The 70,919-nt window shown below is 34.3% G+C and overlaps 5 protein-coding genes and 1 non-coding gene across 6 annotated transcripts; 4 read left to right on the forward strand and 2 right to left on the reverse strand.

Moving 5' to 3' along the window:
• Positions 1-640: 640 nt before the first annotated feature.
• On the forward strand, positions 641-714 carry Trnas-gga (transfer RNA serine (anticodon GGA)). Its single transcript has one exon. It is a non-coding gene; the product is annotated as a tRNA-Ser (tRNA).
• A 14,917-nt stretch (positions 715-15,631) lies between these two features.
• LOC126966969 (homeobox protein engrailed-2-B-like) lies at positions 15,632-17,233 on the forward strand. Its single transcript, XM_050811288.1, has 2 exons — positions 15,632-15,748; positions 16,187-17,233. Exons 1-2 carry the CDS (start codon positions 15,632-15,634, stop codon positions 17,231-17,233), a joined length of 1,164 nt encoding a protein of 387 aa, XP_050667245.1.
• A 4,418-nt stretch (positions 17,234-21,651) lies between these two features.
• Positions 21,652-23,829, forward strand: LOC126966970 (uncharacterized). Its single transcript, XM_050811289.1, has 2 exons — positions 21,652-21,729; positions 22,849-23,829. Exons 1-2 carry the CDS (start codon positions 21,652-21,654, stop codon positions 23,827-23,829), a joined length of 1,059 nt encoding a protein of 352 aa, XP_050667246.1.
• A 374-nt stretch (positions 23,830-24,203) lies between these two features.
• Positions 24,204-27,811, reverse strand: LOC126966971 (homeobox protein Hox-C6-like). Its single transcript, XM_050811290.1, has 4 exons — positions 27,761-27,811; positions 26,182-26,251; positions 24,468-24,892; positions 24,204-24,218 (listed from the first exon to the last, which is right to left on the reverse strand). Exons 1-4 carry the CDS (start codon positions 27,809-27,811, stop codon positions 24,204-24,206), a joined length of 561 nt encoding a protein of 186 aa, XP_050667247.1.
• A 4,088-nt stretch (positions 27,812-31,899) lies between these two features.
• Positions 31,900-34,875, forward strand: LOC126966972 (homeobox protein Hox-A1-like). Its single transcript, XM_050811291.1, has 5 exons — positions 31,900-31,944; positions 32,033-32,104; positions 33,015-33,116; positions 33,198-33,309; positions 34,391-34,875. The coding sequence occupies exons 1-5, from the start codon at positions 31,900-31,902 to the stop codon at positions 34,873-34,875; spliced, it is 816 nt and encodes a 271-aa protein (XP_050667248.1).
• Positions 34,876-37,114: 2,239 nt separating this feature from the next.
• LOC126966973 (homeobox protein 10-like) lies at positions 37,115-39,721 on the reverse strand. Its single transcript, XM_050811292.1, has 3 exons — positions 39,134-39,721; positions 38,812-38,890; positions 37,115-38,052 (listed from the first exon to the last, which is right to left on the reverse strand). The coding sequence occupies exons 1-3, from the start codon at positions 39,719-39,721 to the stop codon at positions 37,115-37,117; spliced, it is 1,605 nt and encodes a 534-aa protein (XP_050667249.1).
• Positions 39,722-70,919: the final 31,198 nt, after the last annotated feature.

Consider the following 70,919-nt stretch of genomic DNA (forward strand, 5'->3'; position numbering starts at 1 on the left):
AATGAGCGTGTGTATGTGTGTGTGTGTGTGTGTGTGTGTGTGTGTGTGTGTGTGTGTGTGTGTGTGTGTGTGTGTGTATGTGTGTTTTAGCGTATGTGTCCTAAGAGCAACTCAGTATCATCATAATTTAGTGGTAGTATCCAGGCGATCAATGTAATTTTACATTCATGTTGCGTTTCTATTATATATCTGTAACTGTTTGTTTATTTTATTATAAGGAAATGCCGCACGACATTTATACTGCATGCTATAGAACTACGTCCTAAACGGTGTAACAAAGGCAACTTTGTCTGCAAACGTATAAAATTGGAGACTACAATCGAACTATATAATGTTGGTTGTCTATGCCATGGGTTAAATGAGTTGGTATAAACAATTTGTTATGTTTTTAAAGTGATAACCTTCACTTCTAGGATTAATACACAAATGAAATTTGAAAAACAAAATTTATGAACGATGCGGGACTCGAATCTACGACCTCTGGCGTTCCGTGCCAGTGCCAGAGCGATATCTCAAGTCAATTTCTAATATGCAAATATTGGGGTTGAGCAGGTTATCAACTGTAATGTAGATCCTGTAGATGAAGCCACAACCTGAGAGTTGAACAAAGCATACAAGATTTTATGATGATACGTCACTCGAACGGTTGGCTCAGTTGGTTAGAGCGCTGGCACGGAACGCCAGAGGTCGTGGGTTCGAGTCCCGCATCGTTCATAAAATTTTGTTTTTCAAATTTTATTTGAGTTGGTATAACACCATATTAAATAAATACCAATTCCAAAGCGCTTAGTTTAAGCCTAATTGAATATAGTTTATTTGACTTTTACTTCATTAGAACAGATAAAAACCACATTCAAACACAAACCTTAAACAAAATTTTAATAACGATTCTACCACTTTTTTATTCTAATTCGTGTAAAAGTTCGGTAATTTTTACAACATGTATAAGCATTGGCGTAGTCTTAAACAAGAAATGTCCTGTTTTAATAAAACATAAAACAACAGCATGTCACAACGTCAACAGGGCAAGGCTCGATCGCGGGCTGTCAAATAATGACACTCATTTGTCAAACGCAATCGGGAGCCGCGGTTCAGCCTGTCTCCTTTATTACATCAACAGATATACTGAGACGATCATAAAATACAGTAACATGCGTTGTGTACGATGATATATATGACTTTTTTTGGCGAAGATAGTTTTTGGTTTCAATGTTTGAGTTTGTAATACTTTTTTACAATATTTAAGATGTTAGGAAATAAAAGTTTTAGTTATTGAAGAGAAAACTCTTTTAGCGCGGTACGACGGCACGATCACTTGGCGTTGCGTAGAGACTTCGCGTCATTGTGTGTCTTCTACCGCATTTATCACGGAGAGTGTTCCGAAGAGCTGTTTAACCTGATTCCTGCTGCCGAATTCCACCTTCGCACGACACGCCACAAGTTAGGATATCATCCTCACCATCTGGATGTGTGGCGGTCCTCCACAGTGCGGTTTTCAAGGAGCTTTCTTCCAACTACTACAAAGCTGTGGAATTAACTTCCTTGTGCGGTGTTTCCGGGACGATACTAAATGGGTACCTTCAAAAAAAGCGCGTACACCTTCCTTAAAGGCCGGCAACGCTCCTGTGATTCCTCTGGTGTTACAAGTGATTGTGGGCGGCGGTGATCACTTAACAACAGATGACCCGTACGCTCGTTTGTCCTCCTATTCCATAAAAAAAATGAATATTTTTAGATGAGAAAAAATCTCTGGACTCGCGACACCGTTACGAGACGCAGCTATAGTGTGTGCATATATGTATGTACATATATATAACCGATCTCGAACGCGTTTAGATAAATAAAATGTATATATATTATTATTACCATGAACATATAGTTTTTATTTTAGATTATAATAATATTAATGACAATGGTGATGATACAAGAGTTGTCGAAATTGTTAACGATGATTCATAAAACAATATTAAATGTATTTTAATGTTTCTTATAATTAATAAAACACATTCATAAATAAAATCTGAAAATGTCTAACGCGACAAAATAAGTTTTCACTTCTGTTGGCCCTCCCGGAGTTTTATGTTGACCATCAACGTATGTGGATGAAGCTTTGATGATGGTAGGTGATAACTGCCGCTGTTATATCATTAATAATTTGCTGCTGATTGAGATTTGGATAACTTTGCTGCTAGCTTTTAATCTATGAAATTTACAATTTTAGGCAGACAGCATCTAGATCAATAATTGTGAATGATGGTTCGTTGTGCCGTTGGTATTTATTACTTAAACAAACCATATGATGTAGACTGGTGCGGATAGAACTCTCAACCCATAGCTAGACAGCCTGATTTATTTTACAAATTTTTACAAACTTTCGTAGAATTTTTTTTAAAGCTCGTACTGCAAATGATTATGGTATTGAATAGCTGTTTGAATTGATCCTTACATCCTAATTCTTCTCTTACCCAGCGTTTTTTCAAGGAACATTCATAATGTACTCACTAAATTTAGAAAAATCTTCCTTAAGCGGTTTTTCCAGGACTGTATAATAGAGGTATGTACTTCAAATCTACTTTTAAGCGTTTGACGTTTGAGTATTTTTGTTGCGTCACTTTACATTTATTGTAGTTGAAATTATTTTTAAAACGATGAAGCTGTAAGTATAAGGATATTTAAAAGAATGTCAATGAGTTTCTTGTAACTTCTTCTAATTAAAGCCCAACCTTTCAAATTCACTACTGTAATTCCCTCAAGTGATTTTGATTTGAAAAAGAATCGCATACAACAACTCAAAAATTATAGTGCGCAATCATTCATCCGATAATAGATAATAAATTTAATAGTTTTTTTGCAAATAAGAATTCAACGAAAAACAATGCTATAAAACTGCGTCAAAATGTATTCTCCAACAACCTATGTAGGTACACGCAAGCAATTGTTTTCAGATACAGTTGGAATAGAAAAATCTAATAAAACACGAGCTTCTTGTTCATATGCGCCAGATGCTCAGAACTTCTCATATAAATAAGGCATGTATATTGTACAGGAGTGGATTCCCTCAGCCCTCACAGTCGATGACGTCATTGCTCTTATATTTTTTCATCAACGTCACACGTGACGCCTGAATGTCATTTTCATACGAGAATGAAAAAAATGTTTATTAAGACTGGTTGGCGTTACAATATTCCACTAGTGAAATATGGAAAGTGATTTTTTATGACGATATTGCAAGAATGAGGCGTTGGGATTAAAAGTAACGTGGGAGGGGTGAAATATTAATAAAAATTATATGTTTTGTTGCAAAGCATGTTATTTATCAAAAACATCTGGATATTTTATTGAATTTTTTTTATGAAAATACGGGACGAGACGAACAGGACGTTCAGCTGATGGTAATGGATACTTACCTACCCTTATGATTCTTGAAAATCCCAAAAATTCTGAGCGGCACTACAATTGCGCTCGTCACCTTGAGACATAAGATGTTAAGTCTCATTTGCCCAGTAATTTCATTAGCTACGGCAACCTTCAAATCGAAACACAGTCACGCTTACACATTATTGCTTAGGCTCCGTTGTGGTACCCATAATCTAGCCGGCATCTTGTACAAAGGAGCCTCCCACTGGCAAGAAGTTGAATAAGATAAGAACGACCTCGATTTACCGTGGCTCATGTTTATAGTAAATATAATATTTGATTATTACTTTGAATATGCTTATCACCTTCATGCATGTAAGTTGACAAGATTTCATCGCAATTGGATAAACTGTTTCCTAGCGAATTAAATACGAACGAAATAGGAACAATGATGATATGTACATTAAATTAGTAGGAAATACATTGAAATATTACGATTTGGTAAATATAGGATTACTAGCTGCCCCGACAGACGTTGTTCTGTAGATAATAAAACATCAAGAATTATTTCGTAAAAAATGCTCCCTGTTGTTATAATGAAATTGTTTCACAGCGGAACTGTCAAACTGTGCGTCATAAAATTCTTTCATAGAAAATATATCCATACAAAACAAATATAGAAAATAAAAATTATTATGGCTCCCAAATCGAAATAAAAACTATCCTATCTCTCAAATTGGACCAAACTGCACTCCATGCTGTAATCCCCAATAAAATCCGTTCATTAGTTTAGGAGTCCATCGCGGCCAAACAACGTGTCACGTAATTTATATATATTAAGATAAGATAAACGAATAACTAAATTACTAAAACATCACTCGAATCTCAAATAAATTGACTTCGATTAGCCTCTACAGGATGCTCTCGATTCGATACGTACCAATGTATTTGGTCTTCGAATTCATAATGTGTACGTTAACTTAAAGATAATACGGTCGATAAGTTCTTGTGATTCCTCTAGTGTTACAAATGAGTGATCACATACCGTACGGTGAGCCTCTCTTCAATAAAAAATAAACTCTTATTAGAATAATGTACTGACATGTAACATACCTCACATTAAAATATCAAAAAGTGCATAACAATTCAATTTTATATGTATTATTTATATTTCAATTATTTAAAATGTAAATAATTGAAATATTTGTCTTGTTACTTAATTATGCATACCGATTTAATACACAAGCATTTTATCATTAGTTATTGGAAAAATACGTAATATATAAATATCCCATTTGATGTTGTCATACTTAGGTTATGAAGTCCGCAAAACTTCATCTAATATATAAAATTCTCGTGTCTTGGTGTTAAACTTTGAACTCCTCCGAAACGGCTTGACCGATTCTCATAAAATTTAAGTGCATATTGGGTAGGTCTGAGAATCGGACAACATCTATTTTTCATCCCCCTAAATAATAAGGGTGGTCCACACGAATTTTTTTTAATTTTTTTGATTTTTTTTTAAATTTGTTTGATTATGAGTCAGCATTAAAAATACATACAACTTCAAATTTTCACCCATCTACGATCAACAGTTACTTTTGTATCGCGATTTTAATATCGGCAATACAACGTTTGCTGGGTCAGCTAGTCAATATAATTTTATTTTTGTTCCACGTTAATACAGTTAAAATGGGTGAAACTCGCAGTAATGAAAGGATATTCAATACATCAATCTTTATCACAAAAACACGACAGTAAACACGTAAAGAGGTGACGCGCGGTAGTAAATATTTGGTAAGTAGGTAACGCGGTGTGCACCGCGGCGCTAGCTGGGAGCCGGGAGTCGAAACGACGCGGCAGATGCGCCAGTTGTGATTGTCTTGCCTGATGATTGATGATCTCCGACGGCTGCGAGCTAGGGTTGCCACTACCGAATTATATTCAATACTTAAGTTATAATATTCTGTTAACAGAATATTTAATAATTTTATATATTCCGTCAAAAAATGGCATGATCGATTTATGAAAACATTTAGCAGACCGCTTATACAATCAAATTTAGGACTGAACTCCCAAATTTTCAGAGCTGGTGAACTCTCAAATGTAGATATATTCAACAATTCTCTTGGCTTACTAAAAAATAAAATGCTTACATACTTTTAAGTCAAACTACCAACTATAAGCCTAGTAACTTAATTTTCACATTAACTTTCATTTAACTTAGTTATAAAACACTAACTTTAAATTACTATTATTATAAATAAATAATTAATATTATGTACACTTGATTTGTTTAGTACCTATATTTTGACTTGTTTGGTAGATTTTGTTTATTTCGTTACATCATAGATTGGTTATTTTATAATTTATACTTATTTTATGTAACTATTTGACACATATTTTTGCATTATTATCGCGAGTATTCACCTTAAAAGGTAATGCATTTAGTATATAATAAGACCTTTGTAATTTAGCATAATTATAAATGTAATATTCTAATTGCCACTGGTGAATCGAAATACATATTCGAATCGAATATTCTTTTGTAGGTGTATGTATTAATAACTTAACTTAATTAATAATGTTAACTTTATATCTGTAAATGTATAAATATGTATTCTAATAAAGTGCTAATACATAAATAAGAAAGTAATAGTGCTATGAATTAAAATGTGTCGCAGAATTCTATAGACGGTTTGCAAACATTGATTGGCAGAGAGTAAGGATTTTTAACAGAGACTCTATCTAACAACATAATGAAAAGATAACTATATAATGTATATTATTGTTATCTATTGTAGTAGTATAGCCCAATCAAGTTGAATAATAAAATACAAATTGACATAATAATCTATATATCTATCTATATCTATATATATAAAAATGAATTGCTGTTCGTTAGTCTCGCTAAAACTCGAGAACGGCTGGACCCATTTGGCTAATTTTGGTCTTGAATTATTTGTGGAAGTCCAGAGAAGGTTTAAAAGGTGAATAAACAGGAAAATGCTGCTAAATTAAATAAAAACAAAAAAAAAAATGTTTTTCCTTTGATGTATCCATTCATAATTTCTATGAAAGAATTTATTGAGGCACGGTTTGACAGTTCTGTTGTGAAACAATTTCATTACGACAGCAGGGTGCATATTTTACGAAGTAATTTTTGATGTTGTGATATATTATTGACAAATTCATATAAAAACATTATTTTATTTATTATATTATACAGAACAAAGTCTGTCCGGTCAACTAGTTGATTATAAAACCGCACAACTTACATTCCAATTATAGTTTATCTATAGAGGGTCATGAAATTCAAATTACACAACAAATTTTTAAAAGTAAGATTTATACCTACCCTCAATAATTATTTTAATGCTTAAAAGATTCTATTTCTTTGAATAAGTTATGGTATATTTAAATCCTATTATTATAAAGAGAATGAAACCGGTGAAAGGTCTGTTTACTTAAGTTTATGCATACAAAAACAACTTGTTGACAGCTTAGGGTATTTATGCAGACCCAATGGTAAACAAACAGTATGAAAAGTTAATCTTAATCCTTTTGTTGTTGGGAACGGTTGGTAAACAGTAAGTTGGATGATGACAATAGTATCAAAGGTAGTAATAAGACAATCAAACTGTAAACAAAGTGTCATTAAGCTTCTCTAAAAATAAATTATTATGTTATTTAATTTTCAAATACATTGTACAAAAAAAAAAGTCAGTTTTTTTTAATAAAACATTCGAAAACCGACTGATGAAGTTAACTTCGGGCGTCGACACTAACCTATGCGAAACGTAGCGGCACTAGGCCGCTACCTCACGCCGGTATTGTGTGCAAGTGTGGTAATTAACCCAGACGAGGCTGGCCCGATTGTGCTGACGTCAAAAGACGGCAACGTGACTCTCCCACTTCTACTCTAAAAATCCCTTAGTCGCCTCTTTCCCTTTGGCCTGCGACTCCCCTTTTATTTGTACGCCCCGGGGAAGCACAGCGTAAAGGTACCATAAAAAAAGCACGTACACCTTCTTTAAGGCTCAGCAATGCTCTCGTGATTCCTCTGATATTGCAAGAGAATGTGGGCGGCGGTGATCACTTAACACCAGGTGACCCGAACGCCCGTCCTTCTTCCATAAAAACCATTATAATTTTATTTATTTTCTATTACTACTCTACTTTCCAACCTTACACCTAGGTAGATTATATTTATATATTAAACTATTGTAAAAAAGCCATCTAGAAGTTTTCACATAGAAATACTTACTATTGGCGATTATAAAAATTAAATACATGTAAATTAAAAGATTTTGTTTGCTTACCGTCCAAATTAGATCGTGTCTTTAATAGAAGACAGTTTTTGCGTATTTAATTTTATAATATCCGGACGACCGAGCCTTGCTCGGATTTTTAAGAAGAAAAAAATATATATATAAAATATATAAAAAAAATATATATACAAAACTTGAATAAAAAATAAACTAATAGGACATGTAGATTCGAACCGGGGTCTTCTGGTTTTCGGATCACCCAATGTCCCATTGAGCTATTTTAGTCTTGTATATAGTGGCGAAATTTACCTTTGTATTCTAATGTTATTGTAGCTGTTTCTCATTAAAACACGGATAAAACTACAATTTTTTAAATTAAAACTATGCTAGATCGATTTATCGCCCCCGAAACCCCCTATATACTAAACTTTATGAAAATCGTTGGAGCCGATTCCGAGATTCCAATAATATATATATATATATATATACAAGAATTGCTCATTTAAAGATATAAGATTTGTTCGTCTGCGTACTAAAAGCTCTTCATAAATGTAAGCAGTAATGTGTAAACATTTCTGTGTTTCGGTCTGAAGGGTGCCGTAGCTAGTGAAATGATTGGGCAAATGATACTTAACCTCTTATCTCTCAAGGTGACGAGCGGAGTTCTCAGCTTAGAATTTTTGGGGTTTTTTCATGAATTTGAGTGGCACTACATTGTAATGGACAGGGCGTATTAATTACCATCAGCTGAAAGTCCTTCATGTATTGTCCCTTATTTTCATAAAAAAATGAAAGAAGCCAAAATATAAATAAGTATTTGTCGCACAGCCCTGAATCTCCTATTCAACTCACGTTTATTCAATATAAGCAAACTCAAGCATAGGCGACTGTAGAAATACTTTGCCAAAATATTCTGCATTCATCAAGAGTTGTGACGCGCCTGCGATCATTTAGATTTAGGTATAATTTACCACATGTCTATTATGTGTTGCCATAGACTTAGGATATTGTGGCGTATAGACGGGTCGTCTAGCCCCCAATAATAATAATATTGACACACTTTTTACACAAATTATCTAGCCCCAAATGAGGCATTTATAGCCTTTTTCATTTTTTATGAAAATAAGGGACAAGACGAGCAGTATTTTCAGCTGATGGTAATTGATACGCCCTGCCCATTACAATGCAGTGCCGCTCAGGATTCTTGAAACCCCCAAAAATTCTGAGCGGCACTACAACTGCGCTCGTCACCTTGAGAGAAGATGTTAAGTCTCATTTGCCCAGTAATTTCACTAGCTACGGCGCCCTTCAGACCGAAACACAGTAATGCTTACACATTACTGCTTCACGACAGAAATAGGCGCCGTTGTGGTACCCATAATCTAGCCGGCATCCTGTGCAAAGGAGCCTCCCACTGGTCTGTGTTATGGGTTACAATACAACGATATATTTAATACAATATACTTACTTAAACATACATAAATACATGTAAACATCCATGATTCGGATATAAACATCCATATTCATCATATAAATGCTTGCACTTACCAGGATTCGAACCCGGGACCTCTAGCTTAGTACAATTGTGATTTGGCTAGTTCTTATATGAACTGGGATAATTTATGCGTTTTTACTTAAGCGTGTGTTAGATTATTAAGCTTTTACGTTATTATTTAATAATCATAAAGTACTAAAAAACACTGAATAAAACCTAATGTATGTAATTCAGGGTTAAAATAGTTATGTTTTGATATATTAAAACTAAAAAGTAGCTAATTTGTACATTAAAGTCAATACAGCCAATAGGAGCTTGTTCCTGATTGGCTGTTCAAAACAAAACTCTTTTAACCCTAAATTACCTACAGTAGGTTTTATTCAATGTTATTTAGTATTTTATAATTATTATATAATAACATAAAATCTTAATAAGTTTAATAATGTAACACGTGCGCCTTACACCCGCGATTTGTGTGTCACTTTGTTGTTAGTGTGCGTGCTTAGCTCAAAATAGAGGTTAGATGTCAAAATAGAGGTCAGATTTTGCAACGATTTTAAAATATCAAAGAGTATATATTATAATATTCAAAATACTAATGAGCTAGCTTCAAGCGTGGCTGACTTTTACGACTTTCAATCAAAATCGGTTACAGTAACAACAGATTCGCTTTCCTTTTCTATCTTGCTGTATCTGCGTTTAAGATTTTCTTCTCTTTTGCATGTTTTGTTTTTCTTTAGCTAGTATATTGTCTGACACCCAGACACTTAATACATACCTGGAAATAAATGGTATTTCTATAATCAACTTTAATAAAATTTACCTATGAATATGCTAACTTTGATTTGATTGATTTGATAAATAAATAAAAAAAAAATTATAAATTTAGACATAGATCAATTAAAAAAAAAAGCAAAGTATAAAAACAGGACATGAATAACTAATATCTAAAATTATTTCCAAAAATAAATAGATTGCAAGCCTTAAAATATATATGTATTAAATATGTATCACCTGCGCCTGGGTTAATTGTAATTGATACGCCCTACCCATTGCAATGTAGTGCCGGTCAGGATTCTTGAAAAACCCAAAAATTCTGAGCAGCACTACAATTGCGCTCGTCACCTTGAGACATAGGATGTTAAGTCTCATTTGCCCAGTAATTTCATTAGCAACGGCGCCCTTCAGACCGAAACATAGTAATGTTTACATATTACTGCTTCACTGCAGAATAGGCGCCGTCGTGGTATCCATAATCTAGCCGGCTTCCTGTACAAAGGAGCCTCCCACTAGCTTTTAAGCCCCTATTTTTTATAAAAAAATATAGATTCCACTGTGTCACGTACAATGCTTAAAAAATAGGAAGAAAATAAACAAATCAGCAATTATTTGTATTCCTTTTTTTCTCTGTTTGTTTTATTAGCGCATATCTCAGAAACTGCTGAACAGATTTCCATTTAGTTCTGATAGGTACAACAGTCAGGTTTGATTCATGTTTCAAAATTTTATAGTAGATATGGAAAGTAAAGATATAATAAATATTAAGATATGTTTTCTTTTAAATATTCATACATTTCACATTACCTTCTGAACGCGGACGAACTTGTGGGCATAAGCTAGTTTGCAATAAAAGCTCAGCTACATATAGGTCATAGAATCCACGTATTGATTTGCAAAAATATATATATTTATACTAGCTGACTCGACAGACGTTGTTCTGTAGATAAAAAAAAAATACTGTTTTATAGGAATTTGCCAATAATATTTCAAAACATCAAGAATTATTTCGTAAAAGATGCTCCTGTTGTTATAATGAAATTCTTTCACAGCGGAACTGTCAAACCGTGCGTCACTAAATTCTCTCATAGTTAATATATCCATATAAAACAAATATTGAAAATAAAAAATAATTATGGGTCTCAAATCGAAAGTTAAACTATCCTATCTCTCAAGTTGGACCAAACTGCACTCAATGAAGTAATCCCCATTAAAATCCGTTCTTTAGTTTAGGAGTCCATCGAGGTCAAACAACGTGTCACGTAATTTATATACATTAAGATATAATATATAACAATTGCTGTCTGCGTACGATATGTACACGTTATATAGGTATTGTTAAATAATTGAAACATTGAAGTTTGTACGATCAACCCCTGTTTTGTATCGCGATTTTTATATTATTCTGTTCCATCCACAGATCTGCCCTATTGGTTGCAAGATGGTAATCGAATACAATATTTTTTTTTAAATAAATAATTGTTTTTTTTTTATTACTTTATAATATGGCAATACAACGTTTGCTAGGTCAGCTAATACATATATAAAAATGAGTAGTCTGCGTCACTCATGTCGCTGGGTTAAATAGCATCGTCAGAATTACACAGATTGCTGTTAAAGCATAACTTTTGAAGCCTCATTTGATGGGTAAGTTACGCCACCTATAGGAAAATTCATACAATTTCATGATGTCACTTGAATAATGAATAATCTTATACAAAAAATTGAACACATATATTTATGAGAAATAAAGTACTGTTGTTAATATAGCAAAATAAATAAAGAGAATTTAGTCGACAGGAGGAAAAATATAAACATAGTCCGTATATTGTACTGTTTTGAAACGAACCTTGCTTTCAATTCAGATACGTAGTATCAGTTACAGTGTAAAATGGTACTGTTTCATGGAACACACTGTCTTGCTACAGATTAAGCTGCGCAGCCTCCAACACGTTAAGTAATACTGCAAGAGGTGGCGCTCCTCTTAAAACTCCGATATATGTATTTATTTTATTGTACCTTTATATTAAATCACAAATGGCCAACGGTAAACTTGTCCGTGTATATTTAACCAGCTGACCCGACAGACGTTGTCCTGTTCATAATAAAAAAAAAACTCTTGCGGGTGGAATTTTGTAAAATCGGTTCTTAGCTGACCTCTACTCGGCGAAAGGAATATTCCTACCAAATTTCAAGTCTCTACGCCTTTTGGTTCCAGAGATATCGTGATGAGTGACGTGAAAATCTTTTATATATATATATATATATATATATATATATATATATATATATATATATATATTTATATATATATATATATATATATATATATATATATATTTACTTGGCAAACTAAACATTGAATCTAATTTGTTCTAAATTAATTTATATTATGGGTATTTTTTTTATTATTTTTTTTATATAAGTGATCCACGCGATGGAGAGTGGTGAGGCTACCGACCATCATCTGCAACAACAGGTGTCAAGAGATGCGTTACTGTCCTTTAAGGTGGTAAGATGTTCTGGAAGGTCTCCAAGTCGTATCGGTTCGAAAAAACAGCAGCTGGTAATTGATCCCACAAAGCTGTGCGAGGCAAGAAATGATCTTAAGCAGATTCAGTTTTTTTTGCACAATACCTACATTTCTTCAGCTTCTATAGGTATGCGAAATTATTCATTTATATATATGCATTGTTATTATCTTATGACGCGGTTGAATCATCATTCACAAATATAATATGATAATATAATATTGATACACTTTTTACACAAATTATCTTCCCCGAGTTAAGCATATAATATAGCCTGTGTTATGGGTTACAAGACAATGATATATTTAATACAATATACTTACGTAAACATACATAAATTCATATAAACATACATAAATACATTTAAACATCCATGACTCGGAAACAAACATCCATATTCATCATATAAATGCTTGCACCTACCGGGATTGGAACCCGGGACCTCTAGCTTAGTAGGTAGGATCGCTAACGACTCGGCTATACAGGTCGTCTATAGGTCTATACAAATGTAAAAGAGCTAAAGTGTGGCTTGCACCTTTCGTCTTTAGTATGTTAATATATCCATGGTTTGAAGCTAAATATATTTATTTCTTATTTATTTAAGTTTGTTACGCATCATGATGTTATGCACGATACTGTCATAAAAATATAAGCTTAAAATTGACCGCTAGCTTTACTAAAACAAAAATATATAGCTTCTCATCACTTCATATGATAAAATAATATCCAATTTTTGTTATTGAAATCAAACCGAAAAAAGAAAGTAAAATATTATTGAAACGTCATGAAACTTACCTAAAATTTTTCCATTAAAACGAAAAAGACCTATTGAGTAGTGATATTGTTTGACTATCACATAGCTTATATGCTTATTATATTAAACTTGCTTAAACACTCTAGCTTAGCCGGCATCAGAGGCGAGCGTGCAGAAGAGAGAACGAACTTGAAGGTAGCGAAAACGAATGAGAACGGAAATCTAGGTAACGAAAATTTTAACGAAACAAAGAAATGGACAAAAATGTATCAAACAAGATATACTAAACACATCAAGAATACGTCATATAAGTGATTTATGATGTTTTTTTTACATTTTTGCGAGACGTCGGCAATAAATATCTGAATAGGCCTAAGCATTTATAATTTTATTGCAATATAGTTCTGTGAGAAAACTTTTCAAAAAAGTTCACGGCTGTACGTGGGCATCTGGCACTCTAAAATTAAACATAGACACAAGAAAGGAGTTGTCATAAAGCCTTTGTATATTAATCCAATATATTACTTCGGTCTTCCAGAGTTTGTATATTTAAAATATATAAGTCTTACATTTTCAAACTCATATATACCATCAGGAACTAATACTATGAGTAAGGAAATTGATAGGAGAATAGCTAATACTTGGAAGAGATATTGGTCCTTCAGTGAAGTTATGAAGGATAAGGGAATGCCAATTAAAGAGAAAAGAAAGGTTTATAATACGAGTATCTTACCTTGCTTGACATATGGTTGTCAGACATGGACCATAACCGAACAATTATCAAATAAAATAAATGTCTGTCAAAACAAAATAGAAAGAAGCGTAATCGGAGTTAAAAGAAGAGATAAAGTAAAATTGAAAGATATAAAAAGTATTAGAAGTATAAGGCGATGGATAGGACATATGTTAAGAGAAAAACAAGAGAAATGGACAAAAATAATAACCGACTGGTATCCAAGAGATGGTAGTAGAAGAAAAGGGCGACAAACTAAACGCTGGGAAGATGAAGTCAAAAGAGTAGCTGGGCCTAAATGGATCCAAATAGCGAAAGACAGTAAGGCGTGGAAATCTTTAGAGGAGGCCTTTGTCGAAAGACAAGCTGTTTAACCTAACATATATTTTGAAGTAAGTTTATATTTAGTTAAGTATCATTTATAATATTTGTGAACAGCAATAAAGGCTTATTTTATTTATTTTTATTTTTATTTATATACCATCAGGTGACCCGTAGGCCTGCTAGTCCTCCTCTTATAAAAAACGTAAGAATTTATAATGTAGACCATCACGCGTAAGTTATTATCACACAGACCAACTTAAAACGAATGTATATAGTTGTGGATTGGCAGCTTCTAATGAGCATTAATATTATGCTTTCTATAATTAGATATTTATTTATTTAATTGATTTCTCTAATTGAAGACAATTAGATGCTTAGATGCCTTAAAATGTAACGAGACTGCGGAATTGATACATTATCTAACAAGGCGCTGTTTGAACGATACACTTAAAATAATTAATAATCTCCTCAGAACTCACCCACCCATTGATATCACATAATTATTTTAATAAAATTAGAAAAATAAATCAAATGTCGTAATTCATAATGCTAAAACTAATTTTCAGCACCTTACAACTACTTTGTTATGTATATATTACATTGTAAAATACTCTATTTGATTAAAAAGAGTGGTCGTTTAGTTTCTTGTATGTTCTTCTCACGAGCTTCTACTTTTTCCGACCATATGGTAGATTCAGTAATTTAAAATAAATATTTATAGTGACGATTCAAAAACGCTTAATTTAAGCCTAAATGAATAAAGTTTATTTCAATTTAACTTTGAATGAATATTGAAAATTTTCCTTCGTTCTCTGCTGGTCTGAAAACGATGAATACCAAAAGGTTTGCTACGTTCATGCTATTCCAATTTATTCCTATTTCAAGAAAATATGAGCGGTGTTGATTATTTATCGTCAATTATATCATGTAACATAACTTTGGTAGAAATAAAGAAATTTGAATTGAATTTGAATTTGAATTTGAATTGAATTGAATTTGAATTGAATATGACTACTGGGCGCTACGACAGTACGCTGTCGCTTATCCTTTTACCATTAATAGCAATCACCAGATATCAAACAAATTAGAATCTTGAACTAAACGATTTTAATGCAGTCAATCTCACAGCAACTACATAGGCTTTTTGTGAAGAATGAAAAACATATATTTAATATTATTAAGTAATACTTACAATAGAAAATAATATAGACATTGCTAATCACTTCAGCTTTCCTTGTTTTGATTCACAAATCGTTAATGAGCGAAAGGTAGGGGTGTATATAAAGTTGTCCTTTAATGGTTTGTAATTAGACTTGGTTTAGTATTCACTACTTAAACAGTTCCAAAATATTATCAAGCGTACACCTAAGTTATATTTATTAAAATAAAATGTCAGTGACATCCACCATTACCAGTCAGTCGGTACCAGGGAATGGATATTTTGGTGATACAACGGATCACCAATGGAGTCCTGAACAAAACAATCAAATCACTCAACCTGAACAGGTAATATTGAAAATATTTAAATATTAAAAATTTGTTATTTAAAAAGGGATTTCCTTCACTTACTCACTACTGGGATTATAATTGCAAATGTATATATATATATATGAGATTTCCACGTATATAGTCACTCATCACGATATCTCTGGAACCATAAGCCATAGAGACTTGAAATTTGGTAGGAATATTCCTTTCGCCGAGTAGAGGTCAGCTAAGAACGGATTCTACGAAATTCCACTCGCAAGAGTTTTTTTTTATTATGAACAGAACAACGTCTGTCGGGTCAGCTAGTATTTATATATACCTACTAATATGTATGGACATTGCAGTAGAAACTTTAGTATCATCTAACATGACATATTTATTTGTTGCATTAAAGAAATTCAGACGCCATTTTTTCATGATATTTAGGCCAATTTTTTATTATTTTTATTGTTTCAGGTCCAACAATGGCAAGATGTGCGACAGTTCGACATAGCCAATGGGCAAATACATGAAAACTTTAATCTCCAACCTGGGCCTGAACAAAATACTTATAATGTGAACAATCAGAATCATTTCACTACACCAAGCTACGAACTGATTGATTTATCGAACCAAAAAGCTTTAAATCACAATATGTCATACTACAATGTTCCCAATGGAACTAATACAAATTCAGCATTCATGACAGTGGGCTATCCCAACAACATGATGAGTCAAAGAGTTGGACCAGTTTATACCACTACAAATAATGCCTGGAATAATAGCAACAACGCAATAACTAGGCCGATGCCTGTATCAAGAACAAGTTGGATAACACCAAAAACGGGCAATGGAGTCACAAAAAAACCAAAAAGAGTTCGCACTGCTTTTACAAGTCAACAGATGATGGAATTAGAACTTGAATATACAAGGACTAGATACCTAGATCGCAATCGTCGATTGGAGCTATCTGAAAAGTTACAACTCAATGAAAGAACTATAAAAATATGGTTCCAAAACAGACGCATGAAAGATAAAAAGGACAGGGCCGAAAGTAATGAAGAATCCGAAGCGACGAGTACTACAGAATCATCTCCGGAGATGGGAATGCCTCATTTATACGATAACTATCATCAAAACATGCCGTACAATGAATTAAACCGTTTGAATTCGTACATGGATCAAAACGTATCTCTAATGCCAGTATTAGGTAATAATGGAGTACCCATTCCTGTGCAGAATATTATGGCTAATAGTCATTCTGGATATTATATGCATGGCACGATGCCAACTCAGGTGGACTATAATCGTTCTGGTCAAATCCCATTAGAAGATTACTCAAAGAAAGACATAGCAGCGACTTCGGAGACAAGTAAAGAAAACGACGATTTCAGCGAATTTTTAATAAAAAATGAGCCATCTCCAACCACTACAACTGTTGAAGATGACAGCAACGTTGGTATCAATGATGGAAATTGGGATTTGTCGTGGATTCGCATCATAGATTCTAACGACGAAGCTTGAAGCGGAAATATAGCAATGGGATAAATTTACTTATTAATCTTAGTGTAGTAAAATTAGGTTTGATTTATAATATGAGCGTGTGTTATATGTAATAGAAATAAAAGTATACTATTAAATGACAATTTATTATTTTACACATATACATAAAAAATATCCCAGAGCGGTAAAAAACGTTGTCGTACATGTCTGCCTTTTTATAAGTATCCACCATTAGATACAACCTCACTTATTCTTTTTTCTCTTGATCTGGATACTTTTCATTAGGGGCCACATTGACTATGTTAATATAAAAAAACATAACTGATATAATAAGTTTTATTAGAAATAAAAGTGGTAGAATTGTATGACAGTGAATCACAACAATTGGTCTGCCAATTTGAGTGCCCTAAACTCAAAATCTGGTCGTGGATAACGCCTTAACTACTTTTTCAGCACACACATTAATTTACTTTAAGTAAACTATTTTATTAATTATACTATCTTTGTCATACCGAAATAATCGTATTTTATTTTATTTAACACCAACAAGACAAACATTAACAAAAGCATAATAATAATATTATTACAATAAATAATAGATTCTTAGTGCAGGCTTAATTATAGGTGTTACACACATTTCATAAACATAGACACATATAGAAAAACGTGCACATATAATAGATATTTTGTTTTAGTATTAGTATTTAATAATTATTTGAATAAAATATACTTTTTGATTATAATTTACAATTTTTTAATTTTATGAATATAAATGAAATAAATTCCGTTCAAATGATGATGAATGAATGATTGAAACATATGAATTATACTATCTATATCATAATAAGATATCCTTAATAATGTTAGCACATTGACAGCTCGTCTAATTTACTAACTAGTAATTCATTAATTTAATTAATTAATTAGTAATTTAGTAATAAATTTATATTGGGTCAATTTTCAAATTCAACAGGTAGGCTGAAACTACATTTATTACCTACATACAAATATGCGGCCGAAATGAGGCATTTGTAAAATAGATATTTGTAATTATTTTGCTAAAATTAAAATAATTTGTTTTATTCTAATCGAATGTATTTATTATTACTAATTAATTATTATTATTATTATTATTACCACTTAGATGTGTTGTGGCCCCAGATTTCATCTCGTGCCTACAGTTTAGACCCTATTTAGGACTCGCTTTATTTGTCTTAGTGAACAATGTTCTATTATTGCTTATTATTGTTCAGCTAATACAGCTTGTCTATATATTTATAAATATTAAGAAACACTTAATACTTTAGTATTGCCACCGTAATACAGGTTATGCCTAGTTTTGGGCTGAATTTGTAAGCTGGTGCCAGAATTAGGTACTAAATCGTGGGCCTTGATCTGCAATAATTTTCGTATTATATTAAATACTAATAATATTATTATTTTATATAAGTTTCATTTATAAGAAAAATTAAGTAAATTATATTATTTAATCCCATCTTTAAACGGCGTTGCCTTTAACAATAAAAATACAAACAAACAGAACTAAGAAAAGTTTCTCCAACAATGTTATGCCCAGCTACCATGAGTACCAAAAGAGTTTGTCATTTTGTTCGCCAAAGTAGTTTTCAAGGAACTTCCTTGGATAACCTTCAGCAGAGCCCAGTATGAGAACTGTAAAAGCTGGCACGCTCTTGGCATTCTTTAAGCATATCAGGAGCGTTTTTTAATTAAAACAACTTGTTAACTAGCCAATATGTTTATGTTAAGTATCAAAAAATTTATAACTGGTGCACTTTTGTTACCATTCAAAATTCAAAAAATTCAAAATTCAAAAACACTTTATATACTTAGGTCATGGAAAAGACACTTATGAATGTCAAAAAAAAAATAAAAATATTGTTTCTTATTGAATTTACCGCTACTTCGTAAAGGGTTGAGCTGATGAGAAGAAGTAGCAAGAAACTCATTGCCACTCTTTTAAGTCAAGATTTACATTTTAATTGTTTTACAAATCATTTCAATTACAATATATGCAAAGTGACGCAGCAAAAATACTCAAATACCAAAAACTGAAAGGCTTACACAAGTAAGTCAAAAAAAAAGAAAACAAACTTCAAAACTTCATATGCGGAACCCTAAAAACAACAGTTATTAAATACAGTACCTACCTAATGTTATATCCTAAACCTGTGTATATAATTTATAATACCACTGTTTTACGCTCATCAAATTTTGCCGGATATATTGTTTCTTTTGCAAAATTTTAGAAACTTTTATTAATAACTAGCTGACCCGACAGACGCTGTTCTGTCAATAGAAAAACAATGAGTATATAAAAACATACCTAAGTATTCGGGAATAATGTACCTAGTCTAAAGCCATCGCAAATAAATCAAAGTTAAATAGTTAAAAATGAAAAAAAAAGTATTTCTGAAATAATTTATAATAATAAGTAGATTAATATCGTTTTTATGTAAAGCTTTTAAATAACCCCTTTAAAGTTACCACTTTATTTTGATTATTATTATCTCAAAGGTAATAAGCCCTTTGAAATATAACAACAGCGTTTTCGTTGAAAGCTCCCAGATAGCTTATTTTTTCCGACACCTCCAACAAATATCGTTAATATATACAAAAATGTATACAAATACTTAACGAATTATTTTAAACCTTTTATCGAGAATCACGCTATCCATTGTTGAACACAGCATGAAAATCGGTGCAGAAAAATAGACAGACGCAGCGGAGGACTTTGTTTTATAATATGTAGTGATTTTTTGTGAAATTAAAACTATAATATAATGGTATTGTATACTATTATTACCAACATTTTCATTTTATGGCAAAGCATCCGTCCATGGCCTTGAAAACCCATTTCGTATTCGTCTGATTGCAAAAGAGTACAATGGTTGGATGTGGATTATGTGCCATATCATTTGCCTTTCAATGGCATAGCGAATAAGAGTATTTACTAATATTAGATAACTTGTACGTCTAGATAGAGCCTTTTGCTGCTAGACAACCGATGAAAACAGGCCAGGTTTATTACTTTAGTGTGAGTGACAAGCTACGTCTTACATTCCCGATTTGTATGTCACTTTGTGTTAGTGTGTGTGGAATGGAGCGACCGCCCCTGTTATAATAAAAAATATGTTTACAATATGACTTTGTAAACATATTTTTTAAAATTAAACGCCCGCTGAGTTTGTTGCGCCCATTCGTCTCAGGTCTGAGGCATTCGTTTTGGAATGGGTGGTAGATTTGACTTTCAATAAGTGATGTCACATCCTATTTTGAATAAAAATATTAGAATTTGAATTTGAATTGCTCAAAATAGAGGTTAGGTACACAGTTAGGTAAAGATTAATTACCTTACCCGATGACTCTAACCGCGGTGCCCCCGGTTTGAACCTCATCCACCATGTTCAAACTTGAATGTCCATTAATTAGTGATAACATGCCAACTGGTGACACGTATGTATGCTTGTTTCTGCTCCTTTTCCATAAAAATCTGATCTTGCAAATCCAAAGACTTGCCTAATATGATAAAGTATTAAAATATATGTAAATGACTATTAATGACACATAGATAATTAATATCATGGCATTTGTAATTAAAATTGAAATCTCGATATATTTAATACTAGCTGTCCCGGCAAACGTTGTTTTGCCATATAAAGTATAATTCACGCGATAGTTTTATAAATAATAGCCTATGTGTTATTCTGGTGTGTAAGCTATATTATTGTAAAGTTTCATCAAAATCCATTCCGTAGTTTTTGCGTTAAAGAAGTTCAAACATACATCCAGACATACAAAATTTCACATTTATAATATTAATAGGATATCATATAACATATAAGTATATGATAAATATATCTGCTGCATGCGACGTCGTCCATGTGAACGCTATAAGCAGTAAAAAAACTATCTCTGCATCTAGATAACATGGAACTTTTATGTTGTCCCGATCTCTTGTTTATTATCACGCAAAACAAGAATTAAATTTATTCAATAGTTTTTGTATTTCGTTCGGAGATACATTCAAACAATCTGACAAACGAACAAACAGACAAAAACTGTTTTTAAAATATATTCAATGTACAGTTCGTAGTATGGTACGATTTTTTTATAATAATAAAAATACATTAATGACTGTTTTAAGAAAAGGTAAAGTTAATAATTTAAATAGTACTAAAAAAAATCCCAATATAATAACAAAATTAATAACAGAATCATCTCGATAACAATATTTGAGTGTTAACATTATAATTATCTTCAATTAGTTAATAATATAATCAACATAATTTATAAGCTATTAATAAATGTTTATAAATGGAAATACTTATAAAGGTTATTATTATGTGAATATCACTTAGTTCACTCAGAGACTCAGTTGATATTAATTCATTAATAATTTATTAAGTTCATTATCCGAAATGGATAAGTTCGCATGTGGAGTTAATTCATTTAACGGAAAAAACGTTAGTACCGGAGGTACAAATGGAAAAAAAATTGTAAGTACAGAAATATAAACTATTTTTAGATTATTATATCATTGTTCTCTCAATTTTAGAACTAAAAGTAGGCCTTTTATGTTACATAATATCTAACTAATGTAACTAAAATGCAAGTGCTGACCCGGGAAACGTTGTTTTGCCATTTGGAAGAATGTATATAGATTAAGTACCCCTCAACCGCTCATTGTATGAATAACTGTCAAAATATTTAATGAAATAAGCTTCACTGAATTGTTTGTATTGCGAAAAAAAGAAAGGTTCCGGATAAGTTATCACCCACATATCATAAACTAAAACCATCGCCAAAACACACCGCATCTTATGGTACAAGTATTATTCCGATTAGTTCAGTAGTGTTCGCAGTATATAAATTCGACGTGTCTGTATGTTATATAAAAATAACTTTATAAATTTTATTACTTTATCGAAAATCATTCATCTGTTCATTGACGACATTCATCTCCTCGCAAAACTTCCAAACGTCTGTACCGATCTTGAAGGGATTTTAGGCTTTTTTTACTTTATTTTTCATCGTACGTCACTTTATCACACATGAAATAGTTGTCAGAATTTGATTCAGTGGTCAGATTTTAATGTTAAAAATTACTGCGCAGGTGTGAATTTGGGGGTGGACGGTTTTTATTTAAAAATGATACTTTTATGTCCATTACAAAAATATTAACTATTTGTTACGATGATAATAATACATTCCAATCAAAATTATTAAATAGTTACTTAAACGGTTATGTTTATATGTTATTTTTGATTAATATTATAATACACAAAATGTTCGGTTCTCTTATCGGTACTATTACCGATATCATTTATAGCAAATAGGTTCCTGATAAAACAAATATGAAATTGGTAAAACATAAGCTTAAGACTGCCGCACACGACTTAAGATCTATTTGTTTTATTTTTTATTTTGACTAATACATAGGTATTTTACATTTTATACAAGTTTTGATTCTTGAGAAGACTATAGAGTCTTCTCAAGAATCAAAACTTAACCAATCTTTTAAAAGTTTTTGCATTGATTTATTTTGCGAATGTTTTATGTAAATTTTTAATGCACATATAGAAAGATTTGCAGTAAACCAGATAAATTTGTTACAGATAACTTCATCAAAAGGGCTTCTAGAGTGTAATGGGAACAAATCCAGGAGATATCGAAGTGCGTTTACCACCGACCAGATAACATATTTAGAAAATCAATTCAGAAAATTTCCCTACATTGGAACTGGAAATCGTAAAGACATTGCCGACGCTTTAAATATGCCAGAAAGAGCAGTCAAAATCTGGTTTCAGAATAGACGAATGAAAGAAAAGAGATTTGGAAATCGAGAAATTATTTATGAATATCATAACAAATTTGAAAGTGACAAGTCTACAAACAAGCCATTACATAATGCGTATCATTTGCAATCCACTAATGACCAATTTTTAAATGTACCACCACCATTAAAAATTAATGATACCAGTTCGAATATCACAAAAGTTGAAAATGAAATTAGAATTGTCCGCAACAAAGTAAACAAAGATACTAAAGATGTTACTGACAATGAAATCACAGCTTTAACGAATAGCTTACAAACATCGCCAGAATCAAGTAACGTAAATTATCAAACTATCAAGAATGAAAAATGCAATAAAAAAGTCTTTAAGCAATCATCGCATTTAGAAAAAAATTGCAACGAAAAAGAATATACAAAAGTCCAAGAAGTGCCTCACGATTTATCAAGACCTAAAGTATCTCAAGAAGAACAAGCTATTTACGAAGAGCATTTGACTAAAAAGCCTAGCGAATCAGGATATGTGCCTATTTATTTACAAAACAGTGAAGCACAGTATGGATCAAATATGCTCTTTAAACCAATCAAGGTGTTCCCTTGTGTTGTAAATACGAATTCAATGCAGAATCTATATAACAGAGGACCACATATTGTTATGAATCAGGGCATTCTACGGAATAATAATTGTCAATGTGATTGTCATGCACCACAATATGTAACAGAAGTCCGCGAACAAGGCCAATATATACCAGTATTTCCATTGCCTTATCCTTACTCTTCTACAGAATATGTGACATTAAATTAAAACAAAAAATATATTTTATAAATTTATTTAATCTGTAATTTTATTTCATAGTGCTAAACGTGTTACAATTATACATATAATTTAAATGGAGAAATTAAAATAAAATGTCAAATCTCTTATATTTTTGGCTGGATAGTGAGGTTAAGCAAAATTAGGAGAAAGATTTAGAAATTAAAGTCAAAAGTTAAGATTGATAAGTCACGTAACAGATTAAATTTTTATATCCTATTATAAGCTTATTATAATATAAAAAATTTGATTATTACAGATTAACATAAAATTAAATTACAAAATATGTCTAAATTTTATTATAATATATTTATTTATGCCCTAACTTTAACAGAACTATAAATAGGTTTTACTACCGTGGTAAATTAAATAGTCTTAATCTAAAATAAATATAAATATATTTAAAGAAAATTTATTATCTCTTACATTATTAATTTACATTATTGAAAATAATTTAATTCATAATTATCATTCAAGTAGTTGGCGAAATTATTATCATTTTGATAATAGTAATTATTATTAGATTCATTAAAATCATACGAATTAGTAGGAAAATATTGAGTAGGATATACATTCCTATCATACTGCATATTATATTCGTTATATATAAAATTATTATTACTACTTACTTCCGGTACAAAATTATTATAGAACTGACGTACAGAAATATTATTAGCTTCCTCGTTGTAGTGGAATGGGAAGGTATAGGGTTCTTCTAAGATATTCTGATTCGATTGAGGTTGATGAATTGCTTCTGCTTTTATATTTTGATTGCTTTGTGGCGGTGGTGTTATTGGTTCGATGACAAACCGCTCGCTCGACGAATCACAGCTGGCTTCCGATGACTCCCTCTTTTCCTTCATCCTTCTATTCTGGAACCACACTTTGACACATTTCTCACTGACGCCGAGACATTTCGCGATCTCCTTCCGACGTTCTGTATTTATGTACTTATTCTTTGTATATATTTTCTCTAACGCTCGCAGTTGGTCCGTCGTGTACGCCGTTCGGTTGCGTTTGTTTTTCTTTTTTGTCACTTTTGTTATGTGAATTTCTGGAAAAATCACAATTAGATTAGTTTGTGTCATAACTGATACTGTCATTATAATATAGGGTTGCTTAGAATTCTTGAAAATCCAAAAATCTCAGCACGAGAGCTTAGATAGGCTAACGGTTAGAGAGAGATAACCTTAAGATAACCTTTCGATTTGACATACAGCTATGGTTTAAGGCTACCATTTTTTTTAAGCAAGATTTTTGTAGCAAGATGATCATCCATAAGTAAATAATGCTCTGCCTATTTACAACGCAGTGCCGCTTATGATTCTTGGCAGTGGGAGGCTCCCGACACAGGATTCCGGCTAGATCATGGAAAAAAAAAATAATGGGTACCACTATGGCTCCTATTCCTGCCGGCTTCATGGCTCTTTACGTTGTTTCGGTCCAAAGGGCACCGTAGCTAGTTAAATTACTGGACAAATGAGACTTAACATCTCATGTCTCAAGGTGACGAGCACTTTGTAATGCTGCTCAGATTTTTTGGGTTATTCAAGAATCCTGAGCAGCACTGCATTGTACTCGTCCATTATTATCATAAAAAAACACATACACTTTGTTACATAAGATGTTTAGACTCATTAGGCATTTTAATAGCTACGGCAGCCTTCAAACCGAACCACAATCATACTGTGCAAAGTAGTCTCTCAGTTAACAGTGCGGATGAAAACCTAAAAGAAGCATCTCTTTAGGAATCCACTTCTTCAACCCCTTGAAGTACGTCAGCTCACTAACTGATATATTTTTTATGTAAAAGGAGGAGCGTACGGGTCACCTGATGTTAAGTGATCACTGCAGCCTATTTCTATTATAACACCAGAGTAATCACAGGAGCGTTGCCCGCCATTAAGGAAGGTGTATGCGCTATTTTTGAAGATACCCTTGTCGTATCGTCCCGAAAACCCAGCACAAGGAAGCTCATTTCACAGCTTTGTAGTACATGGAAGAAAGTTCTTTGAAAATTACACTGTGGAAGAACGCCACACATCCTGATAGTGGGGATGATATCTATACTAATTATAGTGTCGTGTCGAGCGAAGGTGAAATTCAGCGGCAGAAATCAGGTGAATCAGCTCTTCGGAACACTTCTCGTGATAAATGCGATAGAAGATTCATGAAAAATATCAATATTAGCAGTTAGCTATACCTAACAGTGGAATATATCGCATTGGTCGCAGTGAAACAGGGCTGTATTGAACAATACTAAAGCCGCTTTACAAATCATAACCATATTGTGGAATTTAACATGCCGATCTGCTATGCACAAATTTAATTTAATAATCATACCTTTGTACTTTCTTTCGGGGACTGTTTCAGGCCAAGCTGACGTAAAGGGTCGGTTTTCCCAGCAGTTGTTCTGAAATACAAATAATTGGTAAACTAAGATTACTATAATTCGCAATATAATTTTAAAATCGCTGATTACCATGAAATGCGAGGGCAGTGTGTATTTATTATCGAAAATTTGAAAAATCAGGTATTTCACATCCAGTACCACACATTTGCTTAGCTACAAACATTATGAAAGCATCAATTTACTTGATTATTAAAATTATTAAATAAAACTCTTAGTCTTATTAATAAACGCAACGAAAAGTTACTCCAATTTTAAAATTACTTCTCCCTGTCATGTAATTGTTTATTAATAACACAGATTCTTTTAAATGTCTCCTCTTCCTAATTTCACGCCTTTTGTATATTTTTTTTTGTAAATATATAAAGAAGAATAAGATTAACTTGTAAATATCACTAACAGCAAGTATATTTGTTTCAGGTATAAGAAAATAAAACTTATATCAATCTTTAGCACCGATCACTACCATTAAAATAAGAAAACAAATACTCTAAGCTTGGTGGTCTACCGTAACGTGACAATGGCACACTTGTGGCATACCTTCAACAGAAGCCACAGTAGGAAGAATAGATAAGAACACAGATTCTGACTGCGTATTGAGAAGCTTATAGAATAAATACCTTGACAAAGTATAAAATTAATAAAATTTTATAGATTGCCTATGTAAATAAATTATTTTCAAGCATTCATGAATACTATACTTACTATATTTTACAAATTATGTTGTTCGAACGGATGCTAATATATTGTATGTTATTATAACATATATACCAAATTAAAACGAATCTAAAAATTATTGCAAATCCTTAGATTTGATTTAAATTGCCAAGGTATTGTCCAGAATATCTGAATCATTCATTCAAGATTGTACCGGTATCATATCTGTAAACTTTTTATTAGAATTAAAGAGAATTAAAGTAGACATATAATTTGTGTAGTATTCCACATCTATATTGATATAGTTAGGTCTAGAAGAGAGATTTCGTGAAACGCATATTTATATCAGCGATATTCTTTGTAGCCATGTCAATAGTATCTATCAAGTGAATGATGATACCACGGATTGGGAATGGGTGGTAGTTTTTGATATACAATGCGTGATATCATATCCAATTTTGAATAAAATTATGTGAATTTGAACTTGTAAGAGCTTGTATAAGAGAACTGTCAAAGCCGGCCAACTTCTTCTGGGAGAAAAGAGCATTTGCATGATGTTTAAAGAATAATTCTTAAATTATGTGAATCTACGTAACTATGTTCAGTTGTTGACGTAATGCATACAAAATTAAAACTTGGATTTCTTCGATATCACTTAAAGTCGACGATACTTTATGAATAGCGTGTGATCACTACAAACGATAGTTAAATCAGCATTGTTTTCATATTTAAAGCATTTTCAATAAGGCAATAGAAAATACTGAAAAACAAAAAAGATCTATATCGTTATTTAGGTTATTCCTCCATTTTGTACATCAAAAACATGCTTAACATTTAGTTGCGAAAAAAACTCACCTCGTTAATATTATTTAAGGGCGCTATAGACGTTGAAATGTTTTGAAACATTATTACAATTAAAGTTATAAATTTTGATTATATTGCTGTAAATATATATAAAAATAGCCCTTAAAATCTTATGTATGTATCTACCAACGCCGCTAGCACTGAATAAAATCAAGCAGGGTTATGATAATTCTATTGAAAAGGTTAATAAATTAATTTGGAAGTACCCGCAATAATGTATGATTTTCAAACACAACTCAATTATCTATTAGTGTTGCCATTTAATCTTTGAATGTGGAATACTTTGCTCGGTTTTTACACGCTTTTTATAAGCTTTACCTGTATGTATGTTTGTTTGTAACCGACTCATTTTGGCGAAATTTTGACCCATCCTAAACGGCCAGATTTCCTTTAAACTTTTTAAATTTAGATCGAGGCGCGATGACAGTAAATTTATTTGATTAAAACTATTCCTGCAATTCGCAAAAAAAGATTTTTGTGAATTTATATAATTTTTTCTTCTATCGCCAATAAGGCAAGAATGTATGGTCATTTTAAATTTCAACCAAAGCGTGTTTTTTTAATTTTTTAAAGTATTTTTATTACTTATACTTTTTTCATGGTAATATAATAATATCAGTAAAACTGTCGCTATATAAAATACCTGCCAAAGTTACCGACATTTACTTAGGTTCCATAATATAATGTTGAGAGAACTTGACAGTAAGTCGAATCTGTTAACCCGGAAAATTATCTAGATTTACTTTACAGCTATACAATAAAAAAGTGTGTCTGGCTTTACGTACCTACGCACACAAAAAGATATACGGAACAATAGAAAAAACATTCGAGAAAATTTATTCCTCGTGCTATTTAACTGTTGCAGAATGATAAACATTGTAATTAAGAAGGTATTACATGCCTCTAATGAAAATATTATATTATTATAACGCATAATTTAGTTAAATAATGTTTATTTTAAATATCATTAAATATTTTTGATGTGAAACATCTATAGCCGCACGTAAAACCGATTTCTGACGTGGCGACGCATGCCGTGGCGACGCGTCGCCTTGTCACAGTAATACCGTCCTCAGAGGCAACATCGAATATAACTATTACCGAAGTCACTGATTAAACGAATTAAGTAGTCACGATTTGAAATAATTCGTAAATTTTTGTATTTAATGAAAATAAATGTTTATTCAATAAATAGTCATCGTTATCTGGAAAAAAATCGTAATATTTTATTTTATCATTATGACATATTTAGTTCCTATCACAATATGTTCTTTTCTGCATATTACTTTTACAAATTAATGTCGATGTTTCACATCTGCCAGGAGTCCCGTGACGGCTCACAATTTTTTTTTTTACAATCAGAATATTTTCTATTTTACAACTTACACATTTTGAAATTTATTTAACTCTCGTCCATTGGTTGTGGTTCACTAGACATATATGAGTTGAAAAAGGCTCTGAAGGTGAATACGAAAGGTCTAGTTGACAAACTAAGTGTCAAATTTGTGTGACCTTGTGTGCACATTGTAAAAATTCAAACACGCGAAATAAAGTAAAACTTCAAAAATGTATAAATTAATTTTAAGATTTGTTATTATTACCACTATATAGATATTTAGATACAATTACATGAATCATAGTAAAAAAGGAGGCTAAAATTATTTTTTTATGTTTTTAAAGTAATAAAACTCACCTCTAGGATTAATACACATATAAAATTTTAAAACAACATTTTATGAACGATGCGGGACTTGCACCCACGTCCTCTCGCGTTCTATGCGAGTGCTCTTCCAACTTAGCTGACCGTTCGAGTGACGTATCGTCATAAAATCTTGTACAATATCTTTTAGTTGAAGTACCTGTGCTAGGTGCACACGAGGTTACTGACATGTGGGATGTTCGTTCAACAATAGTTGTCTCGGTATTCATATCCGTAAATGCTCTAATAGTCGTAATAAGAGCTTCGAACATTCGAGTATTCCCGCTTAGTAACTGGGTAAAAGATCAAAAATAGAAAATGCTTTTAGAAAATTTTGGGAATGGCAGTGAATGAATTAAATAAATATTCATGGTTCGGAATTAACCTTTATGATTTTATAAAAAAATTCAGATGGACCTATGATTTGGTGGTCTTTGGGGGAGGCCTTTGTCCAGCAGTGGACGTCTTCCGGCTGACGATCATCAATTTTTGCATTTAATTTGAGTTTTATTTACAGAATTTTAATATAAATTTAATGAGGTATTTAATTTGTACAACGTCAATATACACAGTTCTTCAGTTTATGGCATATCTCGTGGTGGTTTTTAGAATCCCCATGTTCCTTTGTCTCTGGAGTCATAAAAAGTAATTATAAGATAAGCTAAAATTACCAGTGTGTAAATAAAAGTTACCAGCGGGAGGCTCCTTTGCACAGAAAGCCGACTAGATTATGGGCACCAACGGCGCCTGTAGTGCCGCTCAGATTTTTGATTTTTCAAGAATCCTTAGCGGGACTGCATTGTAATGGGTAGGGTGTATCAATTACCATCAGCTGAACATCCTGCTCGTCTGGTCCCTTATTTTCATAAAAAAAATCTGATTCATAAAAATAAAACAGTTTTTAAAATGAATGTAGGCAATAACAAAAATATTAAAACTTGCATGGTAATTGGCACTTTTATTAATACAAAATGTGTACATAATTAGTGTAATTGAAATGTCTGATGTGATTGATTTATTGAGTAGAGCTTAAACAACATATTGTACCTAATAATATAAACTAAAAATATGTAAATAACAAAGAAATATCGTAGATGCGTTAAGAATGTCACAGTAAGTTAACTTATCAGCGAGTAAGTAGTGATTTAGTATACATTGAAATGGCGGTTCTGAAACACTGCATAAATATAGATAATGAAAGCGAATATCTAATCGCGGAAACTCTTCTACAGCCCACAACTATATCAATAAAAATATTATAAGTGTCTTTTTTAAGCAAACTGCAACTGGCAATTTCTTAAACAAAATAAATGAAAATCATATTCACTATGGTATTCTTAAGTTATTAGTATTATCGTAATGTTGCACACCATTGCTGCATAAGTTCATTAACTTCTGAAGCATTGCGAACGTAAGTTGCAATGTAATTTATGTATAAATATCCAGTCGTCCTGCAATTAGTACTTATAACATTTCTAATATCTCCTTTGATAATTGTATATGTCTAGATAGAGCCTCTGGCCGTAAAGAAACGCATGATAACAGGCCAGGCTTATTACTTTAGTGTGCTTGACAAGCTACGTCTTATTGTTTTAGTGTGCTTGCGTTGCAGAAAATATAGGTTAAAAGCTCGCTGCTATTTTTTTCGATGTGTTCACAGCTGCCACAGTATTTAGTTCACAGTTTTTTTATGACTTTAAGGCACGAGACGAGCTGGACATTCAGCTGATGGTAATTGATACGCCCTGCCCGGTACAATGCAGTGCCGCTCAGATTATTGAGAAACCCAAAAATTCTGAGCGGAACTACAAATTGCACTCGTCACCTTGAGACATAAGATGTTAAGTTTCATTTGCCCAGTAGTTTGCCGTGGAGTATATGCGGAATAGAATAGACCTTCATCACCCTTACAGAGGTTTCGTAAAAGGCGACTAAGGTACTTCGATGTCCGTGATATCATCAAACATTACCGTCTCCAATTTTAGCGAAGGAAAACTTGAAATAAACCCGGTTTTCTCCCCCGCCGTTTAAGGGCTGGCTGTCAAACCCCTAAGAAAGACATCATACTGCCTAATAAATTATCGACCTGAACATGGCTGTGGAAAAAAAATTATCTAAGCCTTCATATTAAGATTAAGATTAATTAATAAAAGATGTAAACATGTTTTTAAGGTGTTTTGTCTCTTCATTATGACAGGGTGTTTTGAAAAATATAGGTGTAGAAAACAGAGTCATTATGGTATTATACCTGGCTATTGTTTTGTAATTAGGGTTGAAAAACAAATCTGTAATCGACCAATAGCAAAGGGTTTTTTGGTCGGGATAATTTTAATGAGTTACGTGTATATATATATGATGATTTTGTTTTAAATCTATTACTTACATTTAAGTTGTAGTGGTAGCAAGTAGTGTTTATAAATTTACCGTAAAAATGACCGCAAACATTAATATATATTCACCATTAAACAAGCAAAATGTAAGTTTGAAAACTTAATTTAATACAAAAATATATTTAGTATTTTACGTGAATAAGGTTTAACTTAGAATTAAAATTATGTTTTCAGGTGTGGCCTCAAAGTAATTGTACAAGTAACCTTCAAAAATTTTATCAAAACTTCAACCCAGAAAATGCAGAGGTGAATATGTCATTTTATGTGCAGTGGGATTTTGGGTCCTATACTTAGATAATTTATACATTTAAATATAGATTCTACCTACTAAGCTAGAGGTCCCGGGTTTCAATCCCGGTAGGTGCAAGCATTTATATGATGAATATGGATGTTTGTTTCCGAGTCATGGATGTTTATATGTATTTATGTATGTTTAAGTAAATATTGTATTAAAGATGTTGTTGTTTTGCAACCCATAACACAGGCTATATATGCCTAATTTGGGGCAAGATAATTTGTGTAAAAAGTGTGTCAATATTATTATTAAATAGAGCCTCTTGCTGCTAGACAACCGAAGAAAACAGGCTATACTTATTACTTTCGTGTGCGTGACAGGCTATGTCTTACACTCGCGATTTGTATGTCATTTTGTATTAATGTGCGTGCTTTGCTCAAAATAGAGATTAACTGTCAACCTCAATTTTTTACGACGTTTTCACAGCAACAGCTGTAAGAATAGTCTTTCTAGATTCTAGATGTATAAAAGATCTAAGGTCCCATAATTACTTACTGTTGTGTTTGTGTACTAAGTTACTACACAATTGTTGTAAAAGAGGCTGTGCAATTGTTTCACATTATACTTAATTATTAATATTATATTGTAGTTAAAGACGGCGTAAATTATTGAAAAAAAAAAGCGATTGCACAGCTTTTTTCTGTACTAATAACAGTACTTATTCAAATTAATTTAATTTAAAAATCGTATAATGCTATTTTTCGATAGCTAAGACTTTATATAATATAATATATTTTCTATATACATATTATGTATATTTTAGGTAATAATATAACATTAAAAAACACTTAGTCATTCTCATATATATATCATAATATTATAAGTTCGTACTTAACTAAGAAAATGTTATAATATTTTCAGGAAATTCAATTTTCATACGCAAGCAGCACCTCAGAGTCACCAACTAGCTGCGATGAATTTTCATCATACAACAATGATTTTGGAACGGATACATGCTTAATGGTAAATAAATTAACTTAAAAATTTAATAAATCATTCCTTTTAATCTAAATAAATATTTTAAATCAATCATATTAATTCCAGGTATCGAATGTCTTCAATCACAATCAAGAAAGCGGTGTTTTTCACAATAATTATTGTAATATAACGCCTTGCAGAAAATATGTTGTTCCTGTGACAGCACAATATACATCAAGTAAGTTTTAATTTTAAGTTGTTAGTAACATAGGTTGACAAACGAGCGTACTTGACTTGTGATGGTTGGTGATTACCACTACCGTGTGGCTAGCGGTAATTGGTGTTTCAGCATCAGAGCTTCCTGGAAAACCTTCGAAGGAAATCTTGTTTTGTAGTTGGGTTGTGCGGATGAAATAGTACCTACCTATACTCTTTTGCGAACTTAGAAAAAGGAGGAGTTTCAAAATTCGTTTATTATTGATACACCATTTTTATTGAAAGAGGCATTATTTTGAGAATATCTTATCATAATTATCCAAATATTGTGAGTTATCTTTGTTCATTCCGCTAATATTTGTCTTCAACCAATTCGACACGTGTTTCGCCTCTACACGAAGCATCCTCAGCAGATGCTGACCTGCCAAATTCTGGCACGAGACCTCGTTATGAATTTGGTTATTTTAAACAATAATATTACTTTTTATTCAGATAACATTCAATAAACATCATCATTATTTTTTTGAATAATTCACTACGTTCACGTAATTTCACAAAAACTGCTAATGTAGCACTTTTAACATCAATCTTGTCTTACATCGCCCCAAATTTTTTCGTCCCTCTATTGCATGTCGCATACAGCCTGCGGAATAGGAATAAAGTTGAATCATTGATTTCCACTATTGCCTCAAAATCAGGTTGGTCGAGTAGTGTTAGGCACCAGATTCAAGCCCAGGTCCTCGAGAGAGTGCGGTGGGTTCGAACCCCTACTTCTGAGAAAGGTTTTCTTATAATATTATGTTTCTATTTTATGAATAGTTAGAGTATGATATATATTTTTTTCCATTCAATTAGTATATACATTAATATGTTATTTTGCGAAAAAATGTTTCACTTGTATCGTGGTTTCATAAAGCCATACAAGTGCATCTTCTAGTAACTACGATTTGTAATCCTATTGATAAGGACTCTAATTGTTTCATCAAGATAATTCTCATTTGGATTACAAGAGGTTTCGATTGAATATATGACTCCTGTAACTTTGAGTCGGTGATAGTATTACATTAAAATTTAAGTGATATATATGAACTTGTTACTTTCAGATGCGCAGATAAAGAGAACAATAAAAAAGAGAGACAAGAGAAAGCGCACAGCATTTACAACTGAACAGATAATCACAATGGAGAAGATTTTCAAAACAAGACCATACATTTGTCCAGAGGAGAGAATAAATTTATCTGAAAAGTTGAAAATAAGCGAAAAATCAATAAAAATATGGTTTCAAAATCGCCGGAGAACAACAGAGAAAAGGGATCAACCATATTCACCGGATTCACCGATATCAGAAGATATGTCAGACACAAAATTTGACCGTTTGTCATATCTGGAAATGATGATTAACGAAAGAGTTGATCATTTTGGTAATGTAGCCCTAGATGATGAAGTTATGACAGAGTTAGTGAGCATTATAGATGAATATATACCCAAAGAGACACAGCTTGTGTTAGAAACTGAAGTACCTCAAGAGACTGAAATTAAAATGTATGAACCAATTTCACCCGTGAGTGTATTAGACGACTTTTACTGATTTTGTGAATCGTATAGCCTTCGACGTCACTGGTTTAATGAGAACCACGCCTAATGATTGAAGTAGAGTGTAGACAATGCTTCTGTTTTAGAACTTAATTTTCTTGTATATTTAATAACCCAGTAATTTATTATAAAATAGTTATTTTAATGAAGTGTTTCTTTTACACACCCCTTAGTGTTATAGTTCAACGTAGCCATCTGTCTCAATTACTAAGACTGGAATTTGTACAGTTACAAAAGCAATCACTACATGATACTGAGGCTGAGATCTATAGACTACTTAGACTTTGCCCAACTTTACTAACGAAAAGATTAGCTGATAAATGCGAACTTGACTTTTGCATTGTATTAGCTTAAGCACAGCATTTTAGCTGTCTATATAAACGAAATCAAAGATTATGCGGAACTTACACTCGGCTAAGATTACGTAAGTAAAGTCTGTGCAAAGTCTAAGTAACTAGCTCTATAGATCTCAACCTAAGTGTCGGTGAGACAAAGGCCTCTTATTCAGAAGGCAACGGTTCAAATTTATTATTATTAGGCATTAAATGTAAGATATAAATGTTTTTGGTTTTTATATATAAGAGAGGGCGAATGTGCAAAAGGGTCACCTGATGGAAAGAGATGAGGTAACCACCCATGGACTTCCGCAACACCAGGGCGTTGCCGTCTTTTAAGTTTATGCTCTATGCTTGAAGGTCAGTTAGTCGTATCGGTTCGGGAAAAACTGCAGCTGGTAATTGAATCCACAAATTAAAAAAATGTTTTTATGACCCAAAAAAGTGTATATGAGCTTTATGCAATGTCAGTCCTCTAGAATCGTGTAGACCATTATTCAAAAAGTACCGTCTGTTAACGCTTACTGGTCTATATATATTAGAAACTAGCTGACCCGACAGACGTTGTTCTGTATATAAAAAATAAAATTATGTTTTTTATGAATTTGTCAATAATATATATATTTACATCAAGAATAATTTCGTAAAATATGCTTCCTGTTGTTGTAATGAAATTGTTTCACAGCAGAACTGTCAAACCGTGGGTCAATCAATTCTCTCATAGTAAATATGTCCATACAAAACAAATATTGGAAATAAGAATTATTGCTTTATATTGTAAATTTTCTAGACAGGAAACTTAGACAGACTTAGACAGGCCACTTCGTCAATGGTGGGTGAACTTCATTGTCACTCACTAAAGAACTCAATTCGGATATATCAATACTATTTTCTTGATATGTCTCTCTCTGGCCATTATTGCGGTTAGCACGTGAGGTAGCTCTTCGCACGTTTGATTGACTGCGACGACCTAGGTCAGGTCGTCTTCTCCTCGGCATCGTTAATTATAATTTATCAAAGTGAGAAAACTTTTCACGCACTTAGCAGTAAAGTGTCACTATCACAAAAGATCAACAAAATAAATAGTAGTTCAAAAAAAATAAAAACAAGCTTTTTATGATTTTGATGATAAATGTCAAAAATTATGGTTGCGTTTAGAAATTTAATTTGTGCCAAATATTTTAAGATTTATCAATCTACATAAAAATAATCTGATAGATATTTAACAACTTTAGTTAATCTACCAACTACGGTTAGCTAAAATTAGGTTTATTTTTTACCTCCTGAGAAAGTTAGAATAATTTAAAAATTCTAATTTGTTATTTATTTTAAACTATTCTTTCAATTTTATTTCTGAACGACGGGGGACGACACATCAAAGGAAAAACAATAATATTGTTGTTTTTATTTAATTCCCAGCATTTTCATATTTATTCACCTTTTAAATCTTCTCTGGACTTCCACAAATAAATCAAGGCCAAAATTAGGTAAATCGGTCCAGTCATGCTCGAGTTTTAGCGAGACTAACGAACAGCAATTCATTTTTATATATATTGATTTGTATGTTCATAATGAACGCAACTTTCAAACGCACTGTTGTGAATGATTATATTGAATATTAAATTTACAACCTTTAAAGTTTTTGATTGGATATACATATTGAAAGGACAAATGAGCATACATACCTACGGGTCACCTGATGGTTTAAAAATCAAATAATTAATTTTGTATTATAATTTTAATAAAAAATAATATTTTTTATTTATATTAAGTAGAAACATAATAACAATCCCTAAAATACATTAAAATATTTAATTAAATCTATGACAGTTAAGTCTTACAATAGTACTTTTAATGGTTCGAATTGTGGACAAAATGAAAAATATCACAGAACAATATTTACAATGCTATATAAGAAGAAGAAAACTTGTTAGCACCAGAATTTTGAGCTTGACTAGATGGCAATGTATCAGGTGTCGTCATATACAGAAAGTATGGGTCCTGATTCACCAGGCTTGATGACCTGTTAGGTAACGAGCAGTCTTCGTATGTTGACGTTGTTATTGAAGTAATATTAGGTGTAAACCCATAAGCATCTGCTGCGCTAGATGGTATCACGTTTCCTGACAGACAGTTATTATAGTACGAGGCGGAAGTAGGGTAACGCACCACGTCATCGGTTAACTTTAAGTTGACGCCATTCGGCACGTAACAGTCTGAGGTAAGTGTAGATAGAGTACTCGAATTTGCTTGCAATGAATCATCACCGAACCGATAAACCTCAGACATAGGTGAGTAAGCAGTCCTGCCTGTACTCTGAGCGTAATATGAAGAGTAAGTCAAATTTGGTGTATAAGTCGGCAGATCTGTACTCTGTGGACTTTTTATCACGGTCTTAAATGTATTAACAGATGAATATTCCGGCGGTCTTGCAATCGTTTCATTTGATGTTAAATAAATTTTATGATGAGTTGTATGATCTGACAGTAAGCGTCGATGCCTGTTGTGGCCACCGCAGCTTCTACCATGGCTCATCTTGTGATCCTGACCTGGAGACAGTTCTTTGGAGCTAGATGGACTGCTGTCGTCGACGGACGATGAAGGTTTGTTATGTTTGTTGTCTTTCTTGTATTTCATCCGCCGATTTTGAAACCATATTTTGATCTGCCGCTCCGATAGTTGCAAATAATTAGCCAACTCGATACGACGAGGCCGACAAAGGTAACGGTTCTGGTGAAATTCATTTTCAAGTTCAACTAACTGTGAACTTGTGTATGCTGTTCTTGCTCGTTTCGTAAAACCCTTTTGATATGAAGATGAATCAGAGGACATGTTATCTGCAAATTAAAACAAATACTTTAAATAACAATACATTATTCTTTTCTTTATGTTTCAAAAAAAAATTAACGCGTGATATGTATCTACTATTGTAGTGAATGTAATTTATAAAGATCTACAGCGAAATTCTCCAATAAAATAAATAATAAATATTCTATGAAAATTGTAATAAGTAGTATTAAATCATGATGCTGGAAACAATATTCACAAAATATACATGTGACTGTCGGGAAGTAACTATTGTGGTCATAACTTTTTGTATGGAAAAAGAGGACAAAAAGCTACTGATGTTAAGTGATCTCCGCCGCACAAATTCTTTTGCAATACGAGAGTAATCACAGGAGTGTGACCAGCCTTCAAAAAACCTGTACGTGCTTTTATTGAAGGTGCCCATGTGGTATCATCCTGGAAACATCTCACAAGGAAGATCATTCCATAATTTTGTTGTACATGGAAGAAAGTTCCTCAGAAACCACACTGTAGAGGAATGCCAGGCATGAGATATCCAAATGGTGGGGATGATATCCTAATTTGTAGCGTGTCGTACGAAGGTATAATTCAGCGCCAGGAATTAGATCAAACTCTTAAAAAAACTCCCAGTGTAAATGTGGTAAACGGCACACAATGAAGCGACGTCTGTATGCAAGTGATCTAACCGTTCACAGAGCATTGGGTCCTTGACAATTTGAGCTGTTCTGCTTAATAATAACTTCCAAATGATTACAAAAAATATCAAGTAAAATAAGAATTCAATTTACCATTTGATAACGATGACGCACCACCAATCACAGTTGTAGGCGTGAGTAAGGTCGAAGATTTACCGCACCATGTGATAGTCTAAAAAAAAAATTAACTGTCAACATATCACACCAAACTCAATGCTTTATCTTTGACGTCTTCGTATACTTATGTTTTGTACTATAATGAAATCAATTTAGTCCAATTCTTAATTACTATCATCTACCGAAATATTAAATTGTCATTAGAAATCCGGTTAGTTTGCGGTCAGACCTACACTAGATTCATGGATCTTAAATATATTGTTATAAATGTCAATTTTCAATTCTTATCAGTAATTACCTGGCTGGGAAAACTGCATTCGTTGACGTCGTTAGGGCTTACTTCAGGTTCTTTTACAACATCGTCGTCTAATGTGTCCCTTTGTTGGCATTGATCTATATTTGAATAGTTACTGTTGTACGCTATCTGATCCTTCACTTCACTCTCTGACATATACATATCATTTTTATGACTACAATCTTCCGTCGATATTTCTTCGGTTCCAGTTACATAGGCATTATTAGGACTGATATTTTCATATTGTACGTGGTATTCGTATCTGGGCATAAGTTCATGTGTGTTAACAACGCTATATGATTGCTGTAATCCCAAAATATCATGTATAGTAAATCCAGAAGAATCTCTTGAATTATAATCTTGAACTATAACATTTTGTTGACATGAATGATCTTGAATATTATACGTGGATCCATCAGATAAAATATCTTCCACTCCGTGAGATGTAAGTGCGTTGGATCTATACGATTCTTTTAGAGGTGTTGGTTCTATAGTTACACTATGTGGGTGATTCACCTCGGATAGCACAGATGTAATGGAATCATTTGATTCCTCTTCTGACTGCATACTGGGCGTTTCCGAAGATGTCATATTTGGTAAATTAAAATCCAATCAAGGCTTATAAACAGAAACTACACAAACACAGCACATTAATACGACTGCATCGTTAAAGATTTGTTTACTAAATGCTTTTTTCTTCACCTGAATGTCGTTAATTTGGTAATGACTGCGTTCGTTTGTGTGCCACATTTTGTCTAGTTGGATTTCTTTGTGTGCTACCGATAAGACGGACATACCAGCTCCCTGATAGCAAATGGTCACTCGATAATTGGTTTGTTGAGTAAAATACTTTGCTTTAAGTAAATATTCATTTTATAATGTACTAGGAACTATTTTACTAAAAGAGATACAAATATTATTAGTAAAGTAAACAGCAATTAAAAATAATACCTACATATTTTTTTTTAAATTTCATACCACGAACATTTTTATGTTTATATCTAATATATAAAATTATCATGTCGCGGTGTTTGTAGTTAAACTCCTTCGAAACGGCTTGATCGATTCGAACGGGTAGGTCTGAGAATCGGACAACATCTATTTTTCATCTCCCTAAATGTTAAGGCTGGTCCACGCCAATTCTTTTTTTAAATTTTTTTGACATAATTTTTTAAATTTATTTGATTATGAGTCAGCATTAAAAATACATACAACTTCAAATTTTGACCCATCTACGATCAACAGTTACTTTTGTATAGCGATTTTAATATCGGCAATACAGCGTTTGCTGGGTCAGCTAGTAATATATATAATAGTGTTATAACTTTATTGTTAGTAATTTACATAAAATAGAACCTAAGTCCACGCCAGATCACATTTCACCGATTCGCAAACGTGATTACGAAGTGATGGCATGGTGGGATATGAACTGTTGCGATAGTAATTTTATTTTTAATTATTCATTTTTTGATGGAACAGAAGGAAGACTGAGCATCCATTTCAGTCAGAAGACTTCACTGCTGGAAAAAGTCTCCACCAAAGATCGCGTTGAAGATCGGTCCTGCGCTGCCCTCATCCATCCTATTCCGGCGATCTTGACCAGATCATGGGTCCAACTTATGGGGCCCTAGCAACACCAAGTCTTCCGGTACGTGGTCGCCAAGTCGTCAGTCGCGCTATGTGTTCTGCCCACTGCCACTTCAGTTTCGTAAACATTTAGGTTATGTCAGTGATTTTGGTTCTCCTACGAATCTTCTCATTTCTGACTCCTCTCATTGTCGCTCAGAGGTCAATGGACCTCTGAGCGACAATGAGCTTCCTCATATGGCCCATAGTTAGCAACCACGTCGTCGTTCCTTATGTCGTCATTGGCAAACGCACACACACACACAAACACACATACTCACGTCGGGGTAGGCAGAGACAATAGAATACCAATTGCTTCTATCCTTACAAACCTCACGCGCTTCCTCTACATTAATTACTCTTTTCATACATGCTCGCCGGTTGCGGGTGCTTCGGACCTTTCCTTTTCCCAATGTGGTCAAAGAATGTTCTACATGGTCTCCCGCGACCGATTCTTCCACACACACTGGTAAACGCACTGTTTAAAAGCCTTCATCTTCAGACATTATGGTATTTGATCAGCCCATACTCTCTTGTAACACCAGATAAATCAGAAGAGAGTTGCCAACCTTTAAAGTGTCGAATAAACGTAGATATGAAAAGCTGAAAACACATTGGGACATGTGGGGGTCGATCGAACCGGGGGCTCTATTGTATGATTTTTTGTTATGGGAATTAGTGACGAAACCAACAAGACGTTCACTTGATAGTAGGTGATACACCCTGTCCATTACAATGCAGTGCCGCTCTAGAATTACCCAAAATTCTGTGCCCCATCACAATTACGTTCATCACCTTATGACATATGATGTTAAGTCTCATTGGCCCAGTATTATCACGAGCCCTTTAAAAGAAAACATAACAATGCTGGCACACTACTACATCACAGCAGAAATGTGATGCCATTATTGTTTATCTAGACGGTATGTTATGTAAAGAATCCTTTCACGGGTACAACGAAAGAACCAGTCACCGATTGCGTCTGCCATGATACAATAATGCTGTGTATTCAATGAATAGAGACGGGGTTATGAATTACGAATATAATAGCCTGAATACATGATCGGCCTTGGTACGGCCGAACCATTGGATGCAGTCTGATCTGACGGAACGTATTCGATAGTATGTCGCATTGTCCATGGCAGAAAATTTCTACTATTCGTTGCCGGACCAATTGGTCCGAGGCAGCCACCTACGCCCACCAGACCGTTCAATGGTCCGGCCGTACCAAATGCGACAATATGTTTAGGCTATAAGGTCTGTTTCAGTCTTAGCTCGTGAATAACTTACTCGAGTCTTAAATGAAAACTAAGTACATTTTAATGATTTAATTGACAGGGATGGTCACCTACTATTAAGATTGTTTGTCCTTGCTAGCAGACAGACAGACAGAAAGAATTACAGAAGCATAAATTATTGTATGACACCTGCCTAAATACCTGACTGATACCAAAGTCATTAAGATAAACAAAACTATAAATGTTTCACTTCACTTCAACACAGTGTCTCCGTCACTATCAAATAAATTAATTAACGGTAAATCTATTTAAGTTGACGTAGAATAAAGAAAAGTTTAAATGAGAATTGTTTATAAGTTTCAGATGCTTAAATTGATATTTGTATAGTCTTTTTTCTGCTTAGTACGCTTTGACCGAAAACAGCCAACTGCGTTTTTTTTTAATGAAAATAAGGGATGAGACGAGCAGTACGTTCAGCTGATGGTAATTGATACGGCCTGCCCATTACAATGCAGTGCCGCTCAGGATTCTCTTGAAAAACCCACAAATTCTGAGCGGCACTACAATTGCTATGTTAAATCTCATTTGCACAGTAATTTCACTTGGAGCGGCGCCCTTCAGACCGAGACACAGTAATGTTTACACATTACTGCTTCATAGCTGAAATAGACGCCTATAATAGAAAATGACACTTTTTTAAATTTTCGAGATGATGTTTGATCATTAATCAGGCAATAATACCGTAGTAGTGAAAACATTAAAATAAATAGGAAATAATATAAATGATAATTTTAATATATTGATTTAATTAAATTGTTATTGATAAAACAGCGTTTTATATTTTTATTAATAATCTAGGTCCTAAAGAATCATTGAGAAGAAAAAATTTAAAGAAATAAACATTTTAACTGTTTTATCTCAATATAGTCCTTATAATAATATGTAAATTATGATTTGCACATTAGCGAATAATGTTATGTAAATTATAATCACATTGGTAAATTTTCTAATAACTGTGATAATCATAATGTTAACAACAGGAACAAACAAAAACTTGATATGCCTACTACTCGGTTAATTAAGTCTTTTGTAGGGCGATGTGTATGCTGTTACAACAGGATCCCAGAAAAAATACAAAACTCATGTGTCACGAAATTAAAAAAAATCGTTAAAAACGTTATGTGGCTCTCTCAATTATACCACCGATTGGGAATGGAGCGACCGCTCTTAGGCTGTTTTAATAATAAATTTAATTGTAAGATATTATTTTGTAACAACATTTTAAAATGTTAAAAAAAAGACGCCCACTGAGTTTCTTGCACCCGTCCTTATCAGGTCTAAGGCATACTTTTTCGAATGGGTGGTACTTTTTGACGTTCAATAATAGATTTTAAATCCTATTTTGAATAAAAATATTTCAATTTGAATTATGTAAAACTCAACACAAGATAAACTTATTCCAAAAGCTAGGCTGTTATGGATCAATATGTTTTTTTTAAATATTTGTACGCTACTCGAAATCTTTGCAGGTATCGCTTATATCGCTTGCTACTGAGAATACCTCGTCAGCGAAAACTGTTATAATGCAACCGTTATACTATAAATTTTACAGCTCTTTGACAAAAGTGGACTAGTCTACAATACCCCAGGCCTATAATGTCAGGGCGATGATATATTACAATTTACTCAAAGGGGACCCTTTTTTGTTCTCTCAGTAATGGTTTTAGCTACGATGTGAAAGGGACAAACGGATTGGAATGGCCTGAGAGGAAGTGAGACGGAGTATACGAGTGCATCTGTTCCCGCCAAAGAAAAATGCTTCGGAAGATAGTTTGCGAATGGTCAACAGTTTGGTATTAACTCTGTTAAAGTAAGGTGTTGATTTTAATACGACAGTAAAAATATATTGAGTGATCTGTGATATTTTATCTCTATTGGATTTGTCACCGTGTCATTGCTTGTACAAAATTCACGAGTTCCGTTACGTGATATCAAAGTTTGTTATCATAATTATTGCAATAATGTGTGTGGTCTTGATCTGTTTACATTACGAAAAAGTAATTTTTTATCTATTTATGCAATTATTTAAGCAAATTGTTTTAGCAGTAAACAAATATTTAAACTAGTTAAAGAGACATCTTTATAATTTTAGTGAAATGATGCCAAGCTGTTGTTTTCTGAAGGTTTTGTTCAGTCGTTCGAGAGGCTTTTAGGGTACGCTTAGAACAGATGGCGCTTGATTCACATTAATAATAAAGGTAAGAAAATTTGTATTGCTTTGAAAACTGATTGTAAAATTATTGTATTCTTTTGTATGTAGTATTAAGTAAAGTTTTCTTTTAAACTAGGTCAAACATATTGCAATAAAGTATTATAGAATATATTATTCAGTGAATATTTTATAAATATATACAAATCAAGTCTAGTTTTTAATTTTTTTTATAATTTTAAATGTGTTGCTTGAAGTACGCTATTTAGTTAGGTCTCCAGTTATGAATTAAAATTTTAAACTTTTGCTTCTTCTGTATACAGGACTACGCCATCTATGAAATGTCACTGTAAGTACAAGTAAATGGTTTCGTGAATACAAGATAGTAAGCGAGGCGTATATATATATAACTAATTTAACCCCCGGCTACGTTCACAGTGACTCATTTTTCATAATAAAATTACATATTGGATAGGATTTCCGTAAATCAATTCTCAGTGAGCGTACAAACGGTCCACGAAATGAGTAACTATAAATTTCAAATCAAGTATGTTTCGCTTATATATTATAGTTAATTAGGTTATTATACCTATATGGATAGAATGTAGTGATATCTGCTTCCATGTACAGCTCAATGGTTAAAATGTTTATGCCAAGTGCTGTAAGGTTATAAGTTACAAGTAAATGACGAACCGACATATTTCTTTAAGTACTTTAAATAACTACTTTTATTCATTGTTACTTAAGCTTTTGTTTATGGAAGACAAGGACAAACGAGCGTACGGGTCACTTGATGTGTTCACCGCCTCCCACATTCTATTGCAACACCAGAGGAATTGAGGAGCTCATTCCACAGCTTCCTTGAAAACTGCACAGTGGAGAAATGCTATACATCCAGATGGTGGGGATGATATCCTAATTTGTGGCATGTCGTGCAAAAGTGGAATTCGGCGGCTGGAATCAAGTGAAACAGCTCTTCGGAAATCACCCTGTGATAAATGCGGTAGAAGACACAATGAAGCGACGTATAAGCGACGTGTATACGCAACGCCAAGTAATCCAGCCGTTCACAGAGTACAAAGGGTCAAACAGACAAATGTAAGAGCCGCAAAGTGCAGATGGAATGCTTTGGCTTCTATTATTGTAACTAAACATTACACAGAGAAAATATTTTAAAACTAGCTGATACCCGCGACTTCGTCCGCGTACACACATGACAAAACTTAAGATTTATCGTTCATTTAAATTTTGTTTTCAAATTTTATTAAATTAAGTTTATATTTTACCTGCTGAGAAAGTTGGCAAGTTATAAAAAATCTAATTAGTTATTAATTTTAAGCTATTCTTTCTGATTTCTGAACGATAGGGCATATCAAAGGAAAAACAAAATTGTTGTAATACTTTAATTCCGAGCATTTTCATATTTATTCACCCTTTAAACCCTTCTCTGGATTTACACAATTGATTCAAGACCAAAATTAGCCAAATCGGTCCAGCCGTTCTCGAGTTTTAGCGAGACTTACGAACAGCAATTCATTTTTATATATATAGATAGATATATATAAAAGAGGTGCATCAGGCAAACATGAATTATAACTTTTTAAAATATATGCAATTTTATAATACAGACACTGCAATAACTTATACATGGCATATTACGAAAGTGAAAAGTGTAGTGAAGGAATGTTGTGGACAAGTACAGACAATGTAATTATTTACTAGGACTGAGAAAATCATTCTTTGATGGTATAGTCATATTGAGGGGAAGAATCAATCAATAATAAAGAAATCTCATAAGTGAGTGAGTGTATATAAGACCACATTATTGTAAGATAAATAGATTGAAACAATAGAGAAGGTAGTTCCTTGTGCGGTGTTTCCGGGACGATACGATATGGGTACCTTCAAAAAAAGCGCGTACACCTTCCTTAAAGGCCGGCAACGATCTTGTGATTCCTCTGGTGTTGCAAGAGAATGTGGGTAGCGGTGATCACTAAACACCAGGCGACCCGTACGCTCGTTTGTCCTCCTATTCCATAAAAAAAAGTTGATTTACCAGTGGGAGGCTCCTTTGCGCAGGATGCCGGCGAGACAATGGGTATCATAACGAAGACTATTTCTGCCGTGAAGCAGTAATGTGTAAGCATTACTGTGTTTCGATCGGAAGGGCGCCGTAGCTAGTGAAATTACTGGACAAATGTGACTCAACATCTTACGTGTCAAGGTGACGAGCGCAATTGTAGTGCTGCTCAGAGTTTTTGGGTTTTTCAAGATTCATGAGCGGCACTGCTTTGTAATGCGTATGATGTGACTAATGGGATCTTTCTTTTTCCTTTTTTGTTCTTTGTTTAGTTAATACATGACTTATGAGTTTCGTAACAAGCAGACGACCCACCTCATGTGAAACGGTATCATCAATCAAAAACAGTGAAGTTTTGACCTTAGTGGTAACAACATATGATCCTAATTCCTATCACACGCAATGAGCTCGCCACCCAGAGATTTAATTTCTCATAATATGCCTTTAATTATACAAAAAGGTGTGGTGGCAGAACTGCCATAGATGAAAACTGCACATACAGTTAGTTCTACTCCCGTTCTATTCCTACAAGCTTACTAATACCTACTGCTACAATTGAATAAATTTAATGATTTGTCAGATCTATATGTCGTGATCTTTCTTAAGTGTAACTTCCACTAAGATGGCACCCTCAGGAGATGTTGACTCGCCAAACGGCACGAGACTCAGTCTCGTCTCATCTCCTGATGATACCTTGTATAAAGGTGAGTCTCGTGCTAGCTTTCAAAGAGTCAACATCTCCGAAGAATGTATCGTATAGATATACATAAGAAAACTCACAATATTTGGATGATTATGGATTTCCGCAAAATAACGCATAGTTCAATCAATTTTCTTAATTTGTCAGCTTAGATTAAAGATTAGTCTCCACTGCGCTCATACTAGATACCTTACTACCTAAGAACAATAACTTTTTATTATTATTAGATGCTTGTTTGCATGGCAAAGTTCAGCTCCATCGTCAGGGCCGCGGTGGACAGAAGCCGATGGAAACAAATAGTTCACTCCAAGAGTGGACCACTTGTTGATGACCACTATCCCCATTCATGAGGGAACGACTAGAGAGAGTGCGTGGCATGTTGACACTCAACGACATCTTTCAAATTGTGTAACATACGCTTGGTTTCGTTTCGTTTATATTGAAATTAATAAAATACAAAATACTTACTGATGATATGTGATGCCAGTGTCTTTCTTATTTCTTGTAGTATTATTTTCGCAAAGTTGTACAACGCAACCCGGCCATTTTAGTTTCAACTATTAGCAAAGCTTAATAGAACATGTAGCACGTCTACGTCACACATTGTTCAAGTCTGGCTCGAGTACGCTAACCTGCGGTATCTAATTGGAGCGCAGCGTAGACCAATCCTTAATGTAGGTTTGTCAGATTAAAATATTATTAATACATACATGGTCGCTGCAAAACTCTGAAGAAGAATGAATTATAACGTAGTAAATCATTGCTTCATAATTTAGTTTTTAAATAATTTTAGATTTCAATTCAAGTTCTCATTTTAATTCTGTGACACAATACGATTTACAAGTTCGAACCAAATAAACATATTATTACCATAAAGATGGAAATTAGAAAACATATTTTGACATCTTGCCAGGTTCTAAATAAAGAAAACTCAAAGATTCGGAAATGCAAATAGCGTGTATAAATCATAACTTACTTGGCTCAGAAATTAATTTCGTTCTTGCAAATTTGCAGTGGGCGTTAAGTTATTCGGTTCCAGTGTCGTGCCAGACTTTAAGACTGCCAGACAAACTTTTACAACTTCGCCACGAAACAACATATGAAAGAAACTTAAGACTTAAAGAAACAGTTTTCAAGTATGCTGGCCGAGAACGTATTTATTTCGCTTGTAGGAGGAACCAGCAGTTTAATAATAATTGTGAAATGGAAGGCTTTAAATTAAACCTAACAATGTATGACACTTTGTGTTAGTGTGCTTGCATTGCTCAAAATAGAGGTTAACTGTCAACCAGTGGGAGGCTCCTTTGCACAGGATGCCGGCTAGATTATGTGGACCACAACAGCGCCTATTTCTGCCGTGAAGCAGTAATGTATTATCATTACTGTTTCCGTCTGAGTGGTGCAGTAGCTAGTGAAACTACTGGGCAAATGAGACTTAACATCTTGTCTCAAGGTGACAAGCGCAATTGTAGTGCCGCTCAGAATTATTGGGTTTTTCAAGAATCCAGAGCAGCACTGCATTGTGCAATGGGCAGGGCGTATCAATTAACATCAGCTGAACGTCCTGCTCGTCTCGTCTCTAATTTTGATTAAAAAAACCTAAATTGTTTTCACAGCTGTCACAGTTTGTCTAGACACACAAATGCTCTAAGTCTTTATATATATAACTTCGCGTCACGCTGTTTGTCTGCGGTGAACTCCTTATCTACTGAACCGATTTTAAGCAAATCCGAATTGAGAGACAGGATAGTTTTTATTTAGATTCTTAACCTTAAATATTTTTTAATTTCAAATTTTATTTCTTTATGAATAATTTCTAAGAGTCCGGCGCTGCCCTCATCCAACCTACTCCGGCGATCTTGTCCAGCAGTGGACGTCTTCCGGCTGAAATGATGATGAAACTTTTGAGGCATAGTTTGACAGTTCTGCTGTGACATTACTTCATTACAAGAACAGAGAAATCGACATAATTAGTGTAATGATTAAACTACAAATCTTAATATATTTTCTATAATATATTATGCATTTGTTGAGATGAAGTGTAGCGTACCGGTCACCCGCTAGTAACTATGTATGTACAGGGTGTCCCAAAGTTAAGGGACATGAAGGGAAAGTACCTTAAATATCGAAATACGCTATTTTGCTGAAAGAAGACTTTATGTTATTTTTAAATGTTAGTACTTCGGCATTCAAAGATTTTCTAAAAATAACTTGCCTCGTCTGGGAATCGAACCGACTGAAATGTAAAAAAAAACACCCCTACTTTTCCATTCTTTCGATTGGCACTATGCCAATCGAAAGAATGGTCAAAAACTAATAACTCTTCTGAATGAATTTTTTCCTACTTGGATTGGCACGAATGGACCGATTAGATGGCCGGCCAGATCCACGGACCTTACACCATTAGATTTCTTCTTTTGGGGATACGTGAAAGATATGCTATACAAAAAGCGATACGAGAACGTGGGCGAGTTACAAACAGAATTGTGCCATATCATATCGAGTGTTCACCATAAAATGATAAGAAAATCAACAGGCAGCGGACTCATTAAAAGATTGGCGATTTGCGTAAGATAAGAGGGATCACATTTTAGGCATTTAATTAATTAATTTACAAAAAACTACCCACTTTATTGACTAATTTCTTTTAAAATACTATGTTACTTAAGAAGAGTTATTAGTTTTTGGCCATTCTTTCGATTGGCATCATAAGTATGAGTAGGGGTGTTTTTTTTTACATTAACATTAACAAGTCGGTTCATTTCCCAGACGAGGCAAGTAATTTTTAGAAAATCTTTGAACACAGAATTACTAACTTTTAAAATTGACATAAAGTCTTCTTTCAGTAAAATAGCCTATCTTCATGTCCCATAACTTTGGGACACCTGTATATGACTAGTGGAAGCGTCTTTTATTAAAAGATGTTGGCTAGATTTGTAATTTGCAGTTACTGAGCGGGACTACATTGTAAAGGGCAGGGTGTATCACTTACTAACACGAACGCTGTGGAAGTCTCGTCACCTCTTTTAAAAAAAGATAGTAATCATCGATTAGGTCTTGTATAATATGACGTGGTTAAGACACTTTTTTTTTCAACAAATTATATCGTTTTATCTTGTAACGTAATATGTCGAGTGTGTGGTGGTTATAGTTAGAAATGAACAATATTCACTAAATATTCTGATCTTTACTATTGATAAAGGGAGATATTATTACCCACAAACTTATATTTATAATAAAAGAAGCAAAGTAAATCTTCATAAAGTCTGATTGCAGGATAATGCTGCAATTTTTATTCAACCAGTTTGTTAAAAAGTAGAAAGATAAGTTGAAATATGAATACCGCTTCATAGATTAGCATACCAGTTGACGTAGTGAAGGAAACCTTTGAGTCACGTTGGAAGTTTTTATTCAGAAATCGCGTTATTTTTCCTTTAAACAACCTGAATTGGAATTGAAAGAAAGAAAAAACATTTATTTCAACACACACAAATAACAAAATGAAGCAACTTATAAATATTCAAATAAAAACGAGTGGTGTTTAAAAAAGTAGCCACACAACACGAGTGTGTTGCAACGCTGATCTTCTGTGATCCACTCTCGCGTGACACATGAACCAAGGACGACACCTGGCCTCGCCTGGTTTAAATTATTACTACTCTAACTAAACTTAAAAACAATTAATTACTAAACTAAACTAAAAAATAAGAACAAACATATAATGTGTAATTATAATTAAAAATAACTAATAATGACAAATAATAAAATAAAACAAAACAAAAAGCTCCTGGTCTCTTTGAACACAACTAATTCTGGAATACTGACTTCGATATTCATTTAAGATATGTTTGCATTTTTAATTTAAGGGAATTAACAGTTTAGGAGGCTTTGAAAGGTGGCGGTATATTGTTCCAGCAATTGCTTAAATACTGAAGAAGCGAAGCTATCTTTTTTAAGTAACGTAATGTTTCAAAAACATTCAAAATAAGGAAATCTACAATAATAAGCTACCTCCAAATAAAACTATGAACGTACTAGTAAGACTAAAACACGTCCGGAGTATTAACAAAAAGTTATATTGCAAGGCCTGCGCGTTTTACTCGTCCGCATCAGCCTTAAACCATTTAACCATTTGGAGACGGCATTATGACCTCCAAAAAATATTCTAAAACTCTTCTATGTTTCACATCTACAGGAAAATAATAGCTTACCTACATATTTGATTTACGTACTATCTGTTTACTCGTAAGGTAATTTTTTTTCTAACTATCTAAGATAGGAAAGTTATAGAATCTACAGGAATTAATATGAATCAGAATTATTATAAAGCTCTATATTATTTGTCCTCAAGGCTTCTGCTGGCGCCCTCTTGAGACGTCCAACCATTGCCTGATCAGGAGTGTTGTGTCTATCCGACGTCCACGTCGCAAAGCTCCGGGAAACCCACCGCGTTAGGCACAACAAGTCATAAGATTAGCCTTTTTTGATTCTATCCTTAGGCTTCTCTCCCGTTGGATGATCATAGAGCCTGTGCCATTGCAATGTGATACTACAGGGAATGGATATTCTCATACCAAGCTCTGTAGTACCGATCAGTAGCAGATTACAGTCCTGCTTTGATGCGATACTTAAAGCAGCGGCTGAATGCAAAAAACCAGTGTATCGATCCTATTCGATCGTTATATTTTTTGAAACGTTGCAAGCTTCTTAGTCATAAAAAACTGCCTGCCCTATGCTTCCCCGGGGCGTAAAAAGGGTAGTACCAGGCCCTAGGGTGTCGTAAGAGACGACTACGGGCTTATTGAAAGTGGGAGAGTCACGCTACCGTCTTTTGACGTCACCAGAATACCGGCGTGAAGTAGCGGCCTATGTTTCGCATAGGTTAGAGTCGAGGACCGGAGGCCATTCGGAGGGGGGGGGGGCCCTCCGCTTCCCCCCATCAAAATATAAGAGCGGTATTAAAAGAGAAATTACCCCAGGAGGGTACCGGCTCCTGTAGAGCCGGAGAATCCCTCCCCGAGCATTCGCGCTCGGGCTGCTCCTCGTATTCTGGGGAGGGCACAGTACCGCGCATGACCAAGGACAAACGAGGCAGTATCACTCCACGCTCCACGCTTAATGTGGACTTTTGTAACATCAGGGGAATTCACTTCAACTTAAACGCCGTCCACCACCACCTTGAGACGGTGCAGCCGGCCTTGTGTTTCCTTACGGAGACGCAGATATCTCGACCTAGCGATACGTCATATTTATCATACCCCGGGTACAAAATTGAGCAAACTTTTATGTCTCATGTATGTGTATGTTTGTACGTTAGGGAGGATATCTGCTGTCGCCGTCTCAGCAATTTTGAGGGTAGGGACCTGTCTACTCTCTCGCTCCGCGTAGATTTATTGGACCGCGTCCGCATCTGTGCGTGCGTCTACAGGTCCCATAGTGGTAACGCAGAAACCGATCACTTCATGGGCTGCGTTCAAACGGCACTTGACGACGTGCTTGCACAGATCCCCTCCGCAGAAATCGTAGTCTTGGGTGATTTCAACGGGCACAATGCCGAATGGCTTGGATCACGTACCACAGACTACGCAGGGCGTTCTGTGCATTATTTTGCATTGGCGTATGGTCTGTCCCAATTGGTTGAGTCGCCAACGCGGCTCCCGGATGTGGACAGCCACATGCCGTCCTTATTAGATCTTCTGCTAACTACACATCCCAATAGTTACCAGGTCTCTGTCAACGCGCCTCTCGGACCGTCCGACCATTGCCTGGTCAGGCGTGTAGCACCCATCCCACGCCAACGTCGCAGACCACCTGCTACCCGCCGCGTTTGGCACTACAAGTCAGCAGATTGGGATAGGATGCGCTCCTTTTTTGCATCCTACCCTTGGGGCAAGGTTTGTTTCCCTTCGGATGATTCCCATTGCAGTAGCCGATGTGATACTGCAGGGTATGGATATTTTTATACCAAGCTCTGTAGTACCGTTCGGTGGCAGATCACAGCCCTGGTTTGATGCCAGTTAAAGAAGCATCTGACTAGCAAAAAACAGGCGTATCGAACTTGGGTTGCGGCGCTGGGCACAAGGGATCCGAACTGCAAAGTTCTTAAGAGGAAATATAACCGCGCCTCCAGATTTTTTAAGCGGCAAATCGCCCGTGCGAAGTCAAAGCACGTCGTCAAAATCGGCGAGCAGCTTTCCAGTTACCCGACCGGAACACGCAAGTTCTGGTCGTTGTCGAAAGCTGCTCTCGGTAACTTCAATCAGCCGTCCATGCCGCCGTTACACATGAGGTATGACACCCTGGCCCATACGGCAAAAGAGAAAGCCGATCTCCTGTGCGCTCTTTTCGCCTCCAACTCGACTCTTGACGACAACGGAAAACATCGCCGACCATCCCGCGGTGTCAGAGCTCTATGCCTGAAGTACAGTTCAGACAGAAAACTGTTAGGCGAGCTCTGTTTTCGTTGGAAGTCAGGAAGTCAAGTGGGGCAGATGGCATTTCACCAATCGTGCTTCGAACGTGTGCCCCTGAGTTGACGCCGGTGCTAACGCGTTTATTCCGGCACTCTTATTCCGAAGGCATAGTCCCTGACTCATGGAAGTCAGCCCTTGTCCATCCGATCCAAAAAAAAGGAGACAGTTCGGATCCGGCAAACTACAGGCCTATTGCTATAATCTTCCTGCTCTCGAAAATCATGGAGAGCATAATTAGCCGCCAACTTTTGGTATACCTAGAGGGTCACCAGTTGATCAACGACCGACAATACGGGTTTCGCCATTGTTGGTCGGCAGGTGATCTTCTGGTATACCTAACACATAGACGCTATGCAGACGACAGCACTGGTGATGCCGTATACACGGGCCATGCAGGTCTCTCTCGGGAAAACTTCGACCAGTGCCGGGAGAAACTTGTGTCTTCTATGGAGTCCTCTCTCGAGAAGGTTGCGGAATGGGGTAAATTGAACCTTGTCCAATTTAACCCCCAGAAGACTCAAGTTTGCGCATTTACCACTAAAAAAACCCCATTTGTCGTATCACCGCTCTTCGATAACACTTCCCTTAAAGCCTCGCCTAGTATCGGAATACTGGGTCTCGAAATCTCGAGCGATTGCCACTTCCGTGGCCATCTGGAGGGCAAAGCCAAATTGGCTTCGAAGAAGCTGGGCGTCATCAATAGAGCACGGCAATACTTCAAGCCGGCCAATATTCTAGAACTCTACAAAGCGCAGGTCCGGCCACACATGGATTATTGCTGTCATCCCTGGTCTGACGCACCCCAGTATCAGCTCGATCCATTTGACCGCGTGCATTGCAGAGCAGCTCGAATTGTCGGGGACCCAGTGCTCTGTGAACGAATGGATCACTTGGCGTTGCGTAGAGACGTCGCTTCATTGTGTGTCTTCTACCGCATTTATCACGGGGAGTGTTCCGAAAAGCTGTTTAACCTGACTCCTGCCGCCGAATTCCACCTTCGCACAACACGCCACATATTAGGATATCATCCCCACCATCTGGATGTGTGGCGGTCCTCCACAGTGCGGTTTTCAAGAAGCTTTCTTCCACGTACTACAAAGCTGTGGAATGAGCTTCCTTATGCGGTGTTTCCGGGACGATACGACATGGGTACTCCTATTCCATAAAAAAAAATGCGAAGAGGCAGTGATAGAGTTCAATCAGCACGCAGAAAACATGCCATCAAATCTGCGGTCTTCCTGTTTTAAAAAATGGTTTGATCGCATGAAAAAATGTTTAAAATGTAAAGGAGAGTATTTTGAAAAGCAATAAACATAATATTTTGGTTATAAAATATTGTTCTTTTAAGTTACGCAAAACTTTTAGTGTGACCTACGTATTATGGATTACTGTTATTGTATATCTAATAGATGCCCTCCGACTAATGTTGCGTACATCGTGCTAGTTGCGTCTCCTCCAAGTTGAATACTTTCAGACATGTAAGCGTTGAGCGTTCATATGCAGACAGATGGTGGAAATGTTCACGTTAGCACGGAGTTTTGAAACAATGCCAGCATCAAACTTTGCTGACGATCGTATATCCACACAGATATTAAATTTGTTAGCTTTATAGATACAACAATTTGCCTGCTGCCTTTGATAATGAATTTATAGAACGTTTTATTTGATATCATTTACATAGTTAATTTATAGATGCACAAATATTTATAGCATATCCAAAAGTTAAGGATCAGTAATTTTAATAATAAATGTTATCAGTAATTGTAGATTTCCTTGGATCACCTGAGATTAAAATATGAAAAAACCAACACCCCTTTCTCTACAAGTAATTTATTTTAGACTACTAACAGAGTGCGACATGGTCTACGTAGATTAGAGTTGGGATGTTTTCGGATTTGCCCACAATTTTATTTCGCAGAATTTTGATCCTTTTTTTTATATTATTTTTTAATATAAAAAAAAGGATTCGAGGTTAAGCTAGAAAAATGACATAAGTGAAAAAATAATAATTCGTATTCTCCTAGCTATGACTAATTACCGAACCTGTTGTCATTCATATTATATAATACATTTAGTAAAACACTCTTATGTTGAATTTAGATTAGTTATACCTATACATATTATAAAATCGTAAAAAAGCAAACACTGTTTTCAATATTATTTAAAAAGATTACTCGTTGTGTTCTGTTTTATAAACAATACCGAGGCAAAAAAAATTGTGTCAAAAAAAATTTTGCTGTCAAAAAGTGTATCAAAATGCGAAACTAATGAATAGATTTATTATATTTCATCATTAATTTCAGCCGGAAGAGGTCCACTGCTGGACAAAAGCCTCCCAGAATGATAAATATGACGATCGGTTCTGCGCTGCCCTCATCCAACCTACTCCAGCGATCATGACCCGATCGTTGGTCCATGTTGGGGTATATATATATAGCTAGCAGCGTGATATACAGCATATATATGTTAGGTATGAGGGGCTAAAACTTTCACGCGGACTACGTCGAGCACAGTAGATTTTTTTTAATAACCTACAAAGTTTTAATTAGTTAAAGATCCAAACACTATCTCTTAAAGTATCTTAGTTAAAAGACAGCTTTGTTCCTAATGTATTTCTTTTATAATAAACTATAACACAAACGGCAATATAAATTTTATTTATTATTTTCACTTTAAAAAACCAAAACAAACCGTTGTTGATTTGAAAGCAATAGAAACGCTTCATGGTAATTTTATGATTCGTAATAAAATTTACCGTCCAATTATAGGCAGTCATTTATTTTTTATGTCAAAGACAGCAAGTAATCTGGTGGGGAAGAATAAAAACAAGAAGTGATTATTTTTATTTTACGTTTTGTGTAAATAATTAGTTTTTTTACGATCTGAAATTGCGGCGTTGCCTACAGTTTTAATATTTAAATGTATTTCCTTAAGTGTACGTTTTTGAAGTTAACTTTTTAGATGCTCTAATCACTTTATTATGTAGGTCTTGACTGAGAGTGAGCTGTCACGCTGGGTTATGCTACGCTCGTTTGGGTAAAGTCAGCTCGATTCGGCGAAGGGAGTGCGATTAGTCACAGCTAAATTAGTATATTATTAATGATTTTCCTTCATTAATATAGATAAAATAACACAGTTAAATTACACGTGTTTTAAACCTTTAAAAATAGTTTGAAAAACTAAAAAAACACGCTTTGGTTTAAAAGATAATGGTTGAAATTGAAAATTAACATCAATTCCTGTCTTGTTGATAATAAAGGGTGTCCAGCGGAAAATTTTGTTTTTTAAACTTAAATAAAAAACATATTATTAAACTCAAAATATTTATTATATTTTTAAAACAAAGCACGTTTCTGCGGATTTTATTTTTTAAAAATAATGTCCTCCAAGTGACGTCCATTTCGCGTAACACACTCTTGTAAGCGAACCCTCATATTGGCGAATACGCGCGAACACAGTGCTTGGGGGATTGCATCAATTTCACGCCGGATATTTTCTTGTAGGGCAGATATGGTGCGGGGATTATTACAGTAAACTTTGGACTTGAGGTATCCCCACAAGAAAAAATCACAGGGCGTCAAGTCAGGCGATCGTGGTGGCCAGGCTATGTCTCCGTACTTGCTTATTAATTTTCCAGGGAAAATGTCCCTTAACTTCGACACAGGGTGTCCCCCTGGAAGTGTGCGGGGTTGCCCCATCTTGCTGGAAATGTGTCCTATTGTTGCGTCCTGGAAAAACTTGCAATTGCGGCACTAAAAACTCATCAATCATGCGGCAGTATACAGAGGTATCCACAGTTTCCCCCTGATTAAAAAAATACGGTCCGATTATTCCTTGAGCTGAGATGGCGCACCATACTGTGGTTTTCGGGCAGTGCAAACTTTTCTGATGACGTTCTCTTGGGTTGTTGGGATTCCAGTAACGCATATTTTGCTTGTTTACGTAACCCCCGATGTGAAAATGTGCCTCATCGCTGAACAATATGTTTCCAAGTGTTCTGGGGGTTCGAAATCGTTGCAAAGCCGTTCTGGCGTACCTTTCTCTTGAAACATAATCGTTCTCATTCAATTTTTGGACAATTTGCATTTTATAGGGATGAAGCTTTAGTTTTTTTTTCAAAATCGTATGCACAGTTGACTTCTTAATGCCTGTAGAGGCGGCAATCTTTCTTACTGATTTCCTTGGATTTCTAAGAATTTCTTGACGCACCTGTGCCACTCGTTCTGGTGTTGCTGCCGACGTAGACGGTCCTGGTGGCGGCCTATTGATCATTGTCCCTTCTTCTCGAAATCTTTGCACCCACGTTCTGATAAGCTGCGTACTCGGACCATCGCTTAATCGCCGAATGTTGTAATGCAAACAAAAAGCACGACGCGCTCGAATAGGCGAATTGCCGTTCAACAAATATTGTTCCACCGCATACGCGCGGTGCGCGCCCGACCAATGACTCATGGCGACTGACAAATCCGCAGAAACGTCGCTTCTAACGTCACCCCCTCCGCAGCCCTAACCCCGCTAACAAATGAGTAACGTTTATTTAAAGTTGAAAAATTCCCGCTGGACACCCTTTAGATGAAAAAATTATATAAATTAACAAAAATCTTATTTTGCAAGTTGAAAAATGGAATATTTTTACAAAATTAATGTATTGTCATCGGTCCTCGATAAACCTACGAAGTTTGAACGAAATCTGGCCCAGATAACTCGATTACAAACAAACATACATATACAGGTGAAGCTAAGAAAAAGCGTGTAAAAATAGATGTATTACCGTGTATTGTTAACCTAGCCGTGATGAAGTTATCGTTTTCATTTCTGTCGTGAGGTATATTTTAGGGTTCTGTACCTAAAAAGGAAAAATATGGAACCTTTACAGGATCACTTTGTTGTCCAACCGTCTGTATTTCTGTCAAGACCATTTGTCTCGGGAACTCGTGGATTATTGACTTGAAAATAAAATGATTTAGTCAAGTCTACAGTACCTTCAAGCTGTGAAAAATATAAACTTCTAAGTTAACGTAAAAATAATACGGCTGTTTTTTTTTTATGGAATAGGAGGACAAACGAGCGTACGGGTCACGGGTTGTTAAGTGATCACTGCCGCCCACATTCTCTTGCAACACCAGAGGAATCACAGGAGCGTTGCCGGCCTTTAAGGAAGGTGTACACGCATTTTTGAAGGTACCCATGTCGTATCGTCCCGGAAACACCGCACAAGGAAGTTCAATCCACAGCTTTGTAGTACGTGGAAGAAAGATCCTTGAAAACCGCACCGTGGAGGACCGCCATTGACCTAGAACTATGTAAGTAATAGCGTCTTATGCTACAAGTATAGGAAAAAGTCTCAAAACTATACATTTGTAATTCAATTATAAAAAACAGAGTCCTTATGCATGGAGCGTCGGTCCAAATTTTGAATTAGGTGAACCGTGTCATGTGGATTTTGCATGAAAGGAATTCATTGGCATTGGTTTTCGATTTACGGCCGTATTCAATAACCTATCTATCCTTAGTTTAACTTACTAGAGGTAGACAAATCTATTATTTTACGCTTACTTACATTTCAAAAACCTATCGACAGATAGCATTGGACTATAACTAATAACAAACTATATTGGACATAACTATGGATAGATATGATCTTGTCATTAAACGGTGATAGCATCCTATCCGTAACTAGAGATACGTTAAAACGGCCGTTAGATCATTTTTACGTCTAGATAGACTATGACAGCCTTTAAAACATCGAAAAAATTAAGTTAAGAGTTACAAAAAGTGTCATACAAATCGCTAGTATAAAACGTAGCTTGTCACGCACACTAAAGTATTAAATATGGCCTGTTTTTAGCAAGAGACTCTCTAGACGTATAAATTGTCTTATTAACTAACTATATTTAAACTACCTTTCAAAAACACCTTGTAGTTCTTTGGAAAGCTTAACATGAACTATGAAGTCCTGGTAATTAGACAGAATAGTCTCAAATAACCAGTGGGAGGCTCCTTTGCATAGGAAGCCGGCTAGATTATGGCTACTATTACGGCGCCTATTTCTGCCGTGAAGCAGTAATGTGTAAACATTATTGTGTTTCGCTCTGAAGGGCGAATGAGACTTAACATCTTACGTCTCAAGGTGACGAGCGCAATTGTATTGCCGCTCAGAATTTTTGTATTTTTCAACAATCTTGAGCGGCGCTGCATTTTAATGGGCAGGGCGTATCAGTTACCATCAACTGAACGTCCTGCTCGTCTTGTAGGTTTTTTTTATAAAAAAAAGTCTATCCAAGTCAGCTTATTAAAGCGATACATATACTCGTATTGGAGTCTTGTTTTTTCCATCATTCAGCCATAGCTTATATACTGTTATAACTTTCATGTATTATGAAGGTACTGTTTTATCAGAGAAAATAATGAAATGGTCTCAAAAAATATACAAATTAGCAAGGGGCAGCGAAATGCCGTCATAAATAATTTTAGATCTAATTAAATATTCGTGTATTTTGGTGCCATATTTTACATTGTAAGCGGAAATGCAAGCTTACAAGCGAGCTTAATCTCGCTTACATTTGTACTGTTTAATTAAACAAAATATCACGTGTTTTTGCAAAGGCTTTATGAATATCTATAGCATTTTCTTTTGTATGTATATTGTATTACAAGTATGTAAATTTATGTTGTTTAAGTGTTGCAGTAGTTTGTTTGTTTTATTAGAGTTTTTTATGGAAAAGGAGGATTAAAGAGCATACAGGTCACCTATTAGTAAGTGATCACCGCAGCCCATACCCTCTTGCAACACCAGATGAATTACAGGAGCGTTGCCTTTAAGGTCGTATCGTCCTGGAAACATCACATAAGGATGCCCATTCCACAGCTTGGCTGTACGTGGAAGAAAGTTCCTTGAAAACCGCACTGTGGAGGAACGCCACACATCCAGATGGTGGGGTTGATAGTCTAATCTGTGGCGTGTCGGTGTGGCGAAGATTGAATTCGGCGGAAGAAATCAGTTCAAATAGTGTGGTGAAGCTATTTTTCTAGCTGATGAAATGTAAAAAAACAGCCACCCAGCAGGATATCAGCAGAAGCAGAGGTGAAGAGATGCTTTATGTTTATGAGAATGTTCTAGACTTAAAGGTTCCCAAGTTGTATTTTCTATATCACATTGAGAAGTATCGACAAGAAACTCTCATCATTCGCTATTTTAAAAACGCATAAATATAATAAAATGGAAATATATTAACAATATAAAATAAGCATTTACATAAGAAAACATTTAAAAATATATATAAATTGTTAATAATTAAAATACAAATCAGAATTATACAATTATTAGCGAAGTAAAAAGTTGGCTGAACTTTGCTAACCAGGATGTAGCTCTCTATGTTACTGCAGCTGTTTTTTTCTGAAATTCGGACCTATCTAATTTCATCAGAGCTATCAGAAGTACAGTTTCAGATAAAATACGAACGAAATGTCTTCAATTTTTAATATGAACTATAAAAGACTTAATTTAGAAAAATATTTTTGATAAGTGTAATATTTCGAATACTTGAAAAGATTTCCACTGAGCTCTAAAGTCATAAATTTATTCGAATCACAATTTTAATAAATCAACAATTCAGAAAACCGTAAAGCTCTGTTGCGATATTTCCGCTTTTGATATTTAATTTCCATATATCAAATGAAAACTTTTTGATTCGAAATGTAATTGCAATCTATGTGCAAAAAAGCGCCCCAAGCGAGAACTTCCAAATTTAGTATTCTCATAACTTTTTATAGGCATCCAATATGAGTGTTACAAATATCTACATCGTGCTATGGCAACAATTTAAATGTAATTTTGTTGTTTTTATAAAATATAGGATTCAGTTAAATAATGAGCCCGTTGGTATTCTTTTCAGCCCTGTACCTGATGAGTTTCAGGTTCGATACTGAAAAAACCTTGTAGTTTTTTGAGCCCCATTCCGTTAGGAAAACCTCAGGACTCGGCCCTCCCTTCAGCTGTGTACATTTTTTAGTAAAGTCAAAAAGTCATAATTGGCTGAGGTGTGAGATTTATGCTCACCTACTTAAGCACATTACGAACTCAAGTTGATAAGGTTTCGTTTAAATGAAATTAAAAATCATATTAAACCAAATTTATTAAAAAACTGAAATGGCAGTGGGCAGGGCACATAACTAAGTCTGTCGAGCTAAGGCCGTTGGGGCAATGAAGTCCTCGAATGGCGGAAACCACGTACAGGAAGACGTAGTGCTGGTAGGCCCTTCACAAGGTGGACCGACAATCTGGTAAAGATCGCTGGAGTAGGTTGGATGATGGCAGCGAAGGCCTTTGTCGAGCAGTGGACGTCTTCCGGCGAAAATGGATGGAGCAATGTAAATGAGTACATGCAATAATACTAATAAAAATTCTTTTTCCATAAATATTTTCTTATTCTCTTCAACATATAGCTTATTATAACTATTATTTACTTAATTTTTAATTATAATAACGAATAACTCTCTATGCAAGTCATCTTTTAACCCTCCTCCTTAGTGTTGCGATATCCATGGGCGGTTTCCTCACCATTTATTGCCTTATGCCCGTTTGTTCCCTCTTAAAGATAAAAAAATTAACGTGATTGCTATTAATTATGCTTACTTGCATTATAAGTAGGTATATAATTATACTACTATAAAATTTATACCTAAACTTCAGTTTAGGTAAAATTTTCAGTAATAGATGCTATTTGATTCGCTGTATAAATACGTAATCATTTTAAGTTTTCACCTTCGCACGACACAACACAAGTTAGGATGTCATCCCCACCATCTGGATGTGTGGCGGTCCTCCACAGTGCGGTTTTCAAGGAGCTTTCTTCCACGTACTACAAAGCTGTGGAATGAGCTTCCTTGTGCGGTGTTTCCGGGACGATACGACATGTGTACCTTCAAAAAAAGCGCGTACACCTTTCTCAAAGGCCGGCAACGCTCTTGTGATTCCTCTGGTGTTGCAAGAGAATGTGAGCGGCGGTGATCACTTAACACTAGGTGAACCTGGCTCGTTTATCCTGCTATTCCATAAAAAAAAGTAAAATTTTAGCGTCCCATAAACATGAATATGTACTTTAACTGCAACTCTGTGTTCATATTATATCGGTATGCTTATGTTATAAATCAGAACCTTGTAGTAAAAAATAGATAATTTTGTTAGCCTTTTAGATCAGTAATTCACAGACCCCTAAAAAGTAATAAAAAACAGCAATACTAGCTCCTAAGGGCTTACAAAATAATAGTCTGGATCTAAAACGATTTACCACCGAAACCCATTTGTTTTTCTTCATAAAATGCAAATAGCGAGAGACGAGATTTTGTTTCTTTTCTCGAATAACTTTATTAAAATGGCAAAGTGTTGGCTAAATAAAAGGTTTTCTCTTTATCAACAGCGCCTGTACACATGTCGGCCGAAGTGAAAATGGTACACGCTAAAATGGCGGCAAAAGATCAATATTAAGCACCAAAAGGTAAGTCTATCTCTTTTATATAACGCTTAGTTATATTGTCATCTCGCTCTGTCGCGATGTCGCAACACAATTACAATACGTCGTATAACCATGCAGATTTTCGCTGCAAATTTTCTCTTGATTTTAGGAATGTGATCCTTATTGGTATTAAGTTTCGGGAGCATGTTTAAAGAGTTTAATGATGTGTGGTGAATATGTTACCCGGCTAGATGATTGTGATTATAAGGATTATAATTGTCTGTATTGGATTTTAACGTTTTAATTATGTTCACGTTATGGTTTAAGCATTAGAAGTATTGATTGTATAACTACAATTAATAACGCATCATATTATATCAAGTTCTTCTTATAGTTAGATATAATTATAAGTTGTACACAAAGTTTGTACATTTCAAGATTTGTACATATTTTGTTCATTCATATCCGTAAAATATATATTAGAGAGATGTTAATTAATTAGAATTTAGCATTTTGCTTATTTTTTTTCAATTTTATTTCGTTATGTGGAGTGTTTTTGCAACCACATGTGGTATATTCATTTGAAAGTACTGGGTGCCGGTATGACTAGAAGTTGTTTTTAATGTCTCACAAAGACGGGCGCAGTATGAAATCGGTATCGTATCGCAAGCTTTTATGATTTCTTATTACTCACATTTTGTTGATATTCAGGTGCTGGTTCCGTCCACAAGAATTTAATGGATTTTTTATAACACTTATCTATTGCATGTAGGAATAGAACAGATTTAAGGAAAAATAAAAAGTTCTGGAAATGTAGGAATGTTTTCAAGGAATATATAAATCATAAATTCTGACAGAGGAATGATCCAGCGCATTTACAAATGTAGGGACTCGGTGGCGGATTTACAGATTTGCCGCCCGCAGGCTATTCAATTTTTGCCACCTCAAAATTTTGATATCTTAGTCCACAAAATCATATCAATTTTCTATCAATAACTTTCCAACTTTATGATTTGTGCTTCATCATTCTCATTGCATCAAACGATTCCCGTATGGTTAGTATCATTGACAACTATGGTACCGTGTTAAATCATAAATTTTTAGAATAACGCAATAGCGATTCGATATTATTTCAGGGTTAACACATTTCTCGTTGTCAAATAGGTACATAGTATAGACTCATATCGGATTTAACGAGAAATTGTTATTTTAATTATTAAAGCGTTTAGCAATTGTTTATGTAGAGATACATACTTATTATTTAGCATTGTTTATAGGACTATATTTCGATTTTTGTGAAATATTTTAATTTTTCTCCAATTTTCGAAAATCATATTTTGTGTGTGTATAATTTTTTTTTGCAATATCTAAATCGAAATAAAAAAAATTTGAACTACATTTGGCGCTCCTTAAAATTTGCAGGCCTAGGCTCCAGCCTACTCAGCCACACATTTACCAGCAAATCCGCCACTGTAGGGACTGTGAACATTTTGGCCATAGTGAGTGAATATCTTCAGTGTACGATGTTAGAGTTAAATAATAAAATAAAAAGATTATTTTATTTGTCTCTTTGAACGCCTTAGCTCGATCTATCAGTCTAATTAACAGTTTCATGAGAAATGTTATAGTTACACTCAATAATTCAACATTTAACTCTTAAATTCATAACGATTTGCTCTTGTGATACCTCTGGTGTTACAAGAGGTTGTGGGCGGCGGTGATAACTTTAACACCAGCTGACCTGTACGCTCGTTCATCCTCCATTTCTATAAAAATAAAAAAAATATGTCTACACCTTCTCTACCACTTCAGCTAGTCTTAAATATTGATTTTTTTGAACAAAGTCTGAACAAATGTGCTCCTGAATAGCTTTCGTAATTCGTCTTAATAGCATTCTCATTCTATTATCAATATTATTATATTCTAATAATATAATAATATTGATACACTTTTTACACAAATTATCTTGCCCCAAGTTAATCATATATAGCCTGTGTTATGTTACAAGACAATGATATACACTGGCCTGCAAAAGTAAGTATCACACTTTTCAAATTATTTTTTTTTACAAAACAAACCTATTCAATGCTTCGCCGAGCGCCGCCGAGACTGGTCGTGAATATTTTTGTACGTACCAACCCTAGCTCTCCGCCTAGATATAGGTATATATTTCAAGGAGACCGCTGAGTTAAGCTACTGTACTATTACTTGTATTGTGTCAGAGTTCCGTCAATTAGAGTTTAAAGTCGTATTTCATGGCGGGGCTTCGCGCCCCCTCAACACTTTACGCAGTTAAAGCAATTTTGAGCCACTAGCCATTGAGTATAGAAAAAAACAGATAGTTATATATTTAACCGTAGGTCATAAGTGATCATCAAGTAAGATTTTCGTCCACTTTCGCAAATAACACAAACGTAGAGAAGCTAAAAATAAACGTCTCGTTGTGACATTTGTAAAAAGCCATTTAGAGTTCTTTATACAAAATGAAGTCTCAAACTCCGTGAGAGCCAGACTCATTAAAGTTTGAATCGAAGATGTCTAGCTCCTTCTATAGCTAGTTAAAATTAATAGTGTTCACTTTAAAATGGGACTCGTAGAATATACGAACGAAGTATTCTGGCCGTAGATCAAAGGATTCTACATGAATTGTGTGGAACGCGCCGATAAGAAGATTTAATGTGTAAATTCAAAGGTTGGCGATCCATTCTTTGGTTATCTTCATAAATGTATTCTGTATAAATTCTGATCTGTTCTTACGTAACATTGTGGATTTAATTTTATTTTAGAGTGCTATTCTTTATTATTATTTTAATGGTTTCCTATAGCTATAGTACGCTTGTGTAATGTTTTTAGAAAGTCTAATGCTGATTCAAAATGTAACACTTATGTATTAGTCTAAGATTTTTGGAGTTTACTCCTTAAGAATCGATTTTCATATAAGGCGCCCGGTATGAGAAAAATATGGAGATTAAAACCTACTCATCGAATGGCATAGTAACTTTGTTGGTGCGCATCATTTCTCGCACACCTTTCAATTATCTTGTATTTTGAAGCTTTATTATATTATTGAAATTGATTTATTATTATACTTTCATAAAGTGAAATGATAATTCTATAAATTATGGAATTTCTTCCATTGTGTGTAAATAATAGTGCCGGATAATCTGATAAGCACGTGGGTACTAAGTAAGTTACAATTCATACATTAATGTGACATGTATTTTATGTATAAATATGTGTGCTTTGTATTTATTAAATATTTATTTATAAATATAGTTGCACATAATTAAATGTTTAATTTAATATGGAGAGTATATAAAGCGCATTTCACGCCAAATAGACAATTTTTAAACTAACCTATTATTTAATTTTTTTAATATCTATATATTGTTTTAAAGTTATTATGATTTATTTTCTACGAACTATTTTTGTAGTTTCCGTTATAACAATTAATGATACGATAATATAATTATAATGAAGCAATAATGTAAGATCTACCTAAATGTAAAATATTCGATATATCGCAAAAATGTAAATAAAATAAAAATATATATTCTTTAAGAATTTTTATTAATGCGTTTATTTACCGTTACACATGATGTCAATCTTTTTTAATTAATGACTGTTTGTAACCGACTCCATTGGACTTGATTTTGTTTAGTACCTGTTCAAAGACAATCGTTCTTGAGGAGTTAACTCCAGTCGTGCGTCGGAGCTGATACACACACTTTTTTTTTTGAAGACATATATAATAATTGTGCATGTAATGTATGTATATAATTATTGTGCGTGATATTTATAATTATATAATTTTAGGCTAGGTTATAATTATCATTCTTAATATTACCTTTACAATAAAATAACATTTTGTGTGTCCATGTAAACACAATCAATGTGATACTTTATGAATATAAATGTTATAATTGCTGCCAAATTTCTTAATTAAATAACGACATGTTACTACAAGCACTCGTTCACAAGCTATTGCATGGACCAGCCATCGCACAAGTCGTATATATTCAGCGAAAAATAGATATGGGGTGAGACGCCCAGAATATAAGTAGTAGGTATAAGTATTAAAAAAAGAAGAAGCCAGCTCTACTTTATTATAATTAAATGATATCATAGAATGTAAATAAGATCCTAGTAGCCCCCCACAAGATAGGTCGACGATCTGGTCAAGATCCCTGGAATAGGTTGGCTGAGCTGCGATCTTTGGGGTAGGCCTTTGTCCAGCAGTGGAGTCTTCCGGCTGAAATGATAAAAAAAGATGAAACGAAAACCCTCGTAAAAGTTTCTATAAATTTCGGTTGAGACTCGCTTTTAATCCTGTAGATGTATTTCAAATAGTTTAGTGCTGCAGTGGGCCGATTTATTGCACCGCTTATATTTGTGACTGCAGTTTTTAAAGCTAGCTAGGTTTTCAATTATTTAGAATTTACGGAATCAAAGTACTCCTATCTTGCCTTGCCAATACACCTTTGGAATGTTCCTCAAGTTTTCGTAAATAAAATAATTACAGGTTGTAATTCATAGCTTTATTTTAGTTAGCATTTAAGAAAGGGATGAATGCAATATATTTTTTGCTTGTGTATAGAAAATAAGCAAAGTTTCTAGAAGTTGTGATAATCATAATATTAACATCATCAAACAAAATATAAGCGATACGTGTTAAGAAATAAAGATAACATAAATAACTTTCTACATAATACGTACGGTTTTAAAAATAAATAAAACTACTCCTTACAGTAGCAACTTCTCGAAGAATTGAATGAAATACATCGTTGCTCAAGTCCCTGACATTAAAACTACGTTTGCAAGTATGTTTACAGTACGCAAACCGAGCTGCCTTACTTTATAACAAAATAAATGAATTCAATAATATATACAATACAAAATCCGTTGATGAATGCGAGAAAATAATATCTGAATCGATAAAGTATTATAATTAAGAGAATACAGAAAACCTTTTTATATTACTAAGGTAGAACATTAAATATAGTGTTGTAGTATACTAACAAACACACACACGCACCCATTCACATACACAAACACGCACGCACACATTTAGATTAATATGATACCCACCAATGAACTTTTATAATGTTAATATTGATCTTATTGTGTGTAGGTTCGTTACTTTTAGCTTTTAATATCTATATCTGCTGGTTTCTACTCTAATGTAGCAGCAGACAATTCGTACAGAAGTGATCATTTAGCATTACGTGAACATTACACCGTTAAAGCCTCAAGGCAAGTTTAGACAGGGTCAGTAATTGACGTCAGTCGACTGCCGAGTCAGTGCTGACCTGGCACTGCCATCGTATAAATTGATTTCAAGTCAGTACAGTACTGTCGCGTCAGCACTGACTTCAATATTCCCGCTTCATATTTTCGGCGTCAGTCCGCTCCCCCCGCCACCCGCGCCAGCGCAATTGACGCCGTGTAAATGTCGAAGTCAGTCGCTGCCATTATTTTTTGCTGTTTTCGAGAATTCATTTTTCCGCACTGACTTCACAAACGTGTGTACACCGAAAGAAATATCCTCGACTACTGACGAAATACTGACTGCGTCTAAATAGCACGAGTCAGTTTTCGGCGCCAGCACTGACGACAGTTACTGACCCTGTCTAAACTTGCCTTCATATTCTTTAAGGAAACCGGTGTGAGCTTTAGACTATGTGACAAAAGTGAAAACTCAAATCATGAGGACTAACATTAAAACAACTACTTCACTTTATTTAATTACGTTTCAATTCGAAAAATGTTGATTGGATGTCCTTTTCATGACATACTATTCAATTTTTTTTACTTTTACTGTAAGTATGTAATATTTTTTGTGTTGTCATGAAGAAATTCATACTTTACTTTACTTACTTACTTGTTCTATATCTAGAAAGTAAAACATATACAAAACAAAACACAGCGCAGCGAGTTTTAAGTTTTTTCATGACAATAAGGGACGAGACGAACAGGACGTTCAGCTGATTTTTAATTGATATGCCTTGCCTTCGTCTCCTTGAGACATAAGATGTTAAGTCTCATTCACTAGCTACGGCGCCCTTCAGACCGAAACACAATAATTCTTATACATTACTGCTTCACGGAAGAAATAGGCGCAATAGAATTGTAGGCATATTTTTCAATCCATAATATTATATATAAAACATGGTAAGCTGTATCAAAAAAAGGAAACAAATCGTCTTAACGAAACAACGTTTAATCCTTAAAACATTCTTTCATGACTTTATGAACTGTATCCTGCTGAAAATAAGGTCTGTATTGTGTTGACAGGCTTAAAATCGTTTAGGACACGTTCGATAATCATGGTAGCGACAACAAGAAACAGAATAATTCGCGAAACATATTTTGAGACATGCGTATCTGGGGATTGCAAACATGTTCTTATTTCTTTATGAGTTATTATGATAATTCAACAGCTGAACGTGTTGGTTTTATTATTGATGAAATGAGATTCAATTGCTAACGAAAAATATGATTTAATACACAACTTCATAAGCATAGTTAATAATTTGTTATGTTTTTAAAGTGATAACCCTCACTTCTAGGATTAATACAAAAATAAAATTTGAAAAACAAAATTTTATGAACGATGCGGGACTCTAACCCAGGTCCTCCGGCGTTCCGTGCCGGTGCTCTAACCAACTGAGCCAACCGTTCGAGTGACGTATCGTTATAAATTCTTGTACGCTTTGTTCAACTCTCAGGTTATGGCTTCATCTACAGGATCTACTTTACAGTTGATAAGCTGCTCAACCCCAATATTTGTGATGCGTGTACAGATGACAAACTCTATCGCTTTTTATTTTATATAGATTAGGGCAACTAGCATATTACACTCTTTGCGTGCAAGTTTATGTAAGAACTGATAATATTAACATAAGTCTTGCAAATTGCAAGTTACGACTGCATTCAAGATTAAAACTCCGTTTTAACACAGTATTAAAAATATTACAATTGCAAAGCTAAAATATACAAGTATTTTTTTATGGAAAACGAGTTAAGTGATCACCGCCACCCACATCATCTTGCAACACCAGAGGAATCACGGGACGGTTGCCGGCCTTTAAGGAAGGTGTACGCGCTTTTTTGAAGGTACCCTTGTCGTATCGTGCCGGAAACACCCCAAAAGGAGGCTCATTCCACAGCTTTGTAGTACATGGAGAAAGCTCCTCCTAAAACCACACTGGACCGCCTCACATACAGATGGTGGGGATGATATCCTGATTTGTGGCGTGTCGTGTGAATGTGGAATTCGGTGGCAAGAATCAGATGAAACAGCTCTTCGGAACACTCGCCGTGATAAATGCGGTAGAAGACACACAACGAAGTGACGTCTTTACCCAACGCCTAGTGATCCAGCCGTTGACAGAGCATTGGGTCCCCGATAATTCGAGCTGCTCTGCGTTGCACGCGTTCAAATGGATCGAGCTGATACTGGGTTGCGAGACCAGAGATGACAGCAATACTCCATACTAAAATAATATTATATAGAATAATAATTTTTTTTGCGAATAAAAAGAAAATTAATTGTGTCAAATTTATATTTTTTATATAGTTATTATGCAATCACTAAGTATAAATTAATATTTTGAGGTTTGGTCAGTGAGTTGCATTATCCTGCAATTTGACCTCGATTATTTCTGGCTAAATTTTCTTAGTAGCCTTGGAGGAACTTTTATATGAAGTTTTGATAGCAAGCATGAAGAATCTATGTTACCGTTTATAAAAACAAAAACCTTAACACATACCTTCATCAATATAGTAGCTATAAGGGTTTAAAGGGAACCCTAAAACTAAGTCTGTCAGCGCGCTCTATCTTATAAAATAATTACAGTAAAAGCTCTTTAATCGCGGGGTATATGTTCCGTAAATATGCTGCAAATACAGAAACTGTGAATACGGAATGGTAATTTATATGAGATTATAGGGGATACGTTCCTAGGTGACAAAATAAAACGCAAACATATAAAAAAACAATTTAATT

This window comes from Leptidea sinapis, chromosome 11 (genome assembly GCF_905404315.1).
Source record: "Leptidea sinapis chromosome 11, ilLepSina1.1, whole genome shotgun sequence".
NCBI lineage: Eukaryota > Metazoa > Arthropoda > Insecta > Lepidoptera > Pieridae > Leptidea > Leptidea sinapis.

Excerpts from the sequence above, each read along its gene's own strand:
- LOC126966971 (XM_050811290.1), bottom strand. The coding sequence starts at position 27,811 with ATGTTTCAAAACATTTCAACGTCTATAGCGCCCTTAAATAATATTAAC. Across the intron at positions 26,252-27,760 it reads CCTTAAATAATATTAACGAG|AACAACTGCTGGGAAAACCG; the intron begins GTGAGTTTTTTT and ends TTTGTATTTCAG. Across the intron at positions 24,893-26,181 it reads CCCCGAAAGAAAGTACAAAG|AAATTCACATAACAAAAGTG; the intron begins GTATGATTATTA and ends TGATTTTTCCAG.
- LOC126966972 (XM_050811291.1), top strand. The coding sequence starts at position 31,900 with ATGACCGCAAACATTAATATATATTCACCATTAAACAAGCAAAAT. Across the intron at positions 31,945-32,032 it reads CACCATTAAACAAGCAAAAT|GTGTGGCCTCAAAGTAATTG; the intron begins GTAAGTTTGAAA and ends TTATGTTTTCAG. Across the intron at positions 33,310-34,390 it reads GACAGCACAATATACATCAA|ATGCGCAGATAAAGAGAACA; the intron begins GTAAGTTTTAAT and ends TGTTACTTTCAG.
- LOC126966970 (XM_050811289.1), top strand. The coding sequence starts at position 21,652 with ATGGATAAGTTCGCATGTGGAGTTAATTCATTTAACGGAAAAAACGTT. Across the intron at positions 21,730-22,848 it reads GTACAAATGGAAAAAAAATT|ATAACTTCATCAAAAGGGCT; the intron begins GTAAGTACAGAA and ends AATTTGTTACAG.
- LOC126966969 (XM_050811288.1), top strand. The coding sequence starts at position 15,632 with ATGTCAGTGACATCCACCATTACCAGTCAGTCGGTACCAGGGAATGGA. Across the intron at positions 15,749-16,186 it reads AAATCACTCAACCTGAACAG|GTCCAACAATGGCAAGATGT; the intron begins GTAATATTGAAA and ends TTATTGTTTCAG.
- LOC126966973 (XM_050811292.1), bottom strand. The coding sequence starts at position 39,721 with ATGACATCTTCGGAAACGCCCAGTATGCAGTCAGAAGAGGAATCAAAT. Across the intron at positions 38,891-39,133 it reads AATGCAGTTTTCCCAGCCAG|ACTATCACATGGTGCGGTAA; the intron begins GTAATTACTGAT and ends TTTTTTTTTTAG. Across the intron at positions 38,053-38,811 it reads TGCGTCATCGTTATCAAATG|ATAACATGTCCTCTGATTCA; the intron begins GTAAATTGAATT and ends TTTAATTTGCAG.